This window comes from Argiope bruennichi, chromosome 10 (genome assembly GCF_947563725.1).
Source record: "Argiope bruennichi chromosome 10, qqArgBrue1.1, whole genome shotgun sequence".
Lineage (NCBI taxonomy): Eukaryota > Metazoa > Arthropoda > Arachnida > Araneae > Araneidae > Argiope > Argiope bruennichi.
Window position 1 is genome coordinate 71,417,711 of NC_079160.1, and position 60,948 is coordinate 71,478,658.

Genomic DNA, 60,948 nt, shown 5'->3' on the forward strand with positions numbered 1-60,948 from the left:
AAAAATAAAGTAAGTAAATGAAATGTCTTGCAACTTTTTCATGTAAAATAGAATTTCAGAAGGAAAATCATTAAAATTTGACACATTATAAAATGATTAAAAATGAAGATAAAATGTAAAATTACTTGCTGATCATCTGTTTTTGAGGAAATGCTATTTTCAGCATTCTGTACAGCATTTTCTGTTTTTTCTATTATATTTTCCAGCATTGTTCTTTTATCTACATCTTCAGTAGTTTCCAACAATTTTTTATAAATCTAAAAGATAAAAGTTATTAATTGTAACTGATTTTAATTTTAGATACATAAATATATTTAAAATATATACATACATATATGACAGACTTATTTAATTAATCAAATTACAATTAATTTCGAATAACAGAATTAGCTTAGGAAATCAATAATAATCTTACATGAAATGAAGAATTCTGATCTAGTAATTAAGATATGGAGCAGACATGTAATTTCTTACATTTCTCTGTGTTTAAAGGCTTCAATTAATTTATAACTAATCATTTTAATAATCAATTAAAATAATGTACCAAACATCAGAAATACAGCCATTTTTTTAAGTTATAAAATGATGTAATAAATTATAATTGGGGTAAAATTTTGAAATGAATTTTCTTTCCTTTCACTAGTTGAAATAAAGATACTTTAAAATATAAATCACAATCTCAATAAAGAAATGTAGAGGAGAGAAAAAGTTCACTAATGTTCAAGCACTTCAATACTTTTGGGTAAACAAACAAAAAAAGTAAATAAAAAAAAAATTAACTTAAACATTTCATTAAAGTTTGCAGAATAACTATTTTATATTGAATTTATATTTTACCATAAACATTGCTTTGTTTTCTATTTCAGTATTGCAACAAGAAATTTCAGACAATAATAGGTTAGAAGTTGAAAAATTTTGAGATGTCTTGCTTTAAATGAATATTAAATATAAAAAAAGGGAGGATTAAAAAAAATGTTTAATTACTTACTTGAACAGATTCACGCACATCGGATATAACTGTTTTCACATCTGTGCTCTTCTTGACATATTCGTCAAATAAAAATTTTTGCCTCGCTCTTTTGATGATCTAAAAAATAAAAAATTTTAAAAACCCAGGACACATGCAACATCAACCAAAAAAAAAAAAAAAAGATCAATATAATAGTAATGGTCAATAAGAAAAAAAAATGCCTGACATCTAAGCACTATGAAGTTAAAAAGAAGCTGAGATCTGTAGCTCGTCAAAGCAAAAAAAAAACATTCATTGACATGTTTTAAAACAATAAGAATTTCACATGTTTAATAAGAAATTGACATGTTTTAATAATAAGAATATATATTAATTCAATAAAAACTGGCAAATAAAAACAGGTAAAATAAAAATATTCAGCGAGCTCAAGCTAAAAAACAGCCATGGAAAAAGTATATAATATGTCAAATAAGCCATTAAAAATTTTAAATTGGTAAAATATAAAAGAAAATTCAGGCAATAAAAGAAATAGCAATAATTTTAAATAACACTGTTTAAAGACAAATTGCTGCTTTCATGTAATTAAAGCTACAAAGTAATAAGTCAACACTGACTTTGGCAAAAGCATGCAAATGAAAGATGTATTCAAACAGTAAAATAATATTTCAACATAAAATAACATTGTCATACACCGTATAAAATTGATTAAAATTAGTCAATAGTAAATGAAATATGTACTGCTAAAATGTTAATTTTTTTAAATTTTAAGATTGTATAAAAGAAATTTTTTTACAATGATATGTTCCTATGTTTCATTTCACATCTTTAAGGTATAACAGATATTTTTTTAATAATGCAATTCATCCTTCTAGATATTAAGGAACATGTGTTCTAAATTTTGTCCAGGGATGTAGAATTATAGAAGGTTAAAAAAACAAACGAAAGGTCATTTGCATATATCAATTACAAACCAATCTCCAGCTGGCAATTATTACATCTTATTTCATCTAAATACAACTAAAATATTAATTTTATCAATGCAAAAAGAATTTTTTTTTCCACGGCTTATTTTACTAAATTTCCTATTCCTTTAAAAGTTCGAAGAATAAAATGTTGCAAAATAAAAACATGTTTTCTAAAAAATAGCATTATTATAGCTGTTTCCACCTAGAATTCTTTGACAAACAGAAAAAAAATTCTTAATCAATCAAAAGTCAAATTTAATTTTATTTAAAAGAACTAGCATATAATCTTATTAATTTTTACACTTATTTATTTAATTAAAATGTTTAAATACCTTATCATCAATATCTGTTATGTTCATGACATAGAAGACATCATAACCAAAGTACTCAGATAACACTCTTCGAAGAATATCAAATGATATATATGACCTAAAATAAATTTTAAAAAATTAAAACTGTAAAAGAATAGACTCCAATAGATATTATCAATACTATATGGTTAGTCAATGATCATAACATCCATACTATTCACATTCTTTCATTTCAATTAAATGCTCTAAAATATGTGAAAAAATTATCTTTAAATTTTAGTTCAATTGGAGAAAGTTCAAAAAATATTATTTTTAGTTTATTGTTCTCTTCAATCTACATAAAATTAATACATTTTCATTTGCTAAACATAAAGAAGAAATAGTAAATTTTCAGTTAGCTACAATGATTTCAATTATATATTAGTCAATAAAACCAACAAAATAGATGTTTTATTTTTACTTTATTCATTAACTAAATTTAACAAGAAAAAGCATTAGTATACACAGGTGACAGACATTTGTTTAAAGGAAAAATAAAATTAAAAATTGAAATAAAAGACAAGAAAAGCACATCAACAAATTATCTATTTAAAACAATCTATTACAAAAAAGTTTAATAAAAGAAATATAATCTATCTTTTTATTGCTTTTACATTTATTGTATAGTAACTATACAAATCATAAGAGTTAGGGCAAAATATCTTGTTTCATATATTAGTTGCCAAAATATCTGCACCAATGATAGAATTCTAATGGTAAGATTAAAAGCTTTCATTAACTCTCATTAATGGAAAAGGAAAAACTTAACAGTATATTTTGATTCTTATTTAGTTAACAAAAAGATATTTTCTAAATGATTTTTACTAATAAATGTACATAAAAAAGAAATAAAGTAAGAATATTCCTTTAATTCAGTCATACTTAATTTTTTTTAAAGGCTTAAATGTATTAAGCCTTTACAAGATTTACAATACTGTATAGGAAACAACAAACCTTGCATGCCCCATATGAGCAGCATCATAAACTGTAGGACCACAGCTATACCAAAGTACTTTATTCCCATACTGAGGTATAAAAACTTCCTAAAATATAATTTAATAAGTTAAAAATCTCAGAGCTTTTAGCATTAATCAGTTCTATAATATAAATTAAAAGAGAATGTCTTATAAATATTTAACTAGAAACACTGAATTATTTGTAAAAGTTTTTAAAAAATTATTGTATTAAATTAAACACATAATTATTAATCATACAATATGTGCTCTAGAAATCTTTGTTCAAATTCTTCAAGGAAAAAAAATGATACACGTCTTCTGTAAAATTTTACTTTAAATAAATATTATTGTTATTGATTTTATAAAAATATATGCAAGTTTATATCAAAATTGCTTAGTATTAATTAAATTATCACAACTTCTAAGTTAATAACAAAACAGATGTAGATGTAAATATTTAAGAATAAAGACAAATATAATAATACATCATTATAATACAAAAAAGAGTGACTTGATTGTGAATTATTTTTCATCAACATTATTATTAACAAACATATTAACATATTAGATTTTAATAATGTTTTTTTTTTCAATAAACAATCAGTTGATTATTTATTTGTTAAATAGCATCTATCACAAAGCATAAATATATGAGGTATAAAAAGCTTATAACTTCTGTACAACAGGCTATAAAACTTCTTGACAGCTAAATGGCTGATTTATAAAATGAATGCATTTTAATTTAAAATTAAATTAAGTTTTCACTGTATATCATGACAATATTTTCTGTTCCACCCATCAATAAAAATGCTTATTAAATTATCATTAATTAAGACTTCCATATAAAATTCAGGAAAATTTGAAAGTAATGATAAAGAATTTTTCTTAATTACAAGAAAATATGATCACTATCTAAAACAGAAATGTTATCCAGTGAAATGAGTTGCACTAATATTTCCCAAATACTAGGAACATAAATCAGAACCTGGAAGGCAGTGTCACTAGAGAAATCTATTATAATCTACATGCATCAAATACACATTACAGTAAAATGTAATAACCGAAGAAAAATAAAATATGTATAATAATGAGGAAACATGAATCATAGTAATCTTCAGTTCAAGAATTAAAAAAGTAACCAAATAATACAAATATCTTTTTGTTACAATGTTTTCTTGGTCCTGTAAGTCAGACATTTCTCTTTTTTTTTTTCTGGGATAAAATGCAGATAATTAAGAAGATAATTTTAAAAATTTGTATTTATTGGAAGTATATAAAATAATGCACTTACTGAAAATTCTAGCAATAAAGCAGTTTTTAATTTTCCAGTAATGGCAAAAAAGTAGTAAACTTATTCAAGAATTTCATACAATTCTGTATTAGGTACAAGACAGAAATTTTTTTTCAACAAAGTTGAATGAAGTACGTTCCTGTCATATTATATAATTTTAAATTATATATATTTTGGCACATTCTGCAAAGTAAACACAATTTTTCAAAAAAAAAAAAATCATTCTAAAGTACGAATTCCCATCCTCCAAGATATATATATTAAGTCAGTTAGCTCTAGGTAAAACAATTTGTCCAGTAAAGTGCCAACAAACATGCATTCTCCTTTAGTATTAGTACAGATTGAAAAGTATTTTAAATTTTTAAATCTTGATCTTTAACAATAGAAGGAAACAAACAATGAAATATTAGTTACAACAATTTGGATTTTATTTACAAAAACGACTATAATGTACAATATATGAATATAATGTTTATAATTTAAATGTTGATTTAGAAAAAAAAACATTATTGATATAACCAACATAAATTGATATTACCAAAGAGATATTAAAGGGATCATAAATTTCATCAGAACGATATATTTATAACCACAGGAAATATATATATTTTGAATTTTAAAACAATATAAAAACCATTTTTAAACAATAATATTTTCAGACATTACAACAGAAAGATGCCAAAATCTTATTTAATTATTATTTCATTAAAATTTCAAATTTCCAACTTAATAAATACATATGTGTTAGCTTTAAGTCTAATCTGTAATATGCCAACACACACATTGTCCTTTATTATTAGCAGCTATACAAAAAATTATTATAAAATTTAAATTTTTTGTTCTTTCTCATAAACACTATAATTAAGAAGCAAATACAGATGATATAAAAGTAAATTGCATCTTGATTATAAATAAATCAACAAAGCATTATAAAAATCATTACATATCTGAAAACACAAATATCTATAAAAAAATATGTATCCTTCAAATCAATAAAAAAAATGACAAATCTATTCAGAAAAATAAATTTAACATATTTTAGAAGACACTAAAAAAATAGATTAAAATTAAAGTATACCTTTTCTCGAGTTAAACTATTGTATAGTTTTAATTTTGACTTTTCACTCAGAACAGGTTTTTCCCAAACAGGTTGATTACGCTTTGACATTTTTCTGCTAGTTGATGAGATAGTCTAAACTGTAATAATGATAATAAATTTTAACTATTTTATACTGAACCATAAAAGAAATGTTTTCAATAAAAATGGAATACATTAACAAACAAACAAATCTAAGAGCAATATAAGTTAATAACTTCTTGAAAACGATAGGAAAATTGATATAATAAACTTGAATCATTATTCAACTCTGAATATTCTTTATCCAAAATGGTTAAGGACAATTTAAAGTGTTTTAATGAAATTTTTAAACTAGCAAATAGATTAAAGGAATTGAATTAAACAACCAAAAAAACTAAACAGTTAAAAGTAGAGGCACGAAGATCTTTAAATTATGGCTGAAAAATACAAAATTAAAGATTTAATATAAGTATTCATTCATATATTACAAATCTGCGCCAGTTCAAACGTCATTAGAAATTTAAATTTTCTAATTTAATGAGAAGCATATATGGTTCGTAAACAAGCTAACTATTTCATATAGAGGAATCATTTCCCTGGAAAAATGAGACAAAAATAAAACGGTGAAATGAGCATATGTTTATTTTAAGAATCTAATGTTTTTGGTGATTGAGTTTCAGATTCATTAAAACAAAAACTCTTATGTTTGTATAAATGGAAATTATTCATATAAAATAAATCTCAACAAACATTAAAGAGTATGAATGTCGGTTACTTACAGACAAAACGAAATCTGAATTACACCGTCAAATCGAAAACCAGCACATGTAGCAGAAGAAATTGAAAGAAAGCACAACAAACGTTTATAATCGATTGTGGCCCATACAGGAATTTTAATCGAATGAATGATGCAATTCTGCCGGCTTATTGTATACAAGAATCATATCGTGTAATTTATGTTAGATTTTTGGTAATAAGACTTTAAAAAAAAGGAATTAAATTTAAATGAATTCTAGTTCTATTTTTTTTTTTTTTTTTCTAATTCCGTTATTACTCACCAGCATATTCAAAGTTATATTTGGCACTTTGTTTAAATATCTCTTCAGGTAATATCTATATTTCCAGTTCATAATTATATATTCAGATACTTGTACAAATAAAAATTAAGTAATATTTTATCACATTTTCGAAATCGACAATTTCATTATAATTTTCACAGAAATCTCTATCAAAACGCTGGCAGTAATTTCTAAGTTTATTTTGGTTTTTCGTTTTCAAATTGCCTGCCTGAGGTCGCTGGTGCGTGAAATTGAAAAAGACCGGCTTGAATTTATTTCGAAACTGTGATGTTAGTTAGCGTTCTTTTTGTCGGAGTGATTTAGCTTTAAAAGTGTCATTTACTTTTATCAGCCCATTTTATCTTGTGTAAATAAGCTTAGAATGCAAAAATATTATTCGTAATATTGATAATCTGTCAAAAACGAGAACATATGCTGACATTGGTATAATAAAATGGCTAACATGATTAATGAAACATCGAACATGAGTGGATGCGAAGAAAACATTATAGATATTGAATCTGATGTTTCAACTATCACTAGTAACATTGTATCAGATTCAGAAACAAAATACAAACGAAATTATGTTAATATGTCAGATCTAAAATCAGATAGTTTACTGAATAAAAAAACCCGGAAATCCAATATACTTGAACTTATATCTGAGCAAAGAACTGGTAATAAACCTAATTATGTCTTTAACTCAAATATGGCCGCTTTAAAGAACAGTAGATTAAAGTCAACTAATTGTCTCAATACAGTCCACCCAGAATTACATGTGTCTGACTGTGAATATATAAGGAGTGGTCAAGATGGACGCTCTATACTAGGCGTATGGAAAGGTGATCAATATGATACAATTTTATATAAACTTATTCTGAACTTATCACCAAGAGAAAGTTCAGTTGAAGATGATACACCTAGTTTTATTAAAAGTATTAAGCATATGGGTCCATTCTTTTCCAGAACTGATATCAAAGACATATGTGATACTAATTACAGAAATATGAACCATGTGCTTTATGTAGGTAGCTATTCAAATGAAGATTTCATTACACATAGTTCTGTTGTGTTATGCAGTTTCATAAATTCTTCTGCAATTGCTGGTAGGCAATTTGTGTCATTGAAAGAACTTTTAAGTTGTTGTGGTAGTTTTAATGGAGATGTCTATGCAACTGGTTCTGAAGAAGGAGTCATTATTTATCAAGATCAAGAGGCAATCTTCCACAATCATAGTATGGGCAGAATCAATTCTCTTGAATTTAACTCTTCAGGAAATATACTTTACTGTGGTGTAAACAATGTTGGAATAATAATAATAGATAGAAGAGTGCCTCAAATGGAAAATTGCATAGTTCAAGACAGAAAGTATTCTTCAGGAATTTTAGAAATAAAGTTATTTTCTAATGAAAATAGTATGATAGTAAGTGACACTGATGGTAACTTGCGGCAGGTAAAATTTTCACTTATTTTTTTATTTAATTTAAAATATTTTCTTTAATAGCATGAATGATACAGTATAAAACAAAAACAAAAAGTGCATGTTTCTATTCTGGATCTAAAACTAAACCTTGTTTTGACATTTTAGAAGTTAATACAACGAGTTAAGTGAAATTGAAAAGTATAAATATTGTTTTTCATCTTCATTTGTCTAAATAATCAGACTCTTGACAAGCTTTGAAAAAGCAAACTTGTCCATTTAATCAAAATATTTTATAGTTATAAATTTATTGGTAAATGATTTATAAACATTATTATTCAGAAAAAAAATTATAGGGAAACCTTAAAATATTTTAGACTGAATTTAAATAAAAATGATAATCTGCTTCAAAAACAGAATATGAACATTTTACACTGCATTGGATTTTTATTTCTAATTTCACAACTTATTGAAAATACAATTTTAATTTGAAAATTGTATTCTTTAGATGAAAATAAATGTTGTTCAAAAATCGTATTAAGAGAATGAATATATCTTTTGAGTGGAGGATAGGTAATACAAAAGAAACCATAGCTTCTAAACCGTAATTATTTATTTTTTCAATTCATTGAAAATAAAATTATTTATTTTGAATTTATATAAAAAATACTCTATCAATTATTTCCTAAAAATTTGTCATGAATATTTTTTTTTTGTCATTACATTATATACAGTATGCATTCTTTAATACATGCTGTTTCAATTATAAACATTGCATTGTTTCATTTTGAATTACCTTTTGACTGTTCACTACTAACTTCATTTCTTTTCCCAGATTGATTTAAGAAAAAGAGAAACTGTATTCAGTTACTCGGGACATGTTGGCGCTACTAAAAAGATTCCCTTCAGTTTAAATGAACAAGCTGATCTTTTATGTGCAACTGGTACTGATAAATTAACTCGCTTGTGGTCTCTTTGTACAGGATCCCATATGTGCACTGTAGAACCACAAATCAAATCAACGAAAGTGCATTCTTGTTTGATTGCTGATGAATGTCGTTGGTCAGTTGCTATTTTTCAGAAGAACAAGGTGTTTATTATGGAACCCGACAATTAATGGAACAAAAGGAAAATTGAGTGAAAAAACATTTCATATTTTGATTTTATTAGCCTAGTGTATTATGATTGCAAAATAATAGATGGATAAAAATTTTGTGAACATAGTTTTTATATAAATTTAACACTGTAGCATCATTACAATGTAGTAAAGAATCCAAATAAGTTTGCTAGGTTTAATTTATCACAGTAATTAAGCTGCATATAATAATAACTATTTTAACAAATTTTTTATAACTTATATAAAAAAAAGTGACATATATTCAGTTTTTATGATGAAATGTTAACATGCTTTTAAATTTGTTCCATAAAATTGCAAATTAATAAAAAATATAGTAACTGCAAGTTCTACAGGGTAGGCAAAAAGTCAATGAAAAGCATATAGTTGATATACTGATAGAGGGAGTGCAACCCTACTTTGGTGTAGGACAAGGTAAAATCGCATGACCTTGGGGCAGAATTTGTGTTCGCTGTAATCACATTCTTCGTTCCCCTATTATATTTCAATGGCAGATTTTTTTATCGCTTTTAACTGTTGGATTTTAAAGCTTATTTAATCCATGGTTAACTATTGCTGTGCACTTAGTTGCAAAGGAAAAGCTTCTAAGGATACTTCTGTATCATTTCACAGGTATGAACAATAAACATTCTGTTTATATTCATTTTAAGTCAATTTAAAATTTCGTAACCTAGATCACTCAGTGATTTTGGTGTTATAACTGAATAATATTTCATAGTTTGGTTTAGTTATTGTATTAAATTTATTTAACTTGTTATTAAGCTTCATTTAAATTGATGTAACTGCATTATATTTTGCTACTTGCTTTATTTCAATCTCGAATGTGTTGCAAGTGCTTGGCTGCAAGCTTGGCATGATTTTTTCTCGCCAATACAAGTGTTTACATAAACATTATTGGCCGATTTAATAATTGTGTAATTATTTTAGTGCAAATAAAGTTCTTTATTATTTCCAATATGTTGTTTCTTTTTTACTATAAATATTCAAATCGTATTATACTGTGAAAAATATTAAATCATCATTGTGAATGAAATAGTGAAACTAAAACATATATTTTATTGAAAAAGTTATATAGTAAAATTTTATAAATGTGCTAGCAGTAATTGCATGTTTTTATAAATTTTAATTAAGATCTACAAAGAAACTAATGGATATTCTAAAGATAAGAAACTAAAGAAATGCTGTCTTTACAGATAAAAAATTTTGTCTGAATGTTAACATTTATTAATAACTTGCGATATGCACATATAACCTAAAATCACCGTTTTCTAAAAATTTCGAATTTTTTTATATTTTGTATTAAATCAACACATTTAAGATTCCAAAAATGATTTAATTTTGTTTCTGCAGTAGTTAGAAGCAAAGTTACCGGCAAAACTATAAACCAGAAGCGAAATATTTAGAACTGATGTTAACAAGGGGAAGGCACGAGGTTTAAAATTGAGTTCGGGACGAGATTTTGTATAATGGTAGTATACACTTAGAATGTTTATTCATGAAAATATAAAGCCTCAATAGCCAATCATACAACTTTCAAATTAGCTTATATACTAATAACGTGTTACCCAAACCCATCTCGCTACTTAGTAGCTTGAGCAAAGTGTACGAATCTGTACTTCTCAAACGCCTGAATCAATTTCTCAGCGACAAAAATATTTTAATTTCCGAGCAATTCGGATTTCGTAAAAATCTGTCGACGAATCACCAGCTAATTCGTGTTACAGAATTGATTCACAGTGGCTTTGTGAAGTCCCAAACCACAGGTGCACTTTTTCTGGACGTAGCCAAGGCTTTTGATAAAATTTGGCACGAAGGGCTTTTATTCAAGTGCATGCGACTTGGATTTTCGGCGCAATTTGTCAAAATTTTACGCTCGTACCTATTTTCTCGTAATTTTCGGGTACGAGTTAATGATGTAATTTCTTCCCCCAGACCAATCCGAAGCGGTTGTGCGCAAGGAAGTTTACTCTCTCCAACTCTTTTTAACATTTATGTTAACGATCTACCTAGAGCTAGCAATTGTCACTTAGCAATTTTTGCAGACCATACCGCCATTCTTACACAGCATAGAAATCCAAACATAGTCATAGCAAACATTCAACAGTACATGACCATTTTGCAGTGCTGGCTCATCGGCTGGAAAATAAAAGTCAACCCAAGTAAATGCGCGTGCCTCCTATTTACTAAAAAAGTGAATATGCCTGACCTAGCCCCAATCCAAATATTCGGCCAACCCGTCCCCTTTGTAAATGAATACAAATACTTAGGGTTAGTTTTAGACGCAAAATTAAGCTTTAATAGTCATATTAAAGCAGCCCTCTCCAAAGCTACCAAAATGAGTTGTAAACTCAACAGCTTAATTGCTCCATGGAGCCAGCTATCGATTAGGCTCAAGCTTCTGCTCTACAAAGCCATTTTAAGACCAATACTGATGTACGGCTCTCAAATATGGGGGGCGACATCAGCCACTAACATCAAGAGGTTGCAAGTTTTTCAAAACAGACAACTGAGGAAAATAGTTAACGCACCCTGGTACGTCAGAGGAAAACCTGTTTCGGAATTTATTAAAAGAACGTCAATTAAGTTCTTTGAAAAATTACCCCAGATTCGCAACGAGTTACTCAATCTACCTGCATACGATCCTGCTTTACCCAGCTCTAGGAAAAGACCTAGAGCTGCAATTGATAATGTTTACATCAATTTCCCAGCCGTAAAAAAGCTGAGGACATCGTAACTCTGTTGCCAATCTGGTGGCTTAAAATTCTCAAAATTATTACTGTTTAGGCCCTAGATAGCTACGATGTGCTACACGCGTGAAAATTTTCTGTAATTTTTATTCAGCCCAGTTATAAGTCCCCCATAGAAAAAAGGCACGTGCAACGTAAATCCATTAAAATTTATCTATTTACCCCATAAATAATCTTTTTATTATTTTAATTAATTAAATTAGATCAAATATTGAAAAATATGTATAAATTAAATTAATTACCAAATTTCATGACGTTAGAGCTTTACTGCGCTCGTCTAAACTAGCTCAATTAAATTTAACTTTCCCTAAACTAACAAATTAAAGTACCTATTCCAAATTATGATGTGGAGGTGCTCGTGACCACTTTGTCACATCGCGGAACTCCGAAACATCACGACGTTGCCGTGTTACCCAAACGAGCGCTCGGGTAGGTTAGGGCACTGGTGTAGCATTCAAGATATCTGAGTTCGATTCTGAGCTATTTTTTTTTTCTTTCTAAATTATTTCAAAATAATTTAACAGTTAATTAATATCTTTTTCATTTTTTATGCAAAAATAAATATTTATTCTTCGAATTCTCGGATTATAAGTTAATTTTTAAAAAGAAAATTAATTATAAATACGAATGCATTTTTTGCATATTCTTCGAATTCTCGGATTATAATTTAATTTTTAGAAAGAAAATTAATTATAATGCATTTTTTTTAAATATTCAGAAAAAAAAGACTTAGGTCACTTTTATAATATGCTTATATAAAAGTTAAAGTATAATGTAAAATTAAAAGATGATTTTAGGTAAAGAAATGAAATAAAATGTTTACTTAAAGAAAAATAATCACTTTTAATTAATGCACAAAAACAAAGTAAAAAACTAAACATAATTTAAATCAACAAACTCGGCTACTGATGTAAAAAAGAAAACATTATTTTCGAAATTAGTTTGCTTAGTTTTCAAAGAATGAATTTATAAACGGTTTAGGAAATGTTAACCGGAAATGAAAACCGACCGGACCCAATGCCGGGAAGCAAAATGTTGCGCGGCAGTTTTTGAGTATGTCAAGATTTGCGATATGGCGCCAAAAAAGGTATTCTTACTCTCAGATTTCCCCTAAGTCACGTGACTCATGTTGGGTACACTTGTTTTGACAAGAAACAAGCGACTAGCTTCCTCCATTTATATATCAGCTCTATGGTGAAAAATTTTAAAATTTATAAAACTCGGAAAAATAAGCAAAATAAACGATTTGCTGGTTTAGCATCGATAAAGTTTTTTTTTTTTTTTTTTTTTTAAGATAAGGAAAAAAAAATTAAGCCGGTAAGTGGCGTTCCGTACATAAATGAGGAAAAAAAAAAGACACGCAAGTAAAGAAAAAATGTTAACAAACTATTTATTATAGCAATATGTGTTCCATACGTCCACCACCACAGGTGATAACACACTGCAGGCATGTCACAAATCCAGCACGCAGAGTGCAGCATCTATATCCAAGAGAGCTCTCGATGCATTGCATTTTTTAAAGGCAACAGATTGGATGGATGGGATCGATACACTGGAATTAAATTTCTCTATAGGCACAAGTCTGCTGGTGTCAGAACTAGAGACCGAGGAGGCAATGGAAACTTGGCTTCTACCAATTTCTCGCAAACTGCTTGTTCCTGAAACCGATTCTGACTCTAATGTTTCCATTTCGGCTGCAACACGCGCCGAACGTGTATGTCTTAGACCTGGTCATCCGGACCTTACGCGATCCAGTTTCTTCAAATCACTCAACAAGCTTCATGAGGCCTGCTACTATTAAAAACCCTTTCCCAGTCTTCACAATTTTCTGAAGTCGGAATTTATGCAGTGCAACTGTCGCCGATTCCTGGTTCATGTAAAACAGCTTAATCAATAAAGCTTTTATCTTTCCCACCCAGCATCCTTATTCACTTACATGGCATGCAACGGGAAACTGGTTCTGATTCAAGAGCATATTTCTAACTAATTCGTTTGTACAAACGCCATCTACCGACTATTTTTCCACTTATTTAAAAAAAAAAATCCGTGACCAATCGAAGCTAAGCCTGGAAACAGTTTTTTATTTTGGTTATTTTTTCGAATTTCATGAACTTTTAAAGTTTTTATGGACTTTTTGTCCACCCTGTATATAAGGTTATATCAAAGTTTAAAAGATAATATGTTACAATTAAATATTGTCAGATGAACATCATGGATATTATGACTGCAATTTTTTTTTAAATATTCTTCATGAAATTTTATTAATGCATCTTGCTTCCAAAATTAGAACAGTTTACGCTCAATCTGTAAATTAGCAAGAACATGAAGCTCTGATCACTATGTTCTCCACATTTCTTCTAAATCGATAACTGTTCAGCCCATTTAAGATCCTTTTCTCACAATTCTTGCATGAGAATTTTACAGTGTTTACAAAGGGATTTATTAGCTGTATGGATAGAAAATCTGAGATATTATTCTCAACACATGTTGTTCTGTAATTCCAGATTTCAAGAAATATCTAAGACACCTCAAATTTAATTTAATTTTATCCACAGTTGGGTCCCAATTCAATCTCAAACTAGAGAAGAAAACTAATCCTTGTCCATGATCGATATTTTCTTCATATTCATTATTCTCACATCAAAGCTTATTCAATTCGAGAGAATTAGTTCTTAATTTCCTTAAATTAAATCCAGTAGAGCGAAGCATTTATATAGACAAAAAAGTTAACTGATAAGCATCCGGAGTAGTTTTAACCCCACAATACAAATCAACGACGTATAGAGAATTTAATATATCATAACATTGTGGATATTTATTTTTTTTATGGAATCTCAAAGCACAAGCAAAAGGAGAGGTGGTCAACAGAAAGGGTAGGCGATTAAGATGCAATGTTTGTATAGCGTTACCTGTATCGTCTGGAAACCACAAAAATGTAAGATATTTTCCGTCTTTCTCTGCAATTTCTATCATAAGAAATCTTTTTCTAAATATCTGAAAAAAAGCAACTTGATTCTCCTGAAATTTAAGAAACACGTCCAATAAATTTACATTTAGATTAACTTCCGTTTCAAGGGAAACATTTAAAGATTTTTTTAAATCTTCATTTGCCTTACTATTACAATCACGCAGAGTTCAACCTAAAAAGTAACTTTATAATTGCGAATTACCGCTCTGTGAGACATATAATATCCCGAATTTGTATCCTCATTAACAATTTTCCCCACAATATTGCATTTAATTGATCTGGAATGACTTCTTTATATTGATCAGGAATTTAATTTATTGCTTAATGAACTAAAACGCCTTTTCGCTACCTCGTAATTAGAATCCAGTTCAACAGGAGGTCCCATGTTTTCCTTCTACAATAACTTGCAAACATATCATTCTCCGTTAAATTTTAAATTATTTTCGAAGTTCCTAATCAATTGATTGTCTCTTTCCGAAAGATCTTGTATTTCATTGGGGAATTCTTCTAGTTCCTAAAATTTTATCAAATCAAATAGAAGACGAATCTAATATCAAACATACATTCTCACAACTTTCATCTGAACAATACCGTTTTCCAACCCCTCCCCCTTTCAATAACAATCCAAAACAAGATTTAATCAGCCTGATATTTACATTCCTTTTTATTTTTTCATCGTAAACACGTCCAAACACGGGTCATTTCTTACTAATATATCAATATATTCGCTATAAATAATTCGCGAATATATATATTCGGAAGAATGTGAGTTATATCATGCAAAGCAACAAGAATTTTTTAACTTTGAATCAACCAAAATTTTGGAAAAACATTTAAAATGTTTTCCGTGTTTTTGAAACTTTTAGCGTTATCTGAAATGATGACCTTACAATTTCCCCTTCTTGCTAAAAATCGTCTTAAAGACAAAATGAAATTCTTTGTAGTCATATCAGTAACCAATTCAATATGAAGAGCTCTTGTAACAGCACATGTAAACAAATTTATATAGGATTTTTGATTGGCATCTCTCCCCGAACGAATACTGACTGGAGCAGTAAAATCAATTCCAGTCACGGTAAAAGGAGGTTTTTCAAGAACTCGATCTAGATTTTGGCAGTTGTGCATTAATTTGTTCAGCAGGTTTCAATGAATATCTCTTGCAAATGAGACAAGTTTTCAAAAACTTTTTCACAATTTGTCTACCCCTCGGAATCCAAAATGCACTAAGAATTTTAGCGAAGGTAGCCGACATCCCACCATGGCAAACTTTCTTATGTTCTCTAGAAATTAGTAATTTTTGACTGTTTGAGTAAAAGAATTGGATGAATCTCATTATCAGACAATTCACTCTACTCTAATCTTCCCCTTACTCGTAAAACATCGTTTTGATCTAAAAATGGGGCAAAATAATAAAGAGACGATTTTTTAGATATCTGCTTACCATTTTTAATGCATTCCAATTCGGAAGAGTAGACAAGATTTTGCTCATATTTGATCCAATCCAGTTCAGCTTTTGCGAGCTCAGTTGCAGTGTAAGATCCCAATTCTACTGGTAATTTTTTGAGTTTGTTAACGAATCTTTTAACCAAAACTGTAATTTTTAACACTCTATTTAAGTCACTATATTTATTTAAATCTAAAACAGATTCAGAATCATACACAGCACATTTACATTGAGAAATTATTTCAACTTCATTTCTTATTTCCAAATCTCCAATGGGTTTTCTCATTTTCAACCTTACTAGGCCAAAACTCGCCAGGTTGACTTAGCCAAGGTGGTCCATGCCACCACAAAGAATTTGGGGCAAGTCTGAAGCAGAAATACACCTGGAAAGGACGTCTGTAGGGGTTTCTTTTCCAGGACAATGAGACCATTTTGCTTTTTCAGTTAAAGTTTGAATTTCATTGAGTCTCTTTTTAACAAAAGTTTTGTAGTTATTGGCCTCGCCGTTTATCCAAAACAAACATTTGGTTGAATCTGACCAATAGTGATGAGTAATTTCAAATTTTAAACATTTACTTACTTGTTTAGCTAACCTAGCAGACAATAAACATCCTAACAATTCTAAACGTGGCAACCCTACCTTTGGAACAAATGAAGCTAGTAATTACTCTGTTTTCCCGAGTGGTTCCTCGCAAATAGATTACACAGCCCTAGGCCTTCATGGAAACATCTGAAAAAGAATGAATATCAAATGAAATAAAATCACATGAATTTAACCCTGAAAGACGTCTAGGAATGAAGTGGTGCTTGTAGTCCAGCAAAGGTGGAAGTTCACTATTCCAATCAATTTTTGCAATCCACAATTCTTGGATAAGAATCTTCAGTTTCATGATGAAAGGTCCTAAAAATCCTATGGGATCGAAGATGCTACCCAGTACGTGGAAAACAAATCTCTTAGTACTGCCACCATTGGCAGCAATGGCTTTCAATTTGCTGACGTCAAAAAAGTTTACATCTTTGTCTGGGTCCCAGGCTAGTCCTAGAACTTTACATGGAACACCACATCCACTGATGTTACCCTTTGTGTCATCAGTTTCTATGCCTGATTGTTTGTACCTTTCACGAAGTGGTCCCGAATTATTTTGCTATTTTCTTAACACCATTCCAGACTTTTTTATGACTTCTACACTTTCGATGCTGATTATGAGAGCCGTTTCTAGGTCGTCAACTCCACCAATAAGATCATCGACCCAGAAAGAATTTTTCCACACTTCATAAGTTTCTGGGAACAAGTGTTGATACTTTTCAAAATGATGCTTAAGAGTTGCTGCGAGCAAGTAAGGACTTGGTTTGAGTCCAAATAGCACTCTGGTAAAGTTTAGTACGCAAAGCTTGTCTGAATTTAGGTCTTCAATCCAGAAAAATTTAGTAAACCGTCGATCCTCTGGGTCTATCAAAATTTGTAAATATGCCTGTTTAACGTCCTCTGTATATGCTACAGCATTTTTTCTAAATTGCACCAAAGGTTTGAACAAGTTAGGGTACAGGTTTACTCCAGTGTGAAGACAGTCATTAAGTGAGTATTCTCCTTCAGCATGAGCTGAAGGAGAATCTGAGTCGACTACTTGTTTTATTTTCGCGAATGATAGCATGGTGGGGCAAATAAAACGTTGATTCATCTACTAAATCATCTGACAATTCCATTATTCCCTCTTTCAAATAACCGTCTACAACTTTTAGATACTCCTTATATAAAGATGAATCTCTCTTAAATCTCCTGACTAAAGTATTAAAGCGTTTTAATGTCACCTCGCTATTATTCCCTAACTTTTCTTGCATCCCTTCTATCGATGGAAACTTAACACAATATCTATTTTCAACAAACTAAATCAAATCATTGAATTCCTTCAAAATGCCTTGTTCATTCACACCTAAAAAATCTATTTCGTCACCTCTAATTCCCAAAAGCTTGTAAGCTTCAAAGAGATAGTATCCTTTTCATTAAAAACGAAATTAATTGATGCGGACTCACTGACACCCTCATATTTACCTTGAAGAGACCATCCAAAAACAGTTTCCAGAGCAACCAATGATGAATTTAACAGTTGAAATCTTTTAGTCAAATCACAGTAATAATCTGATCCTACTAGCAATGAGATCCGACAATCGATAGACAACTCATCACAATTAAACGTCAACTCAAGTATCCTAGCCTACATCTCAGCACAAACCCTCATGATCAGGAACATGAATTGGAGCCCTCGAAATTTCATCAATCTCCATTGCTTCAAACACCACTTCATTGCCTACAAAAATATTCCGTAATCTTACCTCAACTTTACGACACACCTACAATTTAGGATTTTTCGCACCAAAGCTGTAAATTTTCAATTTTTCAAATCCAATAACCCTTAATCCTAACCTTTCAGAAACATTTTTTTTATAAAAGTGCGTTTAGAACCATTATCAAACAAAGCAAATATAAAATCCGAAGATTTAGAACCAGTAATTTCTACCTTTACACATTGCAACAAAATTCCTCCTTTATTATTCGCCATGTGATTCGAAGAAGTAGATACAACTTCATTCAAATTTTTCTCTTCATTTTGTTTCTTTTTTGACTCGCCCTCACTCTTTGGCCTCTTAAGAGTTTTCTAATTTATAACATATTGCGCGGGCATGTTTACCATTACAAAAAGAACAGAAGGCGCCAATGCAGTTTTTAACAAAACAATTTTCATTACAACATAACAGGCATCTTCTTTCGCGTAGCGATTTTTCTTTCTTATTTTGAGCTTTCAAGTTCTGACATAAATGACTCAAATGATTTTGATGGCAAAATATACAGCCGCTTGAAGCAGCATTAGTCATCAATTCATTCGCGGAGGATATAAATTTATTCCGATTCGAAGTGTCTCCATAATGTTTACGAGAAAATTGTTTGGGCTGAGAATCTGAAGCCAGGCGATGCGATGAGAGGTAAACAGTGCATTGTTGCATATGAATGGCTCTCTCTCTAGCGATGATAGCATTGTGCAAAAAACTCATTAATTCTCTAGATCATGATTAGTAGTAGAAATTTGCTGTTTACTAAATTCTAAAATAAGATCACTGAGAAAGAGTTTCAAAATAATTGCGCAAAGCATTATGCTATATGTTTCCGATTTCCCATCTAAGCTTTCAAGAGAACGAATTTCAGTTTGACATTTAAAATAAAGATAATTCCTGTAAATTAGAAGAAATTTTTAAAGGTGTCATGTTTAACAGTTTAGATATATGGGCATTAATTAACACATCTCGCTGGCGAAATGTACCTTCAATTAACTTAAGTGCTGACTTATAGTTATTTCCTGTTATCGCAAAACCTTTAATGCAAGCAAGTGCATCACCACGAAGACAACTAAATAAATAAGAAGGTTTTTCAACATCTGAGAGAGAGGAATTTTTGTCAATTGAATTTTCGAATTGATTCCAAAAATTTAAATACTCTGATGGATCGCCATAATAGGTTTGAATTTTCAGTTTAGATAATCTTGCATTTATATTTATCCGCATCGATCTACTAGGGTTTCACGCAATTTACTAGTTTCATGTTCATTTATACAATGCGAATGCAAAGATTTTATTTCATTCTTTAATTTGACAGAAGTAAAAACTATTTCTTCATTATATTCATCAATTTTCTTGTTCAGTACTTTGCTACCAAGGCGCCTAGTTGGCAAGCGCCCATTCTAGGGTTGCTCCTTTTTTGTAACTGCGCGGGTCATGACCCGCCAGAACGGTTTTGAACTCGGAACGCGATGCTTACCGTTGGTAGTGGAGTGACTCCATGCCCCTTCTCATAGAAATAAACCGCATTTTATAGAAGCATCGTTTTCATCCTTATAGCTACACCGCAATTCCTTAGTTAATTTTAAATTAGTTACACCGTATTATTTAGTTCTCAATCTCAATTGTGGAGCCATCCTAGACCTCCGCAACATTTCTGAATTTCCGACTCAATATCATTAATACCTAAAAGATTTTCTATTTTACTATCGATAAATTTCATTTATTTGTCTTTGGTTTGTAGTTGCACCAAAAGACCTTCGAGCTCATCCATTTCAACTCCCGGTTCGTCTAAACGAGTTTTTATTTTTGAAATTAATTTTGTAACTTGTTCTCTGAGTCAGGAACGTTGTTTTTTCAATTTATCTAACCTATCTTCTTCGTTCTTTTCAGCCATAACTAATTTTTTTTTCTTTTACAGACATTAACTAACACAATCAGATGACTTCCTTTCCAAACTCAAACAATTTTAAAACATATGTGATTCAGAAATACAAATACAACACAACTGGTAACAAACAACTGAAAATGAAACTTAATTCAAACACAATCAAAATGACTCCCATTACAAATCAAACAATTTTAAAATATAGATGGTTCAGAAATGCTAACACAACACAACACAACTAGTAACAAACAACGAAAACGGAACTCAACCCTCTCAAAACGAAAGAATATACAACTTTACCATTTAAACTATTTCCTACGAATAAACCCTAATTCTAAACATCAATACAAACTTGGAACAACTAATTTCTAAAGCAGAACTACTTTACTTCAATAACTTTCAGCAGAAAAGAAATAGCAAAATTTCAACTACATACCCCACCAGCTGACATCTGTTGCTCTGCAAAAGAAGTTACTTCAAAATAATCAGGATATCCAATAAATTTCTTGAGTCATATTCCAAATGAAATTTTCGGATAAACAACTTCAATTATATTCTGAAGCATCAAAACACAATTTACCGTGAAGTGGCAAAACGACTGTAATTTCGTTTCAAGTCAGTCCAAACGTATTTTACTTAACCAAATGAATCCACATTCCCGGCCGATGCACCATTTTGTTCCTACGAATGTTCATGTTTCGAATAAAATGTAAGGTTCACTTTGTGTATCGATGAAAGAATTGTAATCGTTTAGCTTATGTTAACTTGTGAAAACGAATGTTGGCAACAGATGTTTGGTTGTCGATGTTCGCCATGGTTGTAACCTACGCATATGCTTTACCACAATAATAGATTTTTATTTTTCTAATTAAGAACTCTTTCTTAACATTTAAATTTCAAGAGGCTAATTATAAATCAGCCTTATATGGCGCAGCCGGAATCTAATGGACTTGCAAAGGTAATTTCAAATAATATTTTCGAAAAAAACATCGCACTGTTAAGCCTTCTTTGGAACTTTCAGAATCCTCGCCAAGGAATGATAATCTCGCCAAGATTGTTTCTGCCTGAACGTATTCCAAAAATCGCCCACGCATAGTAAGTGAAGTTTATGAGATACTTTATATACTTACGTTTTACTTGTGATAAAACTTTGTACAAATCAGTGCGAGTATTCTAACGAATGTTGAATATTGATTTCGCATTACCTTCAAAAAAATTATTCTGTTTGCAAAATTTATTGCTTGCTTTTTAAACAAGAACATCGCCAAGCAATCTTCGCTTTATTAACAAGAACGTCGCCAAGCAATCTTCGCTTTTTAAACAAGAACGTCGCCAAGCAATCTTCGCTTTTTAAACAAGAACGTCGCCAAGCAATCTTCGCTAATTTATTTCGTTCGTCAAGAACAGTGAACAGAAAAAAAAAAAAAAAATGTCAACAAAAGATGACATCATTTTTAATTCTTTAGACTCGCAACCGCTACAAACTTTAACGATAGTTCAACTGAAAAAAGAATTACGTTTCAGAAATCTTTCGCTAACTGGAAATAAGAATGAACTAATTTTGCGTATTGTAGAGGATAATACTAAAAGAAATAGTGAAGGAACTTTGGAAGAATTAAATGTTCTTCTAGCGCAGAATCTTAATAACGTTGAGGAGACAATTTCTGATAATGCACATTTATTGACAGAGATTGAATCTCTGCGAAAACAAGTAGAACTTTTAAGTAATTCTTCTACACAATCGCCACTTCCTATGCCTCCGACCTCTCAAATAGATCCGAATATCGCAGCTATTCTTTCTACATTAATGGAAACGCAAAAACAATTTTTAGAAAGACAAGTAAATCCAAATGTGATTCAAATCACATCTACAAATGACACTGCAAATTCAATCCAAATATTTAAAGGTGATATAATTGAAAATGCACTTGAATGGTTAAAGGAAGTTGAAAGAATTTCAACTTTAGCTAACTGGTCCGACGAATTAAAATTAACTAATGCTATTTCTCGCCTCTCAGGATCTGCAAAAAATTGGCAATTAACAACAGGAAAAAATTTTAATGATTGGATTACTTGGAAAAATGCTCTCGCCTCAAGATTTAAAAGGCGTATTACAATGCAAGAATTTTTGGCTCACCAAAGTGAACGAAAGTTGAGGCATAATGAAAGTTTAGTAGATTATATTTATTCAAAAGACGCTCTTTTGGAAAAAGCTCCCTTCACCATTCCCCAACCTGACCGTATTTCTATGATCATAGGTGATATTACCGAGGAAAAATGGCAAATTGCATTAGCTACTCAAAATACGAATACTGTTGAAGAATTAATTGACAGGGCAACTGCACTTGATGCTATTCGCAGTGCAAAACAAGAGCATAAGAAACATTCTCCGAAATCTCAAATTCGATCTTCTTATACACATGATGAACAACGTCGTAAATACAATCCGGTAACTGACGATGTTCGTGATATTACTTGTTGGAGATGTGGAAACAAAGGCCATGCATCTTTTATGTGCAGTTTACCACCTCCTCCACGTGGTTCAACCATAGCTCAACCAAGAAACACGTCACAACAAAATCAATATACCAACAGTCAAACTAATGCCCAAATCCCATCTTCTAGCAGTTCAACTAGTTCTGATAATAACACAGTAGTCAAAACTATAAGTTTGAACTCTTCAAATTCCCGCCGCAACAACAACAATCGCAACTCGACATATGGAAGATCTACAACCGCAAATAGTGCAAATAATAATTCCATAAATTGTATTAGAACTGAAACTAACAGACGTGCCTTAATACCTGTTATTATCAACAATGATACAGAAATTCAAGCCCTCTGTGATCCATGTGCAGATATCACAGTCATTCAACAATCTTGTGTTCCAAATGATATTGTTATTAACCCGTGGACTGATGGACAGTTCCAAGTTGTTGACCATGAAATAAAGCCAATAGGTTGGATTTCTTTAAACATAATTGTTGGTAATTTGGAACATATGATGCCTAAAATTGGAGTGTGCACCCAGCTTCCATTTAAGCTTATTTTAGGATTCGATTGGCAACAACAAGTTCAAGCTAGATGCACTTACGACCCTAATGGCTCATTATGTATTTCTACTCCAACTTCATTTCATTTGTACGAATGTATTCATGCTTCGAAACCCAGCATCAACTGTGTCGCTCTTCATCCACCCTCACTACCATCATTAGATGATGTTACTTTGCCAGAAGCAACACCCAATATAATTTCATCCGAAACAAACCTTATCCCTAAATCCGCAGGACTCTCTGCAACTCAACAAGCTCAACTTGATGCAGTAATTGGAAAATTTACTGATGTTTTTTATTCGAATGATGATAACATTGGACTATGTCCATATGTGGAATTCAAAATTGAATTGCGACATGAAAAGCCTATTAGATGTAGACCTTATAGACTTTCAGAGCCTGATCGCCAGTTTCTAAAAACGCAAATTGAAAAATGGTTAAAACAAGGAGTTTGCCGTCATTCCAACTCACCGTACGCAGCACCAGCTTTCATTGTGGAGCAGCCCTTTCATGAAAGTACTCCTAGGCGAGTTGTGGTAGATTTTTCTCGCACTATTAATCCTATCACAAATATTGATCCGCATCCAATCGACCAAATGGAAGACATTATTCAACGCATGGCAGGCAAGAGCTACAATTCTAAAATGGATGTAAAATCTGCATTTCACTGTATTCCCATAAGAGACATTGACACCTACAAAACTGGATTTGTCACTCCTGACGGACATTATGAATTTCTTCGAATGCCTTTTGGTGTCACAAATGGCCCATCTACAATGACAAGAGCGATTAAATTAGCCTACAATCATTTGGCACACCACAATGTCAACACATACATTGATGATATATCAACTTCACATGATGACTTCAGTTATCATCTCAAAGTGATATATAAAATCTTTGAAGCAACTCAAAAAGCTGGCTTCAAGCTGACACGAGAAAAAACGCAATTTGCAGTATCAGAAATCACTCTTTTTGGTCGAATTATTTCTCAAGATGGTGTTCGTCCTGATCCGGAACGCATAGCAGCAATTGAACGTTACCTAACTCTCAAATCAATTCATGAAGTCCGTAGTTTCCTTGGATTTGCTAATCAGTTTCGTAAGTATATTCGTAACTATGCTGTTATTGCTAAACCTTTAACAAGCGTTTTAAAAGGTTTAGAAAAGAAGACCAACAATGCTCCCATAGTTTTAACAGATGACCAACAGCGTACATTTGAATCTTTAAAAACTGCAATTACTACTGCTCCAATTCTTGCGTATTTCAAACAAGGATTACCAACCTTTGTAGAAACTGATGCATCTTATTCTGGACTAGGAGCAGTTTTATCTCAAGAACAGAATGGAAAGCGTCGTGTCATTGAATATGCTTCACGTACCTTAAAAGATGCTGAAACACGCTACCACAGTAACGAACTGGAATGTACTGCTGTACATTGGGCCCTAACTGAAAAATTTCGACTCTATCTCCTAGGTCACAAGTTTCAACTCATCACAGACAACTATACAACCGCTTATGTAGTTGCAAAATCTGCAATTAATCGAAAATTTGCACGATATTTAGTGGATTTGGCTCAATTTGATTTCACAACTGAGCACCGACCCGGAAAGCAAAATGTCATCGCTGATCACCTTTCACGTTTTCCAACACCACCTGTTTGTTTAACAGTTACTGCAAGTTATGAATCAGACATTTGTGTGAAACAGAAAAGAGATGACTTTTGTCAGTATATTTTTCGCTTACTCAGAGAAAAATATCCAAACAAAAGGACAATGTCAATCATATGCAATTATAATATCGATAACAACACTCTTGTGCGAGTTAAAGATAATAATTCGAAATCTGTAGTAGTGATTCCTAAGGCAATGAGAGAGAAAACTCTGATCGCTTGTCACGATGATGTTGGACATATGGACGCAAAAAAAACTCTTCACAATTTGCAATTACGTTATTGGTGGCCAAATATGCGCAAGGACTGTAAAGCATATGTTCGAAGCTGTCATAAATGCCAAATTGTCAACCGACGTACTGCTAATGCCTATGGTCTTTTGCAGCAATTGCCGATTCCATCCACACCTTGGGAAATTGTATCTGCTGACCACATAATCTGTTTGCCAGAAACAAGAAATGGAAATACAAATATGCTTGTCCAAATTGACCACGCCACACGCTATGTAATTGCAACACCTTCTGCATCTCTTGCCGCTCATACAGTGACTGATGCTCTGTATCATAATATAATACTTAGATATGGACCGCCAAATATGTATTTATCAGATGGAGGAACAGCATTTACCGCACGTCACACTCAGCGGTTTCTTCAAAAATATGGAATCACACAATCAACGACACCACCTTATTCACTACAAGCTAATAGTATCGTTGAACGAGCCAACGGCATCATTGTGTCCTCTTTGAAAAAAATGATTGACAAAAACCCGAATAAATGGGACGAATTACTTCCAAATGCCTTACTCGCAATTAACACCACAAAACAAAATTCTACTAAGAAATCGCCATTTTATTTACTTCATGGATATGAGCCACGCCTTCCACGGGAACTTCACATTGGTAGCTTCATAGATGACACGCCACGTGAAGACCAACTAGACCTTTTAACTTTGGCCAGGGCCGAAGCAGCAAATAATGTGTATGAAACACATTTGGAGAACAAGAAACGATTTGATCTCCATCGCAGATCCCATTCCTTCAAGGCAGGAGATCTCGTATTGTACGACTGGCCGAAAAAAGGAGATCACAAACTTTCTCCTATTTTCAAAGGACCATTTGTGATTATACGTCCAGTCGGGGCCGTGTGCTACGAGATCAAGTCTACAACACAGCAGAACAAATTTATCAAGGTTGTCCACGTACAACATCTTCGCCCTTACTTTAAACGAAATTCACCAACCATCGAGGAAAGCAGCACAGACGAAGAGAATGAGAGACACTGAGCCATCATCAAAAAGATATTAACTTGTCTGTGTTCCCCAGAGACTTGAACTATGATTTCATCAAAAACTTTGTTTCTTTTATTTTTACGCTTCAATTTAAAATTTCTTCTGTCTGTCTAAATTTTATATTGAGCGGGGCCGAATGTAAGGTTCACTTTGTGTATCGATGAAAGAATTGTAATCGTTTAGCTTATGTTAACTTGTGAAAACGAATGTTGGCAACAGATGTTTGGTTGTCGATGTTCGCAACCTACGCATATGCTTTACCACAATAATAGATTTTTATTTTTCTAATTAAGAACTCTTTCTTAACATTTAAATTTCAAGAGGCTAATTATAAATCAGCCTTATAAAAAGACGATGCGATTTTACACATTTGCATATATTTATTTTTCACGCACACTACAGGACATCACAAGACAGACTAACAGAACACCAACTTACATCGTTCACTTAAAAAACATATTATAGGTGTACCCTCTAGCGGTGCAAATTTGGAACAGGTAGACGTACTTGCAAAAACGGTCGCTGAGTCGTACCACAATCCATGGCTCAAAAATAAAGGACAAGATATCATAACTGCACGTCTTTTAACCAGGATGATTTGATTACTACTCCAACACTCTTCGATAGATTTGGTCTACACAATTATCCTCATTGTCAAATTTGTAATCTTGAAATAACACCGAGCATCTTATTTTAAATAATACACAACTCCTAAATCAAACCTAAAAGGTTTTTCAAAAGAAAAACTTAATTTTAATTTTCATTCTTGCTCTTCATTCAAAAAGTTGTTTCTAATAAGCAGTATCTTTGGATCCTTCTCCAATCTCTGAAGTTTTTAAATATATACAGAATGCACTTTTTTTGATATTAGGGGGTAATGGCCTTTGTTGCTAAAAATCTCATTTTCACCATATTTCAATCAATTAGTAAAGAAAAAAAAATGGAATCAGATGAGCATACTTATTGTTTTGTCTTATGAAAGCACATCATAAATGAATGAAATGAAATTCAGATAGTCTCAACAGGATGGGAATCACAATAGGTTCGTGTCATTGTGAAGGATACTTCTGCTCAATCCAGATTCTGTTAAATTATATTAACAAATTGGAAAGGCAAATGTTATTCAAATGACGAAACATGTAATGTGATTCCATCTGACCCGGGCCTAGTATCATAGGATTAAGATATTAAACCTTTTCTAATTCAAACATCATGAATTCCCAGTTGTATGGAAAGGTACTTTGGGCATTAAGACGCAATTGCAAGCGATCCGCCCAAAAAATCAATTATGGAAACTTGATCGAGAATATTAGATACGTCTTATGGAGCAGAATGCGTCATGTTTCCTACTTTTAATGCTGGAAAGTACGGTTCTCGATATACTCTATTAGCGGCCTACATTTTCTTCTACAAAATCTTATTGGAAGTAATAAAAGAAACAGAGGACTTCCAAGACTCCCTATGACTATGGCGACGAGCAAAGGCTTTAACTCGTTTAAAAGCAAGAAGTTTTTAATCTTTGGGTACCTCCTAAAAACATACCAACGCCTTTTCTGGTTCTTATAACTGTCGCGACTAGCTTCATTCCCCCGCAGCCTACGAAATCTTCGCAAACGTGAGGAACTTTTTCGAATAAGCGTTCATTGACATATTGTAGAACTTCAGAAACGTCGACAGCACTTAATGCATTTTTCGAATCAAAGACTTTTCAACAGTTGCTGCAGTAACTTTCTGTATGAGAAATGAAGAGACAAGTTAAACGTGTCATTTTTTTTGGACACACGTTTAATGATAAAAAAGGAATCAGTGCAATGAAAGTTGATGACAAATTTAAGGTCTTGATGCCCACTGAAAAGATTTGTTTCTGAAGAGCCCATGCGATAGAAAGTGAAATTCAAACCCAACGGCGCCACCCGCTCTGAAAATTCCCAGCGCCGGTGCTTATTTTGGTGTTAGCCGGAACCTATATGCTCAGTCACCACTCTAAATACCAAGAAGTGATTCGCTTGATCCCTAACAGGTTAACAATTCAAGTTGCATGTCTAAAAGTATACAGCGTCTAGCAGAATATAAAAAAACCTTTTGGTCAATGATAAGCACAGCCTAATTTGACAAGTGCGGTCTTGGTTACATTTTGTAACAAATTTATTGCTTAGATTTTGGATACGGATAACACCAAGTTCCTACATATTTCAATTGCTTGTTCAGCAACAGTTACATATAACATTTTTAAAGTTGTTTGGTGGCCAAAGAAAGAATAAATTTTTGTAACTTCGCTTTATCCCATCCCAGGAGGCATAATTTATGTACAAGAAACAAGGACAGATTGAAGTCCTTTCACAAGAGAAATACTTTGCTTGATGATTATGTAGTATAAGTTTCTGATAGGGATTTCTTTCCATGCGTCGATTTTGGTAAGGGAAAAATCCAGATATCTTTTAGAAGAATTTGCTTAGAATGAGAATTTTATCCTTTCACTTGGAGCTTGAGAATCGATGATCTAAGCATTTTACAAAGCTCTTGAAGCCTTAATTAAAAAAATAAATAAATAAAAGGCGGAATTGGGTCAGGAAATATGAGAACATTTTAGAATTAAGTTAATATGGGTCAGATTAAGATAAAAATTAGGAAATTAATGAAGTTTAAATTATATTTTATAATATTATTACATTTATATATACAGAGAATGAGAGCACTAGTGAGCAAAGCACAGAAATCGTTTTTATTACTTATTATTGAATGTCAAGTCAGATATAAACAAACTATCAGAGTTTCAAACTGCTTCATTGAACACTTTTACAGTTACATTATATTCAATGCTTCAAAATTAGTACAAATGTTTTGGAATGAGTTCGTCAAATTCAAAAAATCTATTCAGTCAAGAAAATAGAAGATAAATAAATTTAACTATCACCAGATACAGGCAATTATTATTTCTTTCCACAGGAAATTGAAATCTTTCAAATCATTTATCTTACAAAAATGGTCTTAAGACTTTGATACACTATAATGTTTCGACAGAATTCAAACTCACCCATCAAAGTATACAATCATGTGTCTTTGCCAATCAGTAACTGCAGAGTAGGATCTTTACTTTGCAATAAATGTATTTTTTAGATAATAAAAGAATTAGCTAAAAAATTCAATTGAATTTACATTTTTCAATCATATCAAATAACAAGAAATTCTTTTAAAAATACATTCTATACTAATTATTATACAATTTTTTAAAAAAATCAACAATCTGAGTAAACAAACTGGTCACCAAACATAACCGACTTCTCTGCAAATCTTAGATAATCCTCTCTTCTAAGCTGATGAAACTTTGAATAAATAATACAGATGAAAAAAGATTCAATATCCCAAATAGATGCTATTTTCAATAATAAAATAAAAATTAAAAGGATTTGCAGATTTTAAATGGCTTAAATTAAGATGGTTTTACTTTTTCAATCATTGATCTTGAAAAAAAATTCATTAGAATGCACAATGGAACCTAATTTAAGAGTTGTTATGCTGACTTTTAAAAAATAGCAAAACTGTATCAGAAATTAAAATTAACTTTAAGGAATTCAGATTTTTTAGAATATAAATTCCAAAAATAATGATACTTATTTAATGATGAAATTTTTATTTGAAAAATTATAATGATATGCACAATTGACAAAAAACAATGAACAAATCAAAATTTATCCAGATGATGATTTGAAGTGAAGGAGGACATGATTATCAAATGTACAATGCTTTGAACATAGAAATTTATCCAGATGTTGAAGGCTTGGGTTTCTCAGTATTCATGAGCAAGGTAATATTTTCACCTTTCAGTAGAACACGACCTATAAAAAAATATTATCAATATAGAAGAATTTAACATTTATAACTTATCATTTATTGATCCATCTAAACAATTGATTCAAAAATTTTAATAAAAATATATTCAAAGGCAAAATTCTCAACTTTACGAAATGATTATGAAAAATTAATTCAATTACTGTTGCTATCATTTCTACTTGGCAATCCAATTCAGTGCTAAATGCTTTTTTAGAATAGTGAGATATGAAGGCTTGACAAAGTTTAAGTCTTAAAATATAGAGATATTTCTAAACAGTTCAATCCCTCATCTCATCAGACAAAACGGCAGACTAAAATAAATTCAGCTCTGAAATTCAATTTCAAAATAAGCCAAGCAATTGAATGCAAGGAAATCTAATGAACACAATTCATGATTATTATATACAATTAATGCTTTATTGCAATTTATTTTGAATTTTATAAGCATATTTCACACAACTTATAATTTTATACTGTAATTTTAATTATTTTAATTTTTTGAAACATTCATCATTATTAGCATATCCTTTCACAAATGAAAGATAATACACAGTGAAAATGAATATCCCGTATTCATATTTGAAGTTGTTCAAATATTAAAAGAGCATCAAAAGTTTCAAAACAATTCTGAATAAAGAAAATGAGCATTATTTGCAAGACAACCAATTTATTCTAGTGCTACAACAGAGAAGGATAAAAATTAGAAATTTTGAATTAAGAATTTCTACTGGATACTAATTCCCCCTTATTAATCATGATGGATTACTATATGCAATGACTCTTGCTTCTTTTAAATACCATGCCATACTAAAATGACAGTACTGTTAATAAAAACATGGATTTTGGTTTGATTTTTCTGACTCAAATTATCTAATTAAGACCATTTTCTCTTTATTATTGTAAATCTCATGGCTTTAAATAATATCCATGAACAATTAGCGCCTAATGGTGTTATTTTTTAAAAAACTGAATGCATTATATTAAATAATTTGTTAATATATTTCCTGAAACAAGCTCGAAATATAAAGATGAAGGTAAAACAACAGCTTTTTATACTTAAAAAAAATATATGTCTTTGCAATTGTTTTTATTTTAAAATTTTAAGCTTGTTACTAATTAAAGTGATAATCACACTTTAGATTAAAAAAACTTAAATTCATTTGACAGGACTTCACTTCAACGTCACTAAATTTCGGCAGTTTTTTTTTTTAAAGATGCTTATAGTTACTAAAAACATTAAAGAATAGAATGTATGCACTATAACTTTTTGCATCCACATAAGCATTTTATATAAATAGTTTATAATTGAACAGTTTGCAAGTTCAATACAAAAGTGAGCAAAAAATTGAGGATGAGATCATTTTCTTCAATACAACATTGTGTAAGTTACAAAACAAATAATACCATAAGTTCCTATAGAAATACAAACATGAGTAATAAAAGCCGAACCTACAAAAAGAAATCAAAAGGATAAAAAGGAGCTGTATTGAAAAAGTAGCATGGAGCAAAATGCGGCTGAAGATCGAAACATTCAGATGACAAGTATCCAGTAATAAACATCCAGCCTTTGTTAGGGGACGATATCCCCTCATTGCTATGCAGGTTTCACATGCTGAGTATGAAAGATTATCAATGAGTTGTTGAGGCATAGCAGCTCACTCTTCTTGCACTGCCAATCTGAGCCCATGAACCGTTATTAGTGATATGTGCTGCCAAGCGTCTCCCTAGAAAGTAACCCCACATGCTCGAATAGATTTAGATCTGGAGCCCTTACCAACCTATCCAAGCATTAAACATCCTCTCTGTCCAACAACTTTTCAATAGCTATGGTGAGATGAGACAGCACCTTGACGTCAATGAAAAGGAACTGTAGACTCACAGCACCTCTAAAAAAGAGATGCACTTAAAGAAGAATCCTGTTACTGAATCTCCATCAAAGATGCAAGGGTTGTTACAGCAACCAAGCATAATGCTTCCCCAAATGAGAAACCAAGACTTTAAACTAGTCCCTTTCGATGCTGTTGGAAGAGTTATTGTGCATTCGCTACTCTCCAAAAGAACAAAATCAATCAACATTTTCTCAATAGTAGTAAATTACACAAAAATAATTTTATATCATGGAATTAACAATATTTTATCAAAAAGTCTATAAGCTAGCAAAATGTTGTTAACCTGTTGTAGCACTGCCTTAAACCTATTACCCATTTGGTACTTATCAAGTTATAAGAAACATTTAGTTGGCACAACTGCTGTAATGTAAAAAGAAAAGGAGGGGGGGGGATCTAATTTTTTCCCCTTCAAAAGAATTGATTGCATAAAATACTTGCCCAACATCTTCCTTTCTTGAGTTTTCATGACAATTTCTTCTGCATCATCCAAGACTAGGTTCATATATTCATCAAACCCCTACAGGGTAAAAACAAAAATTGGAGCAATAAACTAATTAACTGTAAAGTGAAAAAAAAAGTTAATTTTAAAGTAATTATCTTACAATTATATGTCCTTCAATCCTAGTTGTGACATTTTCATATAGCCACACCTGAATCTTCGATTTCTGAAAAAATGTTTTTATAAAAAAATTAGATAATGATTACAGGCAAAAATTTTAAAAGGATTTTTGAAAATTTCAGATACTGTTACATTTTAAAGAAAAATTTAAGTAGAAAAACTTAAATCACATGCCAATTGTAAACAAATCATTTTAATAATTAAAAAGTTTATAAACATATGAACTTAATTTTTTTAGCAATTAGACACTGTAATCTAAATATCATTTTTTGAAGTAAAAATTTCATTTTCAATTATTATCAGCAATACGAAATGAAATACTAAAAATAAATCGACTTCCCTTCATTACTTCATCAAATAAACAAAATCTACTAACTTTAAACTAAATCTGTTTTAAATTACTAATACAAACAGTTCTAACAATACAAAAATAAATTTTTAAATGAGTGAAATTTAATTAATGTATTTATGTTTTGCATTACAAGCATACAAATGCATCATGCAAACAGATTCTCTCCATTTTTTTTTTTGTTGTTGTTGTTTCGTTGCCCCATATTATGAAAAGTTACAGGTAAGAACATTTACATAAAATATTTTGTTTCTTAGATTTGTATTGCAACATTCAGCAGCCTTCTTTTAATGGTTTATATATGACAGGATTCTTGAAAGGGCTCATTTTTTAACATTCTTTATCCAATTCTACATAGGATCTTCTTGAAAATGGCAGAAGCTTGGAGGAATTAATAGTAACAACATTCAAAAGGTGAAAAATTACAACCAAAAGCCATCTGTTTGAAATCTGAGCAGTGGTGAAAGTTGCTCTGATAACATAAAAGATAATTACCACAGATTCCAATATTTTTGGCTTTCTGCATAAATATTAACAATGTTTTAAGCAGTTTACAACAGAATTTTTTAAAAAGTTTCATGGGACTAATTCCCCCCCCCCCTTTGTCTTTTTGAGATATATTGAAACATATATAGTCACTTTACAAAAATGTTTGAAAACAGATACATAATTAGTTAACTACAATTACATTCAGAATTACAAAACATTTCTGAGGCACTCTTGACAAAATCACTAAGGTATCTATTTTAGAAAGTATGCATATTTTTAATAAGCAAAAGGTTCTTGAATTCATTTGTCCTCATCATAACATAAATAATGAGAAATTTTCTAATTATAAATTATATGTTCATTGAATTGAATAATACAACATGAGGGTAGACAGAATGGGATGTTTTGTACCTCTTATGCTGAATTCCAATAGAAAAAAAATGAATTTTGAAGCAGGTTCTACATTTCATCTTAAAAGGCATCTATAGTGGATTTGATCCAATGCAATCCAAGGAAAATTAATACTTTGTATATCTTCAGTAGAGTGGAATTTAACCCCCCCCTCAATACATTCTAAAAAATATTTTATTCAAACTAATTGTCAAAGTTGTGTCAGAAAGAAGAAAAAAAACTAAAACTAAACAATAATAGAATGTTTAACCGTAACTTTTTAAAACTACATTTATATCAATTTTTAAGAATTTTACAATTATATGTAGCAATTATCTGGGTCATTAATGAAATTCAAAAATTAATATGTTTAATAAATGAATTTTCTGTAATTCAAATTAAACATATATACATATTATAGCACATATATTAGTACAATATATTTTAATAATAAAATTATTACATTTTAATGCAACTAGAGAAAATGGATAAAGTGAAGAATAGTGTGTCCCCGAGTTTGTCGCCAATATGGCAAACCATTGGAACGCTCTTCTAGCAACCCTAATGCTGTTTTGTTAACTACTTTTTACAATGGTTGAGTTGTACATGAATTACAACTATATTATGAAAAATGTTAAAAAAATATTGATTAAAGATTTTAATTTTGTTCTTTATTATAATTAAAAGTTTATTAAATAAAGTTAAGCTTATAATTAAAAGTTACTTTCTTCTTTTTTTTATAATGTGAATACAAACAGAAAATATTTATTCTTTTACAATTTTTAACTGTCAAAATGCACTTTAAAAAATTGTCTGCATTCTCAGTTCAAAAGACAGCTGCAATAGAATTCTTCGCAGTTCTCATAATTCTTTTAGTGTTCTAACGGTTGGTTCCCTTTATAATTTGTTATGTCGGCAGTATTTCGAACCTGTAGAATGGATGAAGGGCCAGTTAAGTATGTATGTATATATATATATATTTTCGAGTTGATAAGTTAGGAAAGGATGCTTGTTTGAAATTTTATATTGAGAATGGTTTGATATCAAATCCGCAGAATGGATGAAGGGTGAGTGGAATATATTTTTTACAAGCCGATGAAGTTGGGAAAAGGATGTTTGTTTGAAATTTTGTATGGAGAATGTTCCGATTGCTTCTTTCCCTGTTCTTTCAATTCTTTTGGTTACGTACTGTTTCTGTTATCCTCACAGTCCTTATGATTAACATGCTAGCGAAACTACTAGGTTCCCTCTCCCACTGCTAGCAAAGCCGTAAGATTTTTTTTTTTTTTTTTTTTTTTAATTCTGCCCGGTGCCTTCGGCATCTTTAGACGGCACCAGACAGTCTGAAAAAAAAAAAAAAAAAAAAAAAAAAAAAAACTTTTCAGTAAAAAGTCCTAATTATATGGCGGAAATTGGTAACCATAACTGGTCCGCAGAAGTATTTGTTTATTTTGTCCGCCATCTTTATTGGTGACTTGGCATTGTTGGTGCAGCAAGGGGCACACTAAAATTCACTTTTACCGAGAAAATTTTAAGTCTGATAAAGATTTTACTTTTTTTTTAAATAGTAAAAATTCCTTATATTAAAATTCATGTTATAGCAAAAACACAAGATAAAAAGATTCAAAAAATACTTTTGGCGTATATGAAATATTTATGTTATAAAAGATAATTTAATCTAATCACACACAATATTATATAATTAAATAAAAACAAAAAAATTATCTACTTACATTTTGTAAAAACCTAAAAATAAGGTTCTGAAATGTGAAGTTAAGGATATGCATTTAAGAAAGATAAAAATGGTAAAAATCATCAAAATTTAATTTGTCAATATAATATTTATGCAAAAATACACATAAATAAAAATAACAGAATGGTGAGGGGATAATGGTCCAAATGGTTAGGAAGTTTGGCTGTCCAAACATTAATCTGACCTTTATATAGTTTTAAAGGTCTAAATGCAGCCAATCTCAAAATTTTATTGCTGAGGGAGCATGATTACTTTTGTTTACATTTTGAAGCATTTCTCTATTCTTAAATTCAATTCCTTAAATTATTTTTGAATAAATCAATTCTTAGAGAAATTGTAATTAATTTCAACTTTCAGAAATCAATTTTATTAATGTTTTCCACCCTTTCTGAGTTTACATTAGTAATTAATACTCATCCTTAAAACTACAAAAAGCATTTCAAGATGCAAACTACCATCCAACCAGGTCCTCAACTAATTTCAATTCTAAAGAGGAAGAAATAGATTTTTAACTTAGGTTTATTTCTATTATCATTAATTTGCATAAATATCTTTGTTCAAGCATTATAAAAATATTAATTTTAAATGATATTTTTATTTTTATAAGTTTTAATTTTTATTGATAACCTGTCACTATTTCAACCAATTATATATAGTGTACAAACATTATTTTGAATTTGAAATACTAATTTAATCATATAGAATTAAAATGATATTTCAGCACATTTATAAGCTGGGGGGGAGGGAAGAAGAAACATTAAAAATATTGAGTTCTACAAGTATTAAAAATTTTCATTTTATGCTTTTACACACTTTAAATGTATTTTCCCTATAACTTTTATTTTGTTGGTTTGTTTTCTATTCCCTAAGGCAGTTCTTCCCACTCAAAACAGAAGTTTGAAATACTTTCAAATATGTAGTAGTATGGATCACATGTACACATTTAAATCTGAACCCCCCACCCCCAACGGCAAACAGCATTTACGTTTTCAAGAACAGGTAGGCTTAATTTTATTTCCAGAATTAGATTTAATCATAAAAATTTAACAAAAAATATAATTTTATAAAGTTGAGGAAACTTGTTCTCACACTTTGATGGATTACTACACATAAAGTGAAAAAAGTAATAATAAAGTTATAGAGGCATGTATAACATATTGAAAAAAAAAAAAAAACTATTGATGAAATATGCAATGACCCGTCAGCTCACACACTCATTTTTAGAACATTAGCGTATGCTATCATAACAAAAACATTAAAAAAGCAATCTAAAACGTTGGTTAGTATACGAAGGAATCAATTTTACCCCAACTCTTAAATAAAAAAATGAAACGCACTGCTACACTGATTCCTGTTCTAATCGTTTTCTAGCTCACTCATAAAAGTATGGGAAGAAACAAATGTAAACTTTTATAAATTCCTAAACAAAAGGGAAAGGATGGGGTCAAAAAGACCCAATACGTTAGTTGACAGGCTAATAAAGAGAAGTAATGTTCAATAAAATTGGTAATTCTCTAATAGAGGAAAGAAAATCATGAAACATATGGAATAAAATAAAATTATGAATCATAAAAATTAAAATTAACATTCATGATATACAATTCAAATTATTAATCGAAAATTTAGCAAACGATATAATATAAAACGAAACAGATGACACTTTTATTCTAAAAGATCATAACTTATCACCATAATGTAAAATGTTATAAGGACAATTTTTAATGATTTAAAATATATTAAAAATAATATTGAAATAAGATTTTTACAAAAACAATTCACAATATTTCTAAAAACAAATTAAGCCTAACATAATAAAATGTAACATTAATACATAAAAGGATACAATAGGCTGGACCATAACTTTTTGGACCTTCTGTCCTGTTTTATACGACATCTTGATATTATAAATGAAAATCGCAAATAAGAAAATTATTAAACTTTTAAAATGCTAATAATTCAGCAAAACCTGTAACAATAACAATAGGCAATGACTGCTTTTTACACCGGTTAAACTACCGTGTCAACACTGTTGCCAATTGTCAATACATTGTTTGCCTCATTAAAATTTGGATTTTTTAAAATTAAAATTAAGGACGTAATAATTTCTATTTTTAATATAAGAACAATCACACTACTTTCCTTAGATTTTTCCTTTCTGTTTCTCTTTATATATTTGTAGGGTAATGAAATTAAATAAAAAAAGGATATTTAAACTCTAAAAAACAATCAACGCATGAAGTGAACTGAAGTTACAGAACAAAAACAAACCGCATACACGTGAAGAAAATGTGTTCTTTATGTTTTGTGATATTCGTGTTTTGTTTATGTTTACCCGGCACAAGCTAAGAACTCATTTAGGAATAAACGCCAGAAAACAAACCTCCATTCCTTCCTTCCTTCTTTATGTGGCGGTGGAATTCTGCCTTTAAAATAAATTTTAAGGAATAAAACCTGAATCTTCTTAGTGCATAGGCAGAGATGGGAGGAAGAGGACGTGGTCGCGGACGAGGATCCATACCCTTTCGAAGAACAGGCTTCAATTCGGATGATATTTTACCTCCTTTAAATCAGCCACCTCCAATTTACCCAGTAATTCTTTTTAATAATTCCTGGTTTATTAATTTTCTATCATTATAATAGCAATTTTTTAAATAAAAATATTACGCCAAACTTTTAATATATGAGTACTTCCTACTTAAATTCACGATTAAAATAATATAAATCATTCAAAAATATAGAGAGTATTGTCACATCAGTATTAACTTGATAGTTTAAGTGTGAAGTTACTTATTTATCACATAAACTACTTACAGAATTTTTTTTCATTATGTTATAAATTTGTTGAATAAAGCTTATTTTTGTGTCAATATCTAGATTATAATCAAATTTTCACTTAACAATTCAATTTCATTTTATTTTTTAAATATTTTATTTTACCTTATGTGTGTGCAGTATATTGTATTTATGGATCCATTAATGCTACCAGAAATGTTTGCAAAGGTGAATTGTTTAAGCAGTGGTAATATATTAAGCGTTAACATAAGCTTTTACATTGAGTTTTAATCAATTACATATTAAAAAAAAGTCAAATAAGATCAACATCATATCCATAAGCAATGTTATGATTGAGTATTCCCTCAAATGTATTCTAAAAAGTCATAAAGATTTTCATGTGATAGGAACCCTATCAATAATTCTTCTGCAAGTTGAGCTGCATTGAAAAAAGATATCTAGGCTTGCAGTGTTGAGTAATATCCCTCACATCTTTGAGCCTTCCAGCTGACTTGCATATAGAAATAACATTCCAATCTTATTAAAAGCATTATTTTGTATAGCAGCTATGAATAAGAATATATAGTATTAAACCTTATCTATTAACAGTTCCAAGATACCAGAAGGTGTTTATATCCTCAGAACTGCTCGCACATTTTTCTTTTAAGTGAACTAAATCGTCCCATTCTTTACACAACCAAATACAGGAATTAAAGAAGTATTTATCTCAAAATGACGAAGTTATCAATATCAACATGTATGGATTGAGTTTGACTTTATAAAATCAAGTCAGTATTTTTATTTAATGATGATATTGAATTTCCCAATTCCATATATGTGGATGAATTACCAATGATTAGAATTGAGGCAAATATTATGCAAATTTACTAAAAGGCTTATAATGGAAATGAATTAATTCAATTTTTTATCTTAATAAATAATATATTAAACATACCTTTCTACTCTATTTATAGAAAAATTAATATTATTTCATGATGTTATTATATGCTTATTCAAGTATAAACTCTTGATACTATGTATATTTCAATGTATATATGACACTATTACATTTTCTTTCATGTTATTTTTGCATAACTGAACCTTTAATTATATGTATGCTCATTTAATGCAATCTTTTCATTTTGTAAATGTTTCAATTTACTATTGTTTCAGATATTTATTTATAATATTGTTGTCTCATTCGAACTGATCAAGGAATGTTAATATAATGATCGCTAACTTATGCTTTTAATTTGAGTTTTTTACCTACACAGTGGTGACACAATAAAAATTTAATTTGGTGCGATCATAGTTTAATCCCTCTGCTTGGCACACTTTTCAAAAATTGCCAACATGCCAATCATGAGCTTGCAATGTGTTTTTCGGAGGAGTCCTAGACTAGAGAAAACATTGGTTGCCAGCTTTGGCATGTTATTGCCAACTTTGAAGGGCTTTAAACTATGATTCACCCTCATTAGTCCGTTTTCTCTAGTCTAGGACTCCTCCAAAAAACACGGCGCAAGTTTGTGATTGACGAGTTGGTGATTTTTTAAAAGTGCGCCAAACTATGGTTCACCCGTTCATTTTTCCATGCTCATGTGCAGGTTAAATTTTATTTTGATTTTACTCTTGTCAGATGGAATAAATCAATTCTTGACTAATTTAAGGGTAAATATTCAACTTCAATAATAGGCAGCATTTCAGTATAATGATAAAAGTAGCGATGCTATATAATAACTATATGTTATGATAGTTACTTTGCCTATGTTAATATTCTTTGAATACCAATTTTGGAAAAAAATTGTTAGGATATTATTCATTCTCGAGTATGGAAAGCTTCATTTTGTGTGTGTATCAGGAATCGTTTATTTCACCTAATAATGAGGCAGAGTAAAAGTTAAGGTCATAACCTAACAAAAAATTCTAAAAATGCATACTTCTTATTAAATAATACCTCTTATGTTAGATTAAATCTTCCTAAAATGCTTGTTTTATGATCCTGATCTGAATAATAAAATAATGATGTGTAGCTTCAATTTTTTTAAAATAATGCGATGTAAGGGATTAAAAAAATATTACATCTTTGCTGGGGTTAGCATGCAGGTCAAGGCTCCCCCCCTTCTTCCTCTGTCAAGCTGTTATTTTAGATAGTTTATCTGTGGTAATTATAAAGTCATATATTCTATAAATAAATGGTAGTAATGTTACCAATCTAGTGACACATAAATGATTGGAATAAGTGAAAGTTAATTATTTCTAATTAATTAAATTTGATATTTTAATCTGCAATATATTTGAAAAATTATTGAAGTTAATATCCAAGAAAATAAAATTTCAGTTGATGCTTTGCAGAACTAACAGCTAAATCTAGAATTTCCATATTCAGTATTAACATATTTTAAAGGATAATCTTGTGCATTTTTAAGTAATTTTTTTTTAAAAAAAATTTTAGATGAAATTTTGTTGTTGTTTTTATATATATAGCTTGGTATACTATAACTAGATTTTAAATCCTGTTATGCTAAAACTAGATTTTATCCCTAGATTTTAAAATTTAAAGAATTGCTATTCTAAAAATGTTAGATAAATTATTACACAAAGTTAGTCTTAGTTTTTATATTTTTATAATTTTTTTTAATATAATTTGAGCAATACTTTTGAATATTGTTACAAAAGTAAGGCCTATTTTATCCAATATTAAAAACCAACATATAATTGTAATTGTTAATTTTTGCATATTAAATACAGTTTCAAATTAAAATAAGTTTTCATTGGAATATGTTTATACAATTTTTTTATTTATTCATTTTGAAATATTTAATAGTTAATATTGAACCTTTGAAATTCAGTAATAATGGGAACTTTTATAGTTTGTTCATTTTTAAGCATGTTTGTTTTCTATATTGCATAGTTTGATGTATTCCAATTTTTTATACTTCTTTTAACTTAAAATCGGATGTTCTTGTTATGGTATGTTCAATTTTTTAAAATTAAATTTGTAAGCAAAATCCCTCTAAGATATAAAATATTTTCAATAGTACTCACTCTATTTTTATTTTGAAAAAATCCATTTTAATAAGTTGTTTCTTAACTCCTTGCCTGCTGCGGGCGTATATATATGTCTTGCAGCTATATACGTTTATGTATATGTGGCCCTGGGGACCAAATCTTGCAAGTTATCCTTGGCAGGTAAGGGGTTAGAGGCAGCTGATATTAAAAAGTAACAACAGGAATGCTGACATTTTGGAAATGTCCATGTTTAACTATTAAATATATGTTCAGATATATTTTTGAAGCAGGAAATATAGATTTGAATGGTTAATTAATGATATGGTTGATGGTAATGTTATTTTGGAGAAACAAATTTAAATTCAAGGATCACTTGTAAAATTTTATCATAAATTATGATGATTTTTTTAAATAAATTGGATGAATTTGCATAAAATGATAATGAATTTCATGCTTAAATGAATGTGTCTATTAAAATATATATTCTTACATAATATGAAAAAAAAAAAAAAAATTGTTTCTACTAATTTTAATTTTTATTGTAAATATCAATTTCTGTATTTATATTGTACTTTTAAAGCAAAATAATTACAAATAAGTTTTTGTAAAATTTTATTAAACCTTAAAGTAGTTTAATTATAATATCTTTATTTTATTTTTTTAGCCATTGCAATTTAAACCAATTCCATTGCTAACGGGAAAGAAAATTCTTTACACACTGACATTGAAACAAGAAATAAGAAGCTCTTTCAAAGAATCTGGATATTATGTCCCACCTGTGTGTATGAAGAAAGACATTGAACGATATACTGATAAATACCAACAAATTCATGCTGCTGATCAAGTTGCTTGGGGTAAATTTTATGATTTTTTAAATATCTCTCTTGCATATTATTATTATTTATATGTATTAAACTTGAAGTCTATTTACATTTGTATCATGTATAGTTTTACACCACTTGTCAGATTTGTAGGAAATTTTGTACACATTCTTTAGTATTATGAAGAATTAACTGCAGTTTTAAAAATTGCTCTATCCTTAATGGAAGTGAAAAATGAAATGTTTTATATTTTATCAACTATAACTTCAGAACATATTATCCCACAAAAAATATTTTTACACCATCTTAAAATTTAAAAACTTTCCAGTGATGTCAATTGCATATCTTTACATTTATTTCTTTAATTTTTAACTAGTTTTCAAAATTGATTTGAATACACTATAATAAATAAAAACCAAGCCTATTTTACAATTTAATGATGCTGTTGTTGGTATATTTTTACCAGTGCTGAGTTCTTCTAAGTTTCTTTGGATATTTTTATTTTGTTGTTTAACTTTCCTTTTAATGACCATTTAAGTAATTTTTTTTAAAACGTTGATTATTGAAATTATTCCTATTTCTTTTAAAGTTTGACTTAAGATTATGCCATATTTTAGCACATTTAAATTTTTAATTCACTTACTTTTATCATATTTGTTTTAATGTTTTTTTTTTTTTTTTACTTGGAAGTCATAGATTAAATATTTCATTCAGTTAAATAGATGTATAGTAATAATTCTGAATTCTTAAATAAATTTTATTTCTTGAAATATATATATATAATCAGATTTTAAAAAGTTCTGCTGAAATGAGTTTTAAATACCTTTATATATAAAAAATAATTAGTATTTATTAATAACAGTTTAAAAACATTAGTGTATTTTATGAAAACTGGCAATTCAAATATTTATCTAATACGGTTCTTATAAGAGAATATTTTTTAAAAATTTTTTTCATAAGATGGATCCTTTTATATACTAGTAACAGTAAAATATCCAAAATAATAAATCTTTCGAAAATAATTCCTCCCCCCCCCCTTTTTTTTTTGGTTGGAGGAACTAATTTTTCTATTTTGCAAGGCCATCAAAATGAGATTAACATTTCAAATTTCTCTGTAATGGTTTTAATGTATGCAAATTATTAAATCATTCATGTATTTAATTCTTGTATGGACAAAATACATGTGGAAGGCTATTTATATATAATCTTCATTCATTAAGTTTGAAGAAGTTTAATGAAGTTATGTAGTATATTATTTGAGCTTTAAGTTATTGAAGCTCTACGAATTTTTTTATACAATAATTTATTATTATGCTCAATTTCTATTATTAAAAAAAATAAATGTGCATGTTTGGAATTATATAATAAGTATTTGTAATTATATGTATGTAAGTTTTAACATTTTTATCCTTTAAAGTTAATATTTTTGTCTATTGTGAAAATATAGTAGTGCTCCTCTTTAGTTCAATGAAACTTTTAACTTCTTACTATGAAGTGGATTTTAGTAAAATAACCATATCTTGCTGATGCTATTGTATTATACTATTTTTGGCATTGTAAGGTTTTGTTAGAATAAATTATATTACTATCTGTATTCATTTTTATAATTTACCTTAACCTGTTAGATTTCACTTTTGTCTGTCTGTTATATTTAAAAATAAGTAATATTTTTGTATTTAATATTATTATTCTGGAATTTGGCTTTTCAATCATTTGCATTTGCCCAGCTACAATAATGATTGCATTAGGAATGGGTACTCATGGAAAATGGGTGGTAAGAGAGAGACTTTGGGAATATGTAGGTGTTGGGACTTGTGATGTACTGAAGTAAAGTATTTTTCAAGGAGTTAGAATGAAGTTGGCATGGATTGTTGTAAATTGACCACTTAAACTTCTATGCACCAGTTACTTTCTTGAAGCACCTTGAGATATTTTGGCACATTTTATGCAACAAAATTATTTTTTCCTATTTGGTGCTTATTTAAAAATGCATTTTTTAAAAAATTCTTTAGGATATAATAAGATTAGAATTTAAATTGAATCTTCATTGATGAATGAAGTCAAATTGCTTAGTAATCATTAATAAGCTAATTGATTAATAAGCTTAATAATCACTTTTCTTCGATCAATCATAGTGTAAAAAATATTTTTATATATCATTATTATAAAATATGTTCATTTAAAGGTTCTGTTCTTCCAAAACAATGGCATACTGAAGTGATAATTTTTCAATGTTTCATTATATCAACTTAGTGTACAGAATACACCACAGAGTTATATGTTAGTTTGCATTGAACATTCAATCAGATCTAATTTACAGTTTCAATGTCAATGGAATATATTTGAGCAAGAAGTAGAAATGCTAATTAGAAGTTAGAGAAATGGCATGCTTTCCACTTTTGCCAGTATTTATTTGGTTTAACACTATATCCATGCACTAAGAATTATAAAAATATATAATAGTGTGAAATGGAGTGCTACGTTTTACTTGGAATGTAATGGAGTGACCATAAATGACTAACTTAAAATTATTCTGCAGAATTTTTTCTGCATCTTTGAAATTTTAAGATATAAACATTTCATTGTCCATTATCATATTATGTTTAAAATATCTTTCCTCTGTCTGACGTAGATCTTATTAATCTTGCTGTTTTTGTGAAAATTGTAAATAGTTATATGGCAACAGTTGCATATCAAATGCATCTTCAAATTTGTTATCTATGGCTCTAAGAAAGTAACCATTTTTGTCTGTATTGATATCCTGTTCTGTCTTTCACTTGATATTCTGTAAATATTATAGGATATCAAGGATATATTTACATATAATAAACTGATCAAAAGTTTAACACTTTTAAATTCATAACAACATACTGATTCAATTTATAATCTAAATATCAAGCTTCTTCAGATGTCTTTCAATAATAATTTTATTACTTGAAGAAAAATTGCTTAAAAAATACATGTTTGTTTATTTCTGTTTTAAGAATTTTAGTAAATTCTCTAATTTCAAGATTATAATTATTTTTGAATCATTATGTTATAAAACATGGCACATTGCTTTATGAATGATCATGATTTATAAAGATTTGACTTATAAAAACATCATTTTTCTTTCCCATTTAGACAAGAAACTTTTTCCAAAAGAATTATTTGAGCAACCTCCAAAGAAAAAAAAGAAACTTGTAAAACCTAAAAAGAAGGAAGTTGCTATTGTTGAAAAATTGGAGGTCAGAGATAAAATTTTTAAATTTATAAATATGTTTTTTTTTTTTTTTTTTTTTTTTTTTTCTAATTTGCAAAGAGTATTTGCTGTTTTTACTTCAATAATTTTTTTAATCTGGAAAAATGGAAAAAAAAATTATATTTAAAAAAAAATGACTGGCTGAAATCTCTACATTACTAGAACAAAATAAAAAATTATTATTAATATTATAATAATTAACTAATAATAATTAGTTAGTATAATAATTAACTAATAATAATATTATAATAATTAATTATCTTAAAACTATTATTAATAAAAACTTATTATATCTGCAAAAAAATAGCTTATTCCTTTATTGTTATTATTAGTATAACTAGATCATACATCAAATTTAAACGTTTCTCATTTTTATAAATTAATTTCAGTGTGATTTTATTTTTTAAAACTTATGCATCAAAGACTTTGTAAATAAGATAACAAAGAAAACATTTTGTGACACACTAATATAACTTCCATGGAAATTTCATGATTTATTGATAAATCATGTATTTTTTAATTTGTAAGAAAAATTAACTAAAATTCATTTATTATTAATGTTAATCATACTGTACTATGAATTATTTGGTGATTCCTGCAGATGCCAATATATATCAGTTTAGTTTGCAAATCTGTATTTATAGTCCTATAGTTAAAAAAAGTTATATTTGTTAGTTAAAAACATCAGCTATATATTATTAAATGTGTAATGCTTTAATTTTTATTTTGGACTTAATTTTTATATTGGTTATTTTTCTTTCTTTTGGATAGGTGCTTGAAGCTAAAGAACAAGCAGGCGATGTGGAGGAAGAAGAAGAAAAAGAGGAAGAAGGTGAAGAAGGTCTGGAAGAAAATGAAGAGGAAGTAGAAGAGGTGATATTAATTTTGAAGCTATTTTCTCTTTAGCTTCCTTGAAAGACAAAATCTGTATTTTTTTATCTTTAAATTGTTCTATCAATAATGTTTGAATTTGAATTAATGATGATTGACATAAAAATTTTTAAATATAGAAGTAATATAATTTGAATTTCAAACTTGTTCCAACAGTAGATAAAAGCTTTACTTATCATAGTGGAAACTGTTTGAGTTGTACATAAAGCAATAATGGGCTAGCAATCTTAATTTCAAATGTTTGAACTACTTTGCATAGAAAACACATATTTCTGGCCATTATTTAAAACGTCTTCTATTAATCATAATTTTGTGCATCATTTGCTCATCCTTAGGTTATTTCCAAACAGTATTCATTTGCAGCATTTTAAAATACTGTTACATAAAAATTTAACTAGCTAATTGCTGAATTTATTTTTTAATTTTCTTCAATTCCCTCATATATATGTTGAAAGGAATATAAATAGCTGCATAGTAAATTTTTCAAGAAATCATAATAATGCAAATAAGATTTCATTTTTTATTAGATAAAAACTATATTTATCGAAATTATATGTATTGTACTATGGATTTGGATTGATGTGCCTACATATCGAATGTGCATAACTGGTTAAATTGTTATTGCAGGCCCGTGCTATCAGCACATGCAACCACAAACAACTCATAATAGCATCAAGTCTAAAATAGGCCAAACTCTGCCTGTTAAATTCCACATGGGGATGGGGAACAAATCCTTTAAAAACACCAAATTTAACTTTTCATTATATTTATGATGACAGTGTAATTCTAATTATCAAAACAAGTAGTCTGTATTGTTGCAGTTATGAGTAATAAATTAAATTGCTTGCTGAAAGAATATATATTTGATAAAGGTTTCAATAATATGTTCCTGGATAGCTGAAAACTAATTTTTCCTTAGGTATGACACAAATTTTAAAGACCTCATAAAAAATCAAAAGAAAATTTTCATGTGAAAATGAAGACCAGCCCATATAAAATAAAGAACGAATTTTTTTTTTTTTTTTTTAATGCTGTGATATCATCTTTAAGTGAAAGATTTGATCTTTTATCTTCTCATTGAGAAATTTTTCAATTCTTTTGGAATATTTCTGATTTTAAAAAACTCTCTGAACAAGATCTCTCAGTTTATATCAAAAACTGGAAGAAGTAACTGATTGATAAAAATCAAAGCTTGTAAATATTATAGAATTTATTAATTATAGAATTATGTTTTGGCAAATTTTTGAAGAAAATATTGTATTGCTAATTGAAACTCTAAGGTGTATTGTTGCCAACAGTTAACTCTCACTTCTTCCCAAATACTTATTTTATTAATAATTCTATTCTCAACCTGCTGAAGCAGATAGATTATTTTCAAATCGAAAATAATTAAAAAGTTGCTTGAGATCTTCTATGGATCAAGAGATGCTACAAATCTTGCAATTATTGAGTGATATTTTACAAAAATTAGCTATAGATTTATTTATAAATCAATTAGCTGAAAACAAATCCTGAAAACTTCAATTTGTAAAGTTTAATTTTTGCCAGATGTTTGAATTATTTTATTAAAAATTGTTTCAGTTTTATATATTTGTTATATGTGTGTTGTGTTATTGTGTTAAACAAAGTTTGTGAATCAAGATTTAACATGTTCACAAATAATTAAATAAAAATATTATTTACTTTTCAACTTTTTTACATAACATCTCTCTTTGTATATCTTTTCAAATATTTAACATATGTAAATGAATTTGTTTCTAATTGTAAGCTGATAGTTTAAGTAGTGTATTTATTATTAGATGTGTTTAGTATATTATTTCACTTCACTTGGAATGCTTTTTTTTTTATAAGTGAATGCATAATTTTTCAATTAATGTGTTTTTGAGTATAGGTTATGTATTTAAAAAAAATAAAAGGTGAAATACTTTTTTTATTGTTCATGTTATTTTTATGTCAGTAAAAGTTTCAAATGTTAAACATAAGCTATTTTTACTTAATATCACAATTGCATAAAAGTGCTTAATGTATATTTGCATAATGGAAGCAATTAGGCTAGGCACAGACTTGGTTATTCTGTTTTTTTAGTTGAAAAAATGATAACTTTTTTTTACTATTAAATTAAATTGTTTTTCTTGTAATGATTCTTTAACATGTCTTCTTTTTATGCCTTAATTTCTATTACTTAAATTACATACTAAAAGGAATATTGCAATCCTGGGAATCAAAACATTAATTAAAAAATAAATATAAATGCTGTTAATAAAATAAGCTATATTTGAAATGGTGATTATTTAGCAAATTTCAATGAAACCTTTTAAGTCTTACTGATTTTTTAAACTAATTTTTAAAAATATTAAAAAAATCTGAAAGAATTTAGCATAAAAATTTTCATACCTCGTTAGTGCTCTATTCAACTTCAGTAGAATCATGGTTCATATTTCAAAGAATCATATTTTAAAATAGTTTTGTATCAACTTTAAAACTTATCTAAAAATTATTATAAAAAATCATGAACTATGAATGACTATGAAATTTATTATTTGATATGAGAGTACTATGTCCAGAAATATGAGGTGCACAATGAGCATATTTTACTGCAGAATTCTTGACTAAGTTTATAACCAAAGGTGAAATTATAGTTGCTTATAACCATGATTCATTGTGATATTTATACTAATTTATTTCAATTTTTTCCAGGAAACTGATTATGCTCTGAGTTATTTTGATAATGGAGAATCCTATTTGGATGAAGATGATGATAATGTGGATGAAGGTTATGAATAATAAAATTAAAACTTTAATTTATTTCTGTACATAATATTTTTGTAAATAAACTTTTGCTATCTAGAATTTTTTTCCTTCATTTTCATAGAACAATTAGATTTTTTTAAAAAATAACTAAGTTTCTTAAATTTATATTAAAGAATATTGCCCATATGTATACTATTATTGTTTACACATAGATGTTAACTCTAACAAAATAAACTGTATAAGTATGTATAAAACTTCTGTTTTTTTTTTTTTTTTTTGCTAATAAACAGTTAAACTATACATTGTAAACTAAATTAAAAATATGAATCTTATAATAAAAAGATGAATGATTGTCAATAATGAATTATGTGAATTAAATATAATATTTTGTTATATTTAATTTGAAGAATTAAATATAAACAAAAAAATTTATAATGTCAGTAAGTGTATTTACTTTTGAATTGTTTAGAGCATGGTTATAAAAAAATTAACTTGCAAAATATTTTCAAAAGAACATATTTTTGATCTTTTAATGAATTGTTTAACTTTTCTTTTTGGAATATGTTTATATTTCTTTTCATGAGAGATGTTTTCCATTAAAATTGTCTAGTGTATATGAAGGAAAATTGCGAAAAAATGAATTAAATTGTGTTACGAATCCTTGATGCGGCTTTCCAGCATAGTGGGTTCCATAGGAGATCCCAGAGCTTGGCGACGAATTTGGTGACTTTGACACCAAAATAGATTATACCCGAAACATCGAGAATTTTCCCGATCCGTCCAGTAAGAACGGAGATACGCCTCGAACGTTCCTGATTGGTTGAGAGGCTTCTATCTCCGCCTCCTGAGACCTATAAAAGGAAGCACCCGCAGCTGCCGGGCAGTGGTGAATTGGGTCGTGGACCAGTGGAGTCGAAGAGTAGTCGGAAACGACGGTAAAGAACTGGCCTTCCAGAGATAAGCGGAGCAGCGACGGAGTGAAGCTAGTGCTGAACTAAGCTGTGTTCTACTCTCTGCAGTAGAGTCTGTTGTATGCTTCAGTTTATGCTGTTTTGTATGCTGCTGTGTATTCTGCACGTCTCGGCTGAAGATAATCGTCTTCTGTGCTGTATATAGTTGTCGTCTTTGTGCTGTTCTGTGTGTCTTCGTGTAAATAAACGTCGTTGTTTTATTTTATACTGCCGCCAGCTGATTGAGTTTTCTCCACATCATATAACTTCCACTATCCAAACGAACCCCGGAAATTCCGTAACAATTGGATATATCATTTGAATGCATTAAATATGCCATTTATATGCATTGTTAATAAATATATGAGTGATATTATTTTTTATAAATATGTTAACAAGAAAGTGAATTGGCTTACAATGTGATTCCAATTACTTAGATTATTTTGAAGTGGAAGAAAGAGATGGATTAAATGAAAGAAAAAAAATCTGCCAACAAAATCTTTCCAAATAAAAAAAGCAATTAGTTTTGACTGATATTTTTAGTTAGTGTTATTTAAATATTATATGCATATGTATAAAATGTAAACAACATTTTTTTTGTCATTAAATGAATGCATTATAAGCAAATTTCGTCTATATCCTAAGAAACAAATTTTGTTGAGTCCAAAAACTCCCTTCCCTGAGCGGTTTTGTTGAAAATTTGATTGAACTCTACAAATTTCTTATAAAGGCTGTACACCAAATTTTATCAGTCTATATCAAAGTGTTTGTGAATCATCTTTGCACAGGTAGACAGGCAAACAGACGCCCATTTTTCAAAAATGTGTTTTTCGAACTCGGAGAAATCTAAAATGTGGAGATTCATCAAAATCTCGAGTTCAAATTTTTTGACAATTACTATGCGTTATCTGTACTTCATATACGAAAAAATAAAAACTCTTTGACTAATTTTGTTGAAAAGTAATTAAAACTAATTACCATAACCTGTACCTTAAATGTCCTGACCATATCATTTATTGCCTCTGCGTAAATATAATGACTTTCCAAATAGTAACCTAACGCAACAATGTATCGATCCGAATGCTTCTGACATAGTTGGCATGCAGAAAGGAAATCAGTTACGAATTAAACACCCAATTAATCGCCAAAGATCGCATACTAATAAATTCTTTCCTAGCTTAAATTTGCCTATGTTTTACAATGGCGTGTGATTCAGTCTGCAAATATGACATTGTAACCTTGTAATGTCATTTGTGAGCATTACGAAGAATTTTCCTTTACTTTCTACTTCTCTTTGGTCTCTCAAAATATAATATTGATGCCTTGTCAATATCCTTTTAATGTCATTTTGCTGTGTTAAATGTCTTAATTTGAAGCTTGGCGAAAGTTAATGCAAATGAATCTGGTAAGTTTAAACTCTAATCCTATAATTGCATCTGACTAGACATTTCTCTCTCTTCAAACTTCTTCGCCCTTTTAATATGAAAACTTTTGAACTTCTAATAATTTTGTCAAACTCATGCATTCGACAGACTGAGAAGGCTTTAGTGACTAAAATCACAGGTGTGCAGTGATTGCTTGTTCCTTGTAGAGAATAGGCAAGTTCTGATTTGCTCCATGTTTAATTATAACGCTGTAAAATTTTTAAAAAAAAGCTTGTTTACAGTATTTCATAATTTTTAATGTGCATTTTTCTGACCAAAGAATTATATTTGACTATCTTCGGAATATATCAAGAAGAAATTCGTAAATTCAATTATAGATAATTCAATTGGGAAAAAAAAAGTATTTATGGAATCTATTTAATTGAAAATGCTATTAATTCATCAGTTTTACTTTGGCTTTGGTAGCCATACACATTTGCAATAAAAGCCACTGCCGTGCAACGTATGTTATCGCTGTGTGGAGTTGGGGATTACAGTTTCTACAGCGATGCGTCAATTTGCATTGTGACGCAACATTTAACAATTTTTTTTTATTCAGAAGTTAAATTTTAATTGTAAATAAAACAAAATTTCAATCATTTTATTAAAAGCATATCTTATACAGAGAATTATTCAACATAAAAAAATAAATCGGATCTTCATATCTTGGTCACCAAGAATGGGAGGAGGGACAGGTTGGAATATTAGTAGGGTAGTGAAAAATGATTTATGCTTCATTTCAACAATGGAGTATACTTTTATAAAACACACTTAAAATATTATAAAAATTATTTAAAAATAGAAAAAAAATTATACATCAAAAAAGTTACAATCATTGAAAAGATATATATATATATATATAAATTTAAGATGCCGTAAAAATTCTTTTTGTGCTGTAATATTTCCATAAGTTATCTCAGCGTAAACGGCAACGTGTTGCTTGGTTTTTCATTAAATAGAATTTCGAAAATAATTCTCCCTAGAAGCTTATTTTCATCTTCTACAATATATGTATGTGCCAAATTTGGCATTTGCAGTTAAGGTATTTAACTAGTTTGAAAACATGAATTTTGATGAAAATTCGCTTTATTATTATTAATTTCTCCTTTATTCATTTTTCTATCCTTATATTAATAAAAAAAACATATAAACATTTTTGTTTTTTGAAAAATCCTCTCCGAATCCAGTCAGATACTTTAAAATGGTTTGGCCTGTAGAGCACCAATACAAACAATGCAAAACTGAAAAACATACACATTTATTTTTATCATCAGTAGAGATTATTTATTCATAAAAAGTATCGAGCATTCTGAATAATTTTCCATATCTCAAGATAAAGAAACTGTTAAATTGGCGAATCGGTCATGTTGTTGAGGTTAAGTATCTTGTCAAAGTTTATCTTACAATTTCTCTCGCCTGGACCTTCCGTTTTTTTGATGTTAAAGTGGCAGTCTCTCGTCACATATATTTTTCCTGGAAAAAGGTATGAAATCTGCAGATCCATACTTAGTTACGCTGTATCAAACCTACCATTGGTTTGTGACCTGTTCTTCCAACACCTGAGATGGATTTCAAAATGACTCGTCTCCGTATAGGACCCGCTCGTTACACTCACAGATATCTTATGAGTGTAAGATATAACAGTGCTCCAAGTAACTGTAGATAGAACAGTGCTCCAAGTAACTGTAGATATAACCAAGATATATACTGCTCCAAGTAAGCAGTAAAGTCATGCGCTTTCATCTGTGAGTGTAAGATATCTCACACTGGTGAGAGGGCACCAGTGTCTCCTGCATGATATGTTGATTGTAGCATCAAACACGTTTCGATTGAACGCTCTGATTTTCTCCCTCGCCGTGTTAACTTATTTCAAACATTATCATCAATTTCACAAGACCCGGTGACATCACCCAAATATTTTTAACATTTTAAAAATCCTTCTTCTTCTTCTTCTTCTTTCTAATCCCCTGATCGGAATCAGATCAGGTCCATGAGACCATTCACCTTCAAACCATCAAGGACATTATTGGGGCTATGAAGCAGGTTCTCCCGGGAAAAGCCAATACAGCGAAGCAAATGTTCAGCAGTGGCCCCGCTTGAATTGCACTTTGTGCAGATGGGGAAGATCTTGTTCCCACCGGAGAACCGAATAGTCTTGAGGTGGCCAGATTTAAATCTAGACGGAGCCGTCTGGTCTTGTCTAGCACCGCCAAAGCTCAGAGCACCACCAGGGCCAGAGCCAAGGTACCAAGGATGGGAAGGTGGTAGTTTCCAAGATGAGTTGACAAGGGCCTTACTTCTGGAATGCATTTCCTGGAAAGTTAAGGGCTCAGCAGAATTCAGAGTCAGGGATGAACCCTTCTTAGCCAGACTATCGGCAATGTCATTATATTTAAGGTTTACATGAGATGGTATCCATTGAAAATGTATAGCGGAGGACTTGGACATCAATTTTAATTTTTCAAAAACACGGATGCCTCTCTGGTCTACAATATTCCTCCAGTTTTCTAAGTACTGTATGACGCTACGACTATCAACTAGAAGCCAAATCTCACCGATTAATTGGTGATCTAAAGAAAAGCCCAGAGCCATGTCAATGGCTATCAATTCTGAGCCAAAGACGGAACTAAAGTCAGATTAAAAATCCATTCGTCTTTATACTTGCATTTAACACTTTTATCTTATGTTAGTATTCTACACTGCGTCATTTTTTTGCTCTTTGCATTTGTCTTTCACTTTCAGCAATTAACACTAGAACATTACCCATTTATTTATTTTTTCTTCATTATATTTTATAAGGTTATTATATTAATATATTTGCTTTTACCTTCAAAGTTCTTTTATAATCTGCTCCGATTTTACTGCTTACTTGGCGCAGAATGGCCAAACGGGGCTCATGAGCTGTTAAACCACAAACAAACAAATGAAGAAGAATAGGGCCTATGATGACGTATCTCTTGGAAGGGAGGATTTATTTGATACAAAAATTTTTGAAATCGATTTGATCCTGGCTGAGGAATTATGTAGAGGGCAGCTGTTTTGTTCTGGGTGGCAAAGCATTAATGATGTATCTAAAAGTCATGCGCTTTCATATGAAATTAAAATTTTCGAAAACGGTGCAGCAGTTGCGTCTGGCAAACTCTGCCGTTGATTTTTCCTAACAAAAATGTACAGGAAATCAGTATTTCTTCGATTTCTCTCGAAAACGGAAAATAGAGGAAGACGCTAAGAACTTGGTGATATTCTAGAAGTTTCATATGAAACAAAATTTTACAAAATCGGACCAGCAGTTTTGATTGGGCATCCAATACATTGATTTCTTTATTATTTCAAATATATAAATGAAATAAGTATCATGTATATAAAATTGGTAAGGAAAATTAAATGATAAATTGATTAATAATGAACTGTAATAAGACTTCATTTTACTTAAACAATAAAGGGATATATAACAAACAATTGATAAATGTCGCCAACTTGGCGACATCAGTTTTTTGTTGCTAATATTTGAGTTACATAAAGTTCTTGATTTCAAGATAAAAAAAATAATCAAATGATGGAGAGCATAATTACTTTTCGCTATCCCTAATTTTTCAATAAACTTAGATACATTTGCACATTTGCTTCATTGGTTTTTATTGATCAAATGAGAGGCCAAGAATTGGCTACAAAAATCGATTGGGATAGGAAAGAGAATGGTGGAACTTCTCTCTGATGAAATATAGCTTAATGTCTGGAGATATCGAAGCTGAAGAGCTGCTGGAGACTCGGCAATGATTTCAGCAGCTTCCTTCAAGGCACTGGAAGCTTTTTTTTCACCATCTGCAGTTATGACTTTGGCTTTTGCACCTCGAGTGGCTTCGGCTTCAGCTGCCATTGCTCTCTGCAGTTTTTCTGGCAAACGAACGTCTTTTATCTCGACTTGTTCAACTTTTATTCCCCAGGTTTCGGTGGTGACATTGAGGGAGTCTTTCATTTCTTGAGCAATTTTCTGTCGCTCTGCAACTATGTTCTCTAAGTAGCGGTCACCAAGTATGCTTCGTAGGGTTGTTTGAGCAAGAAGCTGAGTACTGTAATTCGCGTCCATCACATTAACCACGGACGCAGTTGCATTTTTCACGCGATAGTAAATCACAGCATCTACCTGAAGAGTTACAGATTCTTTTATGAGCACTTCTTGCGAAGGTACATTAAAAGTCATAGTCCTTAAATCTACTTTAGAATAGCTTTCAACACATGGCAAAACAAAGCAAAGTCCAGGTCCTTTAGCTTGTCCGCCCAATAAGCGACCCAGACGAAAAATAACAATTCTTTCATATTCTGGTACAACGATGATGCAAAAAAAGAGTGAAAATGGTAAAGTAATGATGGCAAGAATCATTGATAAAACAGTAAGAATCTGTCCGCATATTCCGATAGCTGTCTCAGAAAACTGTCCAGAAGGTTGCATTAACTACATTTATAAATAGTTCATTCCTCATATACTCTAGATCTTCAAGGAAATTTACGGAAAAGGTCACCATAAATTTTAAAACGGTGTAAATGTATATAAAATTAAACTATAAAGTAAGCTTGTTATTGTGTATTAAATCACTGCACTTTATTTTGTTAGCTTTACCAAAGCACGAGAAATTGATCATCAGTTGAGTTTAAAAGTTTCAGATTTGTGATCTAGTAATTTTTTTTTTTTAATTCCGACATCAAAATCTTTTTCAGTATATTAAGTAGTATCTCGTTTTGAGTTTTCATGCTGTAAAAAAGTTATCTCGAGAACAAATGGATGCATCGGCTTATGCATTGAAAATAACAATAAAAATTAATGCCGGGTTTATATTCGGCCAGTTATAAGACGGCCAGTAGGCAGCGCATGCGTAGAAAGAAACTGATCTATGTTTCCCACAATTTCATAAAATAGATTCAATGTTTGGCTATAAATTGCCGTTTTGGCGTGACTGAATTTTTCTTTTTTACTGCGTATCTTATTAAAATAATGGATATTTACACAAAGAAACATGGTAAAATAAAATAAAAAAAAGGTCAACATACTCAAATTTGGAAAACTATAAAAAACGACAAATAAAATGAAAAAAAAAGCACACATACACATAAACACACAAACTAACATCAGAAAGAAAAAAGAGCATAAAATGTCGGAATTAATTAATTGCAAGTGATAAATTTTTTCACGCCAAAAATATTGCCAAAAGTTTTTAACTAATGAAAAATTATTAAATGACTACTCCAAATGGATTTTAGGAGCTTGAGAATGTAAGATCATAAAACAGCGTATAAAGGCGTCTTCTTTCTGGTCATTTCTTTAATTCTTACAACTTTCTTTTTATCGTAGATCATATAATTATTGTTTTATCTTTCTTTTTTGCAACTCAAATTATTAGTATTTGTGTTTAGTTAATTAAATGAAAAATTCAATAATTGCCTACATTCGTAGATTCTATGAAGTATTACTTAAGTTGCGAATACACTAATTTTTGTAAAGATTGGTTTTACTAACCTTTTACTTAGAATAAAAGATAATAACAAAAGTTGTTGGCATTTTTGCTCAGTTTTTAGCCAGTAACCTGTAGTAATTTTAAAAAAAATTTACAGCAATTTGTACAGTTATTTGTTACGTTTTTTTCTGCCATTTTTTTGTATGTGTGTTTGTTTTTTAGACAATTTCTAAACCATTTTCGTGTATTGAGTTTCATAAAAGTTAATGCACGAAAATCATTCAATTTTTTTCTTTCAAAATTCATCTTAAAACACAATTTGTCATGATACTTTTTATGGTTGTGGAAAAGTTCAAACTAATTTTATTATTCATCAGGTTTCTTTACTCACGTATATTTGCCAATATTAAAGTTAGATTTGAGTTTGAGTTTGATGTTTATGGCACAAGAGCCAGATTTGGCTATGCTGCGCCAAACATATGGTAAAATGAGATAAAAAAGTTTTTTTAAAAAAATTTAATCTAGGTGTTAAAATTTTTGTCAATAGTAATATCGAGTATTATAAAAATATAAATCTTCAAAAGTTTACTAATGAATTATAAAATTAGATAAGATGTAAAAACCCAATTTCTTTTAAAAATTTAAAAATGTTCGCATGAGGATTTTCTCCCAATAAGTCACGGATGTTCAAATTTGATGTTCCGAAATGATGCAGCCGGTTTCTATTAAAAACTGGGCATTCGATTAAAATATGAACGATGGTAAATTCGACTTGACATGATGTGCAAGTTAGACATCGTTCACCAAACAAAAGGTGTTTGTGGGTGAAACGGGTGTGCCCAATGCGAAGTCGTGTCAACTTGACATCAAGTTCTCTCACTGGGATAATTGGCCATAATGTAATGTGTGATTTAATAAAATGTAACTTATTAGATATTTGGAGGTCCCACGATTCTTGCCATAATGAATGAATATGATGAGATAGATACTTCTTCGCATCAAGATAGGGAAGTGGTCGTTGTAAATATACTGATGCTTCCTTAGCTGCAACATCTGCTTTCTCATTTCCATGTATGCCAACGTGGCTAGGTAGCCAGCAAAATATTATATCTATGCTTTTAGATTGCAGAGTTCGTAGAAGACATAAACTATCAATGGCTATTGGATGCGTCATATTATGATGATTACCAATAGCTTCAAGAGCGCTCATACTATCGGAATAAATACAAAATTTTTGTTCCCCAAGAGTGGAAATTTTTTCTAGTGCAAATAAGATTGCCATTAATTCGGCCGTTAAAACAGAGTGAGTATTGTCTAATCGTATACTTAAAATATTTTCAGAAAAGACGATACCACATCCCACATGATGAGCAGTTTTCGATCCATCCGTAAAGACAGCAGTGTAATCTGAAAACTTATATCGGTGATAATTAAAAATTTGTTGGAAAATGGAGTGTGAAACTGTAGTTTTATCAAAAGTAGAAAATGGATTATGAAATGAAATTTGTGGAATATCCCAAGGTGGGAGGGATATAAAATTTATCGGATGGATTTGGACATTACAAAGATCTGAGTTGGCAAGCAATTGTTTCATCCTCTCGCAAAAAGGAGGGATATTAGAGGGACGAGCATTGTATAATCGGCCAATGCCAACAGGAATATTCATGTCCCGCATAGGGTGAGTAGTATGACATTTCAGTCTTAAAAAATATTGGACGCACAACTTTTTGCGACGTAGATTTAGTGGCAATTGGTGACAAACGACATATAAGCTGTGCACAGGAGAAGTTCGAAACGCTCCAGAACAGATCCTGAGAGCTGTATGATGCACAGTATCTAATTGCTTTAGAACACTAGTACGTGCAGAACCATACACTTCGCACCCATAATCAATACGCGAGAGTACTACAGACTGATAAATACGAAGTAGAGATGTTTTGTCCGCACCCCATGATGTAGTTGAAAGAACCCTCAAAATATTAAGTGATTTCTCACACTTCTTCCGCAGATAACGGATATGAGGAAGGAAAGTGAGTTTACGATCAAATATCAGTCCTAAAAAGCGAACCTCATCCACAACTGCTATTCTAATTCCCCGAATATTAATTATAGGGTCTAGGTGGAGGCTTCGTTTTCTACAGAAATGGACACAACAGCTCTTTTCAGGGGAGAGTGTGTGCCCATTCTCATCGCACCAGTCTATGAGCCTGTCAACAGCTTTCTGAAGTTGTCGTTCTATTAAGGCCATACTAGATCCCTGACAAAAGATCTGTAGGTCATCGACATACAATGTGCCAGAGACAGATGATGGTATGACTTTGAGGATTTGACTTAAAAGAAGGATAAAAAGAGTGACACTCAATACACTTCCTTGAGGAACACCCTCCTGTTGGATAAAAGTATTAGATAACGTTTGGTTAAAACGAACACGAAAATTACGAAATTCTAAGAAATTTTGAATAAAAACAGGCAGGTTACCCCTAAACCCCATATCAAATAAAATTTTAAGAATACCATAGCGCCATGTACGGTCATAAGCCTTTTTAATGTCAAAAAATATCGAAACAAGATGGATTCGGCGAACAAACGCATTGCGTATTTGAGATTCAAGGTGAATAAGATTATCAACTGTGGATCGACCTCGACGAAATCCACTCTGAAAGGGTGAAATATAACCTTTTTTCTCTATTTCATACATGAGACGTGAATTGACCATACGCTCGAATGTTTTACATAAGCAACTAGTCAAAGCGATCGGTCTATAGTTCAGAGGATCTACCGGATCTTTCCCTGGCTTCAGGATAGGAATCACAATCGCCTTTCGCCACTGTTCTGGAAACACTTGCTCATTCCAGATTCTGTTAAAGAGGTGAAGGAGATGAAAGAGAGAGGATTCATCCAGATGGCGGAGCATGCTGTATGTTATTCCATCAACACCTGGGCTAGTATCACGTGTCCGAGAGAGAGCCTTCTTTAGTTCATATATCAGGAATGTGCAGTTGTATGAAAAGCAACTGCGAGTTTCGAATTTTAATTTTAGTTGTTCTGCCCGTCTCTTTTTCTTGAGAAAAGCTGAATTACAGGAAGTAGAACTGGAGATATCAGCAAACGTTTGACCCATGATATTCACAATGTCCAATGGGGAAGAGTAAGAAGACGATCCAGCGGTTAATACAGGAAAAGTAAACTCTCTATATATGCCATTGGCCGCCCGGACTTTCCGCCACACTTGGGCGCTGGATGTAGTAGAGGTGATTGAGGAAACGTACCTTATCCATGAAGCTCTTTGGCTTCTACGTCGTATACGGCGCGCATTTGCTCTTGCCTTTTTAAATGCAATGAGGTTTTCAGTTGTAGGGTATCTTCGAAAGATCCCCATAATCTCTTTTGGTTCCTATAAGCTTCACGACAAGCGTCGTTCCACCACGGTTTGTGATATTTTCGTGGAAAGGATGAGCGCTTAGGAATTGTAGCATTCGCAGCACCAATGATACAGTCGATAACATTTTGAACCGCATTGGTAATACTAGTAGAAGTAACCATTTCATCAGTAATCACTGCTTTCCTAGTAAATGTACCCCAGTCTGCTCTCTGGAATACGTAAGTCTGTGGGTATTGCGTCGCATTGTTCTCATCAGCATGGGATATGATCAAGGGAAAGTTATCGCTATTGTAGAGATCACTTGCCACTGTAATGTTCAGCAA

The 60,948-nt window shown here is 30.2% G+C and overlaps 6 protein-coding genes across 6 annotated transcripts in view; 2 read left to right on the forward strand and 4 right to left on the reverse strand.

Moving 5' to 3' along the window:
• The window catches only part of LOC129988123 (cysteine--tRNA ligase, cytoplasmic-like), a 19,489-nt gene extending 12,990 nt beyond the window's left edge, over window positions 1-6,499 (reverse strand). The window contains exons 1-6 of the mRNA XM_056096257.1: window positions 6,390-6,499; window positions 5,611-5,729; window positions 3,240-3,328; window positions 2,268-2,364; window positions 989-1,087; window positions 126-257 (exon numbers count right to left, since the gene is read on the reverse strand). Of these exons, the coding sequence (XP_055952232.1) occupies window positions 126-257; window positions 989-1,087; window positions 2,268-2,364; window positions 3,240-3,328; window positions 5,611-5,700 (507 nt within the window). The 5' untranslated portion in view covers window positions 5,701-5,729; window positions 6,390-6,499. The remainder of the gene's footprint in view (window positions 1-125; window positions 258-988; window positions 1,088-2,267; window positions 2,365-3,239; window positions 3,329-5,610; window positions 5,730-6,389) is intronic.
• Window positions 6,500-6,871: 372 nt separating this feature from the next.
• On the forward strand, window positions 6,872-10,178 carry LOC129987439 (DDB1- and CUL4-associated factor 4-like). Its single transcript, XM_056095423.1, has 2 exons — window positions 6,872-8,121; window positions 8,924-10,178. Exons 1-2 carry the CDS (start codon window positions 7,123-7,125, stop codon window positions 9,203-9,205), a joined length of 1,281 nt encoding a protein of 426 aa, XP_055951398.1. The 5' UTR covers window positions 6,872-7,122; the 3' UTR covers window positions 9,206-10,178.
• Window positions 10,179-17,092: 6,914 nt separating this feature from the next.
• Window positions 17,093-18,034, reverse strand: LOC129987584 (uncharacterized). The gene is made up of 2 exons (XM_056095547.1): window positions 17,553-18,034; window positions 17,093-17,498 (listed from the first exon to the last, which is right to left on the reverse strand). The coding sequence occupies exons 1-2, from the start codon at window positions 18,032-18,034 to the stop codon at window positions 17,093-17,095; spliced, it is 888 nt and encodes a 295-aa protein (XP_055951522.1).
• A 12,191-nt stretch (window positions 18,035-30,225) lies between these two features.
• Window positions 30,226-37,950, reverse strand: LOC129989170 (probable small nuclear ribonucleoprotein E). Its single transcript, XM_056097535.1, has 5 exons — window positions 37,778-37,950; window positions 35,915-35,941; window positions 32,937-32,999; window positions 32,773-32,851; window positions 30,226-30,450 (listed from the first exon to the last, which is right to left on the reverse strand). Exons 1-5 carry the CDS (start codon window positions 37,826-37,828, stop codon window positions 30,374-30,376), a joined length of 297 nt encoding a protein of 98 aa, XP_055953510.1. The 5' UTR covers window positions 37,829-37,950; the 3' UTR covers window positions 30,226-30,373.
• A 243-nt stretch (window positions 37,951-38,193) lies between these two features.
• Window positions 38,194-49,518, forward strand: LOC129988770 (DNA-directed RNA polymerase III subunit RPC7-like). The gene is made up of 5 exons (XM_056097036.1): window positions 38,194-38,523; window positions 42,380-42,569; window positions 45,660-45,763; window positions 46,549-46,650; window positions 49,366-49,518. Exons 1-5 carry the CDS (start codon window positions 38,413-38,415, stop codon window positions 49,450-49,452), a joined length of 594 nt encoding a protein of 197 aa, XP_055953011.1. The 5' UTR covers window positions 38,194-38,412; the 3' UTR covers window positions 49,453-49,518.
• A 917-nt stretch (window positions 49,519-50,435) lies between these two features.
• LOC129987586 (podocin-like) lies at window positions 50,436-60,364 on the reverse strand (the record flags this gene model as incomplete). Its single annotated transcript, XM_056095548.1, is given in 6 exon segments — window positions 50,436-50,450; window positions 50,452-50,490; window positions 55,449-56,246; window positions 59,006-59,213; window positions 59,439-59,629; window positions 60,023-60,364. Coding segments are annotated over 6 exon segments (1,593 nt in total), but the record flags the coding sequence as incomplete, so codon positions are not given.
• Window positions 60,365-60,948: the final 584 nt, after the last annotated feature.

What these genes read in the sequence shown, in the direction of transcription:
- LOC129987439 (XM_056095423.1), top strand. Translation starts at nt 7,123, where the DNA reads ATGGCTAACATGATTAATGAAACATCGAACATGAGTGGATGCGAAGAA. An exon ending in CTGATGGTAACTTGCGGCAG is followed by an intron (nt 8,122 to 8,923) that starts GTAAAATTTTCA and finishes TTCTTTTCCCAG; the next exon opens with ATTGATTTAAGAAAAAGAGA.
- LOC129987584 (XM_056095547.1), bottom strand. Translation starts at nt 18,034, where the DNA reads ATGCTATCATTCGCGAAAATAAAACAAGTAGTCGACTCAGATTCTCCT. An exon ending in AGTGTAGAAGTCATAAAAAA is followed by an intron (nt 17,499 to 17,552) that starts GTCTGGAATGGT and finishes ACTTCGTGAAAG; the next exon opens with GTACAAACAATCAGGCATAG.
- LOC129989170 (XM_056097535.1), bottom strand. Translation starts at nt 37,828, where the DNA reads ATGTCGTATAAAACAGGACAGAAGGTCCAAAAAGTTATGGTCCAGCCT. An exon ending in AAGTTATGGTCCAGCCTATT is followed by an intron (nt 35,942 to 37,777) that starts GTATCCTTTTAT and finishes TTCACATTTCAG; the next exon opens with AACCTTATTTTTAGGTTTTT. An exon ending in TTTTTAGGTTTTTACAAAAT is followed by an intron (nt 33,000 to 35,914) that starts GTAAGTAGATAA and finishes ACATTTTTTCAG; the next exon opens with AAATCGAAGATTCAGGTGTG.
- LOC129988770 (XM_056097036.1), top strand. Translation starts at nt 38,413, where the DNA reads ATGGGAGGAAGAGGACGTGGTCGCGGACGAGGATCCATACCCTTTCGA. An exon ending in AGCCACCTCCAATTTACCCA is followed by an intron (nt 38,524 to 42,379) that starts GTAATTCTTTTT and finishes TTATTTTTTTAG; the next exon opens with CCATTGCAATTTAAACCAAT. An exon ending in TGCTGATCAAGTTGCTTGGG is followed by an intron (nt 42,570 to 45,659) that starts GTAAATTTTATG and finishes TTTCCCATTTAG; the next exon opens with ACAAGAAACTTTTTCCAAAA.